At 34.5% G+C, this 62,126-nt stretch overlaps 1 pseudogene; it reads left to right on the top strand.

The window, feature by feature from the left end:
- Positions 1 to 4,585: 4,585 nt before the first annotated feature.
- LOC125825083 (uncharacterized) lies at positions 4,586 to 31,720 on the top strand (annotated as a pseudogene).
- Positions 31,721 to 62,126: the final 30,406 nt, after the last annotated feature.

The following is a 62,126-nucleotide window of genomic DNA, read 5'->3' as shown; positions in this document are numbered from 1 at the left end:
CTAAAAAGCACTAAGGAATCATCTAAAAAGTATAACCATTTTCTACCCATGATGGCTACAGGTTTATGGGGCTGGGAGTTGTATGAACTCTCCCCCATATCAGTGCTCAATACTACTCCCAAAATATAATACTAGCTCTTATGTTTAGAAACATAACTCTGTGGTTTGAGATAATTACTAAAAACTAGCCCAAAGGCTCTCTTGGAAATCTGTGTTTCCTCTCTTGCTTAATTGTGAAAGCATTTACTCTTTACTGAAAACTAGCTCAAAGGCTCTTTTGGAAATCTCAGTTTCCTTTCTTGTTTAAATGTGAAAACATTTTACTCTTTGGGAATACATAGTCCCGATATACTCTTTTGTAGAAATAAACTTCAATCTTTACTCTTTACTCAACACAAAACTCATGTCTTAAAACAAAATTAAAACATTTGTAAAAGACTTTTGGAAGACTCTATGAACTTCTCTTGACTTGGCTCTTAACTTTCCTTGAATTTGAATTGATGGATTCAAGGATTGTGATAGGAAAGATCTCATGATGTTTAGGAGTGTTTTTAGATAGTTAAACATGAGAAACGATCAAGAAATCACTGTCTGGAAACAAGTCCGCGACGCGGAGATGCATTTAAATATTTGGTCGCGAAATAAATTTTGAGGCAGAAGGGTTTGTGACCTCTCCGCGACTCGGAGAGAGTTTTTCCAATCCTAAGGAACGTTGTGGACCTGGTACCCAGATTTGCCCGACGTGTTCCTTCTTTGTTTTCTAACCCTAATTCGCCTAAATTCTATTCTTTTTTTCAATTCCTCTTTAGATTCAGATACCCAAAATATGTACACAAGAATCTACCTCAAACAACTCAAGGAAACGACACTATAACCTCAAAAAACTCCTCAGTCTCAACTCAAATTCAAGAACGAAAGCAATTCAAGAACAAACATCAAGAACATTCAAACTTCCAATCTTTTTAGGACGACTTCACGCTGAAATAAACATGTTTGGAACATGGGTGAACGAACCCAATGTATGAAAGTCTCACATACCTCGTAGGATTGAATCCTTGGCGAAATCCGCAACCAAAATCGCAAGATCTTGACGAATCTTGAACTTTTCTTCTTCTTTCTCCTCTTGAGTTCTTTCTCAAAAACCTTAGCGTGAAATATTTGAGTGCGTAAACTGACCCAATTCAATTTAGACCCCTAAGTAATTACCAAAAACGAAATATATTAATTGGGTAGTGAAAAGACCATAGTACCCTTCAAAAATCCGGTTTTGACTTTTCTTAGCTAAACAACCCAATTTCAAAATGGGCATATCTCCCTCATATGAACTCGAAACTGAGCAAACTCGGCGGCGTTGGAAATATAATTCAAAGATCTTTCCTACGGTATCTTGTAGAACACCTAACTTATCCTGACCTAGGAGTTATGGTCGTTTGAAGTTGACCCAAAACTCATACTTAACTTTGTCAAACTTTCCAAATTTGCTTATTTCCAAAAAACGGTTTCTTTCTAATTCCAAGTCTTTCTAGTAGCGGGATATTACAGTGTGTGCTCTCGTTGCTGATCTTTTAGTTCGCTGAAATTATTGAAGTTTGAGGTACTGCTACTTCTGTAATAATTAATTTGTTTTATCTTGAGAGGAATTAATCTACAACCTCGGATACTTAAGGGGATTAAATTTCTTAAGGATACACAGTGGGTTTCTGTGGACTCGAATTATTATTTTTGTGTCTGTCTATTTCATCTTTTATGTTTTTGTTTTACTAACATGAATACATGAATTAACATGTTCATTGACTTTGAAAAAACCAAGATGAATGTTATTATGGAAACAAAATACCTAAAAATAATGTCAATAGAAAAACTCTATGAGATAAGGAAACTTTAATGCCCCAAGAATTCTCTCTGAAGAAGAGAAAATAACCTGATCCTTAAAGCTACACAAGATGAAGACTTTTGTGATGAACACTAATAAGAAAAAAGAATTTCACCAAAAAAAAAAAAATTGTTGCTATATATGGAGTGTTGTTGTTAAAAGTACTATTGACAACGATAAAAAGTTGTTGCACGTCTGCTATAAACTCCATTGCAAAAACTTTCGCGACAACAAATAATATTGTTGTCAAAACTTAATTTTAATACAACAATAAAATTATTATAATAAAATATATTTCATTGTAAAAAGTCATATAGTTTGTGGCTTCTAAAAATATTTAGCAACAAAAGTAAGTATTGTCATAATTAAATTTATTTTTGCCAACAATGCTAAGGTGTTATTTATGTTTCTCACAACAAGTGTTATTTTGTCCATAAATTTTCAAAGAATATCAACAAAAATTATAAATTTTATATAAGTATAATTTTTGAATACATATAAACTAATAATATTATACTAGTATGAAAATCAATCCATAATGTTGCTTTAACAAATCAATTACGTTGAAATCAACGAAATTTCTAAAAGTATATTTCTATTACAAGAATATTAGTCCAATCACTATAGAAAATTTAATAAATAAATTTTGTTCTAACTTCATCCTTTGTATGTGCCATAATACATAGCCATCAATTTTACCCATATTCATCTAATGGGATCCTCTTCCTGATAAATATATTACTCTTTTCGTTTCATTTTATGTGACATCATTTGACTTGACATTATTTTTAAAAAAAAAAGACTTTTAAAATTTATGATATAAAATAATGCTTAGATTTTTCTGTAGCCGTAAATCATTTCATTAAAGGTAAAAGTGAAATTTTAAAGTTAAAATGTTTTAAATTATGCTAGGGTGACAATTTTTTTGAGATGGACTAAAAAGGAAAAGGATGTCATATAAAATGGGATAGAAGGATTTTTTTCCCCGCTTTTTACACATATTATATTCCTGATAAAAATAATACTTTTAACAAAATAAATAAGTAGAAAATAATCTTTTTATCTTCTTAATCTCATTTTAACAATTAAAATAGACTAGCCCAATGTACCTTTTTAAGTGATAATTTTATTTTGTCAGAAATTCAGGCCAAAAGAGAGGTTAGTTGGGTATTTGCCCTGAGTTTGTTTATGACTCTATAAATTGAGATTCATTCTTTCTAACTTGGTATCATTCAAAATGTATTCTTAAGGTTTTTGAGAATTTTGTGCGGGAGGGGAGCAGTGAACATAAGTGATACATTAATATATGTCATATATAAAAAAGATCATAATAATTTCATCATTAACTAGATCAAAAAAATTATAATAAAATATAAAATGCTTTATCTCTTAATATTTTTCGAATTGAAGTAAGGTAAGCATTTTCTAATAAAAAATATTATTAGGAAAAAAATTGTTTTAAAATAATAATAATAATAATATTACTAATAGTAATAATAATAATAGTTATAGTAATAGTAATAATAACTGATATTTCTATGATAGATAGTGGAGCTGATGTTAGTTGTACTCTGATACCAACGAAACCAGGATCTCAGAAGACCGGCGGTAATCCGCGCGGTCATCTTCAATCTAGCTTGTTAATATCCAAATTCAAGGAATAAATTCGAATGGCGTCTTATACCCGGTTAGAACTGCTAGACACATGGGCTCACTAACAATACGTATTTGAATCTCGACAGACCCTTTGCTTGGGTAAAAGGATTAGATCCTTCCATACAGTCATTAAACTATATAAAAAATTATATATATTTCGATTTGGATTTATTCCTTGAATTCGGATGTTAACAAGTTAGATTGAAGATGACCGCGCGGATTACCGCCCGTCCTCTGAGATCCTGATTTCGTTGGTATCAGAGCCTAGGAACTTTCATGGTAAATATGAGATTGATGTGAAGTATTTGGGCATAGATATATTCTCTTGATCATGGATCTAGGAGATACTAGTGCTAAAAGTACCCGACTGGAAGAGATAGATATACCTCAAAACATTGATTTGTTAAACAAATGGACTATTTCGAAAATTGATATAAAAACCATTTATGATTATGGTTTGTTTGATAAGATCTCTAATAAATAGTTAATAAAAACTACTGAGCAATCTCTAGCGTTAAATTCGACTGAACGGACTATTCGTTTGTTGAATAAACGCGATATTGATATTTATAAGAATCAATACAAGTTCTTGCATATTCGCATAGTTCAAATTGCTTTCAAACCCCTAACTCTTAAAGGGTTACCTGAGACATTTTTAGTTGCTCTTCGCGATGCGAGAAATTTGAATTTTAGACAATCTTTGATGGGTTAGATTGAATCCACGGTGGCGTATGGTCCAGTTTATTTTAATACTCAGCCATATTTGCAGTTATCTTTGACTGATTCTAATATATTAGATGTTTTAACTTTGAATTTTAAGACGCATGGTTATAGTTATGCACTTGGATCTGAATTAATTTGTTTATCTTATAGAATCTATTTCAAATTACTTGCTACTTTGAATCCTAGATGTAAATTATATGATACATCTGATCAAACTATTTTAGTGGAACTAATTTCGCCAAGTCTAAGGTCACCACTAGAAGACCCATAAAATGGGAAAAAATTAATTTTCCTACTACTTGGACTTTAGACTCTGTTATACCTCCAAAACAAATGACTGATGCTGTCACTAATTCTGAATATTCTCATATTACTCAAAATGCTGATGGAAAGATTTGTATTCAATTTGATGAAAAAAGTGTTCCTTATAATAGGCATTATTTCTCTTCTGATAGAAGATTACTTGTCATCCAACACATCTCGCCAATTGACCCTAGTTATGGTCCAGCTCGAAATCATACTGCTTCTTTACATACTTTACCTTCGGTCATATCTGCTGATAAAAATAAAATAAAAAGTAATCCTCGATTAAATGTTGTTCAAACAATTGATAAATCATCTGATATTTCTGATAAGGATATTCCTTCTGCATCCGAAATGGATTTCAATCTTAATGATACTTAATGATGAATGTACACCAAATCGATTTTAGTCTAGGTTCATTGGCAAGAAAGTATATTCAAAACGAATTTGCAAGTGATAAATGGAGCCAGTTTAAAACTTGGTTTTTTGACACTTATAGCACAGAAGATCTGCATAATATTTCACAAGAATTTTATGAAACTTATGCTTTGCATAATCATATTATGTTCTTCGTACCTTGGTTTATAACCACTTATTTACCTTTATTCATTAAAGTACTTGCACCGTCTTATAAAGATGAATCACATAATATTATTAAAGATATTTATCCACCTCAGGCACCTTTTATACTTCCTAATAATACAGGTATTACTTTCACTGCTTTCCAAAAATTCGTTGAAAATGATGTGGCTACAATAAGTATTAACGAGATTAATAATCTTATTTCTCAAAACAACTATTTAGGTCTTTATGTGAAAGTTCTGGGAGAACATATTAGTTCTCTTGATAAAAAAATTGGACGATCTGACAATTCTAATTGGTCAGATTAAAAATGATTTAAAACTTCCTGAGCAGGCTTCTTCGTCTAAACAACCTGATGTGCCTATTCAGAGACCTCCTGAGATTCAGGATTTTATCTTTAAATCACTCTTTGATCTTGAAAATCTTCTTGATAAAAAGTTTTCACAATTTGGGCAAAACCCATCAGTTTATCTGAAGATTTTGCAGATGAAATGGAAACCACCTTTGATTTTAAAAATCAAGTTGAATTAGAAATTAATAAACTTCGTGGTTATCCCAAAAAGAATAGTGGTAATACTAAGTATGCTCATCAACCTAGTATGCAAACGTATTATTATCCCCTTCCAACTCCTCAAGACGTTCTGATAGAAGAACGTGATTGGAACCAAACTAATACTTCTTATAGCGGAAGTGAGATTTATGAATGGAATCTCGACGGTTTGACTGATAGGCAATTAACTATACTTGTTCATAGAATGCTTATGTATGCTACTATTTGCAAGAGTGTTAATAACACTGATAGAACTATTTGCAAGATGATAATTGCAAGTTTTACTGGCCAACTTAGAGGCTGGTGGGATAATTATATGAGCACGGAGGCAAAAGCCGCTGTAATCAATGCTAAAGCTGCTAATGAAGGTATTGATAACCTAGGATTTGCCTTAGTAAAAAATAGAGAAGACGTTGTTTATACCCTAGTCTTGACTATTCTCAAACATTTCAATGGTAAATTTACCAATCAATATGAGGTTGTTCGTTCTTTGCTAAATGGTCTTCAATGTAGGCATTTAGGAGAATTCAGGTGGTATAAGGACACCTATCTAAGTCGGGTAATAGAACTACCCGAAAATGGTCCTGAACACTGGAAAGCTAAATTCATAGACTACTTACCTCCTTTATTTGCCGAGAGAGTTAAAAAAACTCTAACGAATTCGCGAGGAACTAATCCTTATGGCAATTGTACTTATGGAAAATTAATAGGAGCTTGCACCCAAGAAGGTATTAATTTGTGCAATGAATTAAAACTCTCTAGGCAGCTTAAGATTGATAAGCTTAGAGAAAGATCTCTCAGTTAGGAGATTTTTGCGTTCAATTTGGTTTATCAGATTCAGGAAAACAGACTAAACCTAGAGAATCTAGAGACTCTAATCCAGATAAACCTCATAGGAAAAGAAGATCTAGGCGAAGGTCTAGAGAAGAACGAGAAGAGCGAAGGACTCATCGTAAATCTAATAGATTTACCAAGAATAGATCTAGGCGAGATCTCGCATAAGTGTTACAAATGTGGAAAATTCGGGCATATAGCACTAGATTGTAGGCTTGGAAAGCTTAAAACTCTTGAGTTAGAGGAAGACTTGCACGATAAGGTCTATAGTTTCTTGTACACCTCTGATTCTGAGTCTGATTATGATGATGACGATTATTCTGAATCAGGATCTGAAACTAATAAACCTGAAACATCTTGTAATACTAAGTCAGCAACTATAGATTCTTGTAAATGTAGAGGTGATATTTGCTCTTGTGAACATGATGAATTTTATAAATTACAATCTTAATTTGAAGATATGAATATTAATACTATTACTTCTGATAACGTGATAGAAATTTTAAAAGAAGTTACTGATAACACGTTGCGTGAAAGGATTATTCATCTTGCTGCTAATAATAAGGCTAGCTCATCTAATGTTGTTGAAAAATTGAAAAATGAGTTTGAATATTCTGCACCTTATTCTTTATCTGAAGTCAATAATAGACTTTCTAATCAGCATGTTATTATTCGTGATACTTCTTTTGATGACTTAAAGGGAGAAATCAAACAGCTGAAACAAGAGATTAAATCTCTTAAACAAAATAAGATTATTTGTGATCACCGTCTTACTCAGATTGAGTCCACTAACAACAAAGGTAAAAATATTGTTGAAGAAAATACTCTTGCAAAACCTATTAATTGTGATCCTAAACAAAATATGTTTTTAGGAATGATGCAGGTTGTTACAGCTCATAAATGGTATATTAAATGTACCATACTAATTGATAATACTTTCTCCATAACTGATATTGCTATGATAGATAGTGGAGCTGATGTTAGTTGTATTCAGAAAGGGTTTGTACCTACTAAGTATTTTGAGAAAACCACGCATATGGTAAGATTGGGTTCAGGGCATGCTTTAGATATAAAGTATAAATTGCCTAATAAACGCATTTGCCAGAATAAAGTTTACGTTCCACAGTTCTTTTTCCTGGTTAAAAATCAGTTATACCCACCGATTATACTTGGCACCCCATTCATAAATGCTCTCTATCCTTTTACCAGCATAAATGCTAAAGGTTTTTCTGCTACTTACAAAGACCAAGACATTAGTTATACTTTTGTTACTGATCCTATTTCTCATGATATTAATGCTCTAATTAATATGAAACAAAAGCATGTGGATTCCTTACAACTTGAATTATTTAGCATGAATATATTTGATACTTTAAGATCAACTAAAGTACAAGAAAAGATTAAATTAATATCTGAACAGATGGCCATTGATATTTGTGCCGATCATTCTAGTGCTTTTTGGAATCGAAAAAAGCATATTGTTACTCTTCCATATGAAGATACTTTCTCTGAGGATGATATACCTACAAAATCTCGTCCTTGTCAAATGAATGCTGAATTGGTTGAATTCTGCAAAACGGAAATTGATAGTTTATTACAAAAGGGTTTGATAAAACCTTCAAAATCTCCTTGGTCATGGCACTACATTTTATGTCAATAATGCAGCTGAAAAAGAACGTGGAGTTCCCAGGTTGGTAATAAATTATAAGCCTTTAAACAAATATTTGAAATGGATTTGGTATCATATTCCAAACAAAAGGGATTTGCTTTCAAGATTATACGACGCCAATATATTTTCTAAATTTGATTTAAAATCAGGTTATTGGCAGATTCAAATATTTAAAGAGCACTCTTATAGAACTGCCTTTAATGTTCCATTTGGACAATACGAATGGAATGTTATGCCATTTTGGTTGAAAAATGCTACTTCTGAATTCCAGAAAATTATGAATGATATTTTTAACTCATATTTGGATTTTATCATTGTCTATATTGATAATATCTTAGTTTATTCAAAGACTGTTGAAATGCACATAAAACATCTAGACATTTTCAAGAAAATTGTTATACAAAACGGTTTGGTAATTTCTAAACCAAAACTGAGTTTATTTCAAACTGAAGTCAGATTTTTAGGACATCTTATTTGCCAGTGGAAGGTTACCCCAATTCAACGATCAATTGATTTTGCTTCAAAATTTCCTGATGTTATTACAGATAGGACACAACTGCAGAGATTCTTGGGAAGTTTAAATTATATTTCCCCTTTTTATAAGAATCTATCTCGTGATGTAGCCCCGTTATACGACAGGTTAAAGAAAAATCATAAAACTCCATGGACTGATAGTCTCACCAACTTAGTAAAAAATATTAAACTTCGTGTTAAATCTTTGCCGTGTTTAACTCTTGCTAACCCTACTTGGCAAAAGATAGTCGAGACTGATTCGTCTAATATAGGTTATGGATTAAATCTAAAGCAAATCAATCCTCATGATAAAACTAAGTATTTAATTCGATTTCATTCAGGAAAATGGAACGATGCTCAGAAAAAATATGCTACAGTGGCTCATGAAATGTTAACCATCGTTAAATATGTTTTAAAATTTCAAGATGATTTATATAATCAAAAGTTTCTTGTTAACACTGATGCTCAATCAGTCAAATATATGTTTGATAATGATTTTAAGCATGATGCTTCAAAATTAATATTTGCCAGATGGCAAGCACAGCTAGCCCCTTTTGATTTTGAAATCCTATATAAGAAAGGACGTGATAACTCTCTCCCAGACTTCCTATCTAGAGAATATCTTCAAAATGAATAACAGTATTAGCAACTCAGAGAATGGTGATATTCCCATCTCTCTTTTCTTTACAGAAAAAAGATTAATTACAATATTAAAGGTTCTTCCTCTCAATCGAGACATGAAAGAACTAATCTGCTGGAAAATTATAGATGGAATAGTGATGGACCTTTTCCTATCAATGGAAGAATATAATACTTATTATGACGCTTATTAGGAATAAATCTCAATGTTTTGTTTGTAGGATAGAACCCCCTTGGGTAACTAAAGGTCGAGGAAAGGGAAATAACCCACGAGGAAGGGGAAGATACTCCCCAAGTTCATTGAGATTGTCATACGGATCTTCATCCAATACTCCAATTATACAGAAAGGAGGAATGAGTTTATTTAATTTAAGCTCAAAAGCTCAAGAGGCAGCTTCATCAATACATCTGAAAGATATTCCGGAAAACAATCCACTATATGTCTAACTACAGGCATATTTATCACAAAAGCAAAGTAATTCCTTTGCCTCAATAGCTAAATATGATGTAGATGATATCAAATCATATGAAAAGGTAGAAAAAAGAGAAATGATATTCCTCTTAGAAAATTCTGAGATACAAAGAAAAGAAGAACCATGGAAGATATTCCAACGGTATTTACTCAATGGACTTTATTTCACGGGTGAGTCATACAAATCTCGGTCATATTATGAAAATCTGCTGATAAGCACGGGTGTTGAATTTCAGTACTTTTCAGGTTATAATACTAGTGAGAATATTTATAACTTCTCAAAAATGATTATTGAACAAATCATTTCTATTGAAGATTGGGGAATTTCCTCGATGACAGAAAGGCAGTTTAGCCTTAACAAAGTCTCTATGAAATTTATTTGTTGGGATTATATTCAGGCTTTTAATAAAGTACTCTATTATAACAACGAGAGACACAAGCATACTTGGTTCATTAAAGTATGTGCAAAGATATTTGCTAACCCCATTCCAAATTGGTTTTTAAACTGGTGGTCATACCACGGGCCAATGATAAAAATATCAATCAGTCAAATATATGTTCGATAAAAAAATTGAAGAAAAAAAATGTCTGCAAATGGTAGAATGAAGAGAGTTACTGACCCGTTAAACGATAAAGTGAAGGCTCAAATCATCGCCTATGTCACGCCCCGAGCTACCCCCGAGGCGCGGACACGGGACCTAGGACCACAAGTGATCCCAAGCTAACCCTACTGGCATGATCATGAGCATATTAAAGAAAATAAACTGATGCGTAAGCTAAATCATAAATAAAATGAAAAAGATGGGGAATACCCATATACTATAACTGAGATAAAGGAAAACTGATGAGTTTAATACAAAGAAGATATTAACTCAATTCTAAGTTGAATCTAACTATGTCTAAAATAAGCCTCTAAACTGACTAGAAGTGCTGGGACATGCCCCATCTATGTCTAGAAAATCTGAAACTAAAGACTAAAAATACTGAAAAGAAACTTATGACTATTGACCTCGGAGAATGAGGACTCACCACTAATTCTGCTGAACTGGAGATCGGGAACCGATCTAAGCGTGATATGGGTGCTGAGAACCTGAACCTACACCACGAGAAGATGTAGCGCACGTATGCGTTAGTACTTGAAAGGTATTGAGCATACAGGATAGAGTAAAGCTGAAATAACATATATCTGAACAAAGCAATAAAGCAATGAAATAATCTGAACATGATATAGATATTGAATACTGAGCTAATTGAATGCAATGACCAAATTTATAACATGCTGAGACTGAATACTGACTGTACTGAAATATGGTCAATGCAATAGAGTCTGACTGAACAGTGGGAGCTACTAATAACCGACATAAAACCACATGAGCTAAATGTGGAGTCCGATGTATACACCTTATCGAGAGGACCCAATATACCCTGCCAGAGGTATAGAGGCATGCTGGCGTGATCACTAAACTAATGTTGCCCACAGAGAGGACTTACACCTACGTGGCTCGTAGTTCTTGGACTATATGGGTACGCTGAACCCTAGTCCAACTCAGTATTATGCTACTCCCAATAAATTAAGTGACTAACACATTATGACTGAATTTCTGTAAGTTACTGGATAGCTCAAAACTGAACATGAAAAATGAGAATGCAACAATTAATCTGATAATGATGCATTAATAACTGAGGTATGTATAACTGAATAACTGAGATATCTGACCTACCATGTGTAAATCAAGAACTAAAGAACTACATAGCTAGGGTTCTGAAATTCATGTAATAAACTGAGAAATAACATGATAATCTGATTTGGAACATGTTAATAACTAATTCATGATGATCTGCTGTAATTCTAGAAACCCTATGTCTATTCATAATAAGGGAATCAAGAAATTGACTGAATTCTAGGGACCTAATGGGCAAAAGGAACCCACTAGTGAAATCCCACATACCTGGTGACGAATTCCATGGAGATATCTTTCGATTTCGAGGCTGGAACTGATGGAACCTTGTTGCATTCTTGAACTTGGGTTCTTGACCTTTTTCTCCTCTCTTGCTTCTAATTTTCTAAGTTTTGATTAATGATTTGACTTGGATAAGTTCTAGTTATGTTTCTAGGCTTAAACTGACTAAAATCTCATGATTTAGGGTCTAAACGACGTACCTTAGGGGTTAAACGAAATAGGAAAAGACCAAAAGACCCCGGACTTAACTGTTGTCGGAGTGACCGACGGACGGGATTGACGGGTCGTAGGTCAATCTACGGTCCGTCGATTGGAGTCGTCGGTCGAGTCTGCCCAATAGGGCTTCACTAAAACAAGGATAACTTTTCTCTCGGAGGTCAGATTTTAGCAAACTCAGTGGCGTTGGAAAGAGGATTCAATTATCTATCATATCATAGGTAATGGGACACATAATTCCTTTTGTGCTAAAATTTATGACCATCTGAAGTTGACCCAAATCACAAATTTTCATCTAACTGGCTGCTACCCTCACCTACGGACCTTGCATCGAATGACGGTCTGTGCTAGTCAACTTCCAATCGGAACTAAAGCTGGGATTTAGGGGCATTGATCCATGGACACGAACCATTGTCCGTGACCTGACCTATGGACCGTAGGTCCGACTGTGGGTCAACACTTAGCCAAATTTCTGGCTGAGTTCTGGAGGAGGTTGCTGACACGAACCACGGACCTGCAGGACGGATCGTGGGTCCTCCTACGGTCCATGGATGGTGCCCGTGAGTGCCACCTGCAACACCAAAAATCTGCATTCTTATCTATTTTTGGATACAGGTTGTTACATTATCTCCCTCTTGGGACCATTCGTCCTCGAATGAAGACTCAACTAACTGAAATGGAGGGAGAGGGCTGCAATCCCTACGACTAAACACTGAGAACTGAATTTCTGAATAAACTAAGTTCCAAGAACATGCAAATACGCTAAAAATGCAAGTACAACTGGAGGAACATGAATCTAAGACTGAATTTATGCATGAATGACTGAAAAACTGATGAGGAACTATTACCTCAAGCTGGAATGGAATCGGAAGGAAAGAGGTGAGGATACTTGGACTTCATGGGTGCTTCTGCTTCCCAAGTAGCTCCCTCTACGGACTGACTCCTCCACAAAACCTTGACTGAAGCGACTTATTTATTTCTCAACCTTCTAACTTAACAATCGAGAATCTCAACTGGTACATCCTCATATGAGAGACTATCTTTCATGGCCACACTCTCTAATGGCACTATGGATATTGGATCACCCACACACTTCTTCAAAAGAGAAATGTGAAAGACTGGATGCACTGCTGCTAAGTCTGCTGGCAACTCTAACTCATAAGTCACTTTACCAATCCTTTTCAAGATTCGGTAAGGGCCTACATATCTGGTACTGAGCTTTCCTTTCTTGCCAAATCTCATCACCCCCTTCATAGGTGACACTTTCAAGAAAACTCAATCATCAACTTGGAACTCTAGTTCCCTTCTTCTCACATCTGCATAAGACTTTTGGTGACTCTGGGCAGTCGTAAGTCTATCTCTAATGAGTTGCACTTTCTCCATAGCATCAAGGACTGAATCTGGTCCTATCAAGGCTGATTCACCTACTTCAAACCAACCAACTGGAGATCTACATCTACGCCCATACAATGCCTCATAAGGGGCCATCTGAATGCTGGAATGGTAACTATTGTTGTAGGCGAACTCAATAAGAGGAAGGTGATCATCCCAACTACCCTTGAAATCGATCACACAAGCTCTCAACATGTCATCTAAGGTCTGAATGGTACATTCTGCCTGACCATCCGTCTGGGGATGAAATGTTGTGCTAAGATTAACCTGAGTACCAAGACCTTTCTGAAATGACTTCCAGAAATGAGAGGTAAACTGAGGACCTCTATCTGAGATGATAGACAAAGAAACCCCATGCAACCTCACAATCTCATTAATGTAAAGCTTGGCGTAATCCTCCACCGAATCTATAGTCTTGACCGCCAAAAAGCGAGAAGACTTAGTAACCCTATCAACAATCACCCAAATGGAGTCATGCTGTCTGCAAGTATGAGGTAAACCTGTGATGAAGTCCATGTTGATCACTTCCCACTTCCAAGTAGGAATGTCAATCTCTTGAGTCATACCTCCTGGTTTCTGATGTTCTACCTTGACTTGCTGGCAATTGGGGCACTTAGCCACAAAATCTGCTATATCTCTTTTCATACCCTTCCACCAATAGACTTCCCACAGATCGCGGTACATCTTAGTGGCACCTGGATGAATAGAATATCTGGAATTGTGGGCTTCTGCGAGAATATGCTATCTCAATTCACCCACATCAGGAACACATAATCTACCCTAATAGCGAAGTACACCATCTCCCCCTTGGGAGAAAACCTCCACTCTCTGATTGTGGATTGCACCCTGTTCAAACAAGATTGGATCACTGTCTTGTTTTTCCTTAACCTTTACTACCAAAGAAGATTATGCCCCATTCTGAACCGTTACACCACCATCTGATATGCTCATAAGACGAACTCCTAGGCGAGCAAGTCTGTGAACATCCTTTGCTAGCTCTTTTCTTTCTTCCTCAGCATGTGCTACACTACCCATAGATAATCTGCTAAGAGCATCTGCTACTACATTCGCCTTACCCGGATGGTAATGCACACTCATATCATAATCTTTGAGAAACTCAAGTTACCTTCTCTGGTGAAGATTCAACTCTTTCTGGGTGAATACATACTGGAGGCTCTTATGGTCTGTGAACACATCTACATGAACACCATACAAGTAGTGTCTCCAAATCTTGAGTGCAAACAACACTGCTGCAAGCTCGAGGTCATGAGTCGAATAATTCTTCTCATGTACCTTAAGTTTTCTAGAAGCATAAACTATAACCTTACCTCGCTGCATCAACACACAACCCAGGCCAACCCTGGATGCATCACAATAGATCACATAACCATCTGAACCCTCTGGTAGAGTCAAGACAGGAGTTGTAGTCAACCTAGTTTTCAATTCTGCGAAGCTTTTCTCACAATCATCTGACCACTGGAACTTAACCTTTTCCTGAGTCAACCTAGTCAATGGTGAGGCTATGGATGAAAATTCTTCCACAAACCGTCTGTAATAGCCCGCTAAACCCAAGAAACTTCTTATATCTGTAGCAGAGGTAGGTCTGGGCTATTGTTTCACTGCTTCTATCTTCTGGGACTCTACTCGAATTCCTTCACTAGACATAATATGCCCAAGAAAGGCAACTGATTGTAACCAAAACTCGCACTTACTAAATTTTGCAAATAACTGGCGATCTTTGAGAGTTTGTAGAACAACTCTCAAATGACTCGCATGTTCTTCCTCATTCCTAGAGTAAATGAGAATATCATCAATAAAGTCTATAACGAACAAGTCCAAGTACTACTTGAACACTCTGTTCATCAAATCCATGAAAGCTGCAGGAGCATTGGTTAGTCCAAATGACATAACTACAAATTCGTAATGACCATACCAAGTTCTGAAGGCTGTCTTCAGAATATCTCTGACTCTAAGCTGATGATAACCTGATCTGAGGTCTATCTTTGAGAAATAACTAGCACCCTGAAGTTGGTCAAACAAGTCATCAATACTGGGGATGGGATACTTATTCTTGATTGTGACTTTGTTCAACTGCCTATAGTCAATGCACATTCTGAGAGAACCATCTTTCTTCGTTACGAACAACACTGGTGCACCCCATGGCGAAATACTAGGTCTGATGAAGCCTTTATCTAGAAGATTTTTCAACTATTCTTTCAATTCCTTAAGCTCAGCTGGAGCCATTCTGTAAGGAGGAATAGATATAGGCTGGGTATCTGGATAGAGATCAATTCCAAAGTCGATTTCCCTTTCGGGAGGAACTCTGGGAAAATTATCTGGAAACACTTCTGGAAACTCACTGACAACAGGAACTGACTCAAGAGTTGGGGATTCGGAACTAGAATCCTTAACCCGAACTAGATGATAGAAATAACCCTTAGAGATCATCTTTCTGGCCTTAAGGTAAGAAATGAATCGACCCATAGGCACTAAGATACTACCCTTCCATTCTAGGATTGGTTCGTCTAGAAACTGAAAACGAACAATCCTAGTTCTACAATCGACTGAGGCATAACAGGAATGTAATCAATCCATGCCTAGAATGACATCAAAGTCTACCATTTCTAACTCTACAAGATCTGCTGAGGTGACTTTCTGAGATACTATGACAGGGCAATTTCTGTATACCAGTCTAGCTATAACTGGGTCACCGACTGGAGTAGAGACTGAGAAGGGTTCTGAAAGAATTTCTAGGCTAACACTGAATTGGACTGCTATGTAAGGAGTTACAAAAGACAAAGTAGCCCCTGGATCTAACAATGCATAAACATCAAGATCAAAGGCTCATAACGTACCAGTGACTACATCAGGAGAATCTTCCTGATCTTGACGAGCCTGAAAAGCATAGAGCCTATTTTGCCGATGTCCGCCACTAGTACCAGAAGAGTTACCCTGCTGAGTTGGGCGACCTGCTGGTGTTGCTGAAGTTTTAGACTGAGCTCTACCATTATTTCCTCCTTGACCTTGTCTAGAAGGACAATCCTTCAATCTATGAACAGACTGACCACACCCAAAGCATCCTTCCTTACCTGCAAGGCACTCGCCCGGATGGTTCTTACTACATTTCGGGCAAGTTGGGTAGGTTTTGGTGCCTGAAACACTACCTTGAGACTTAGAGCCTGACGCCCTACCTTTCTGATCATTACGGAACTTGGGGATGGAACACTAGCTGATGAAGAGGCTGGAGTCGAAGACTTCTACTGAAAATGCGAGCGATTTCCACCAACCAATTTCTGTTGGGAATACTCATAGTTACCTGTTCTTGCTTTCTTAGTATCCTTAGCTTGTTCCCTAAGCTTATCACCCTCAACCTGCTGAGCATGAGTCATGAGCCTAGAGATGTTCATGTCTCCCAACAACATAGCATTCCTGCACTCGGTCTTCACTAAGTCTGACACTCCATACAAAAACTTATTCATCTGAGCCTTGGAATCAACAACCATGTGAGGAGAATACCTGGAGAGTTGGTTAAATTTGAGCCCATACTCTTGGACAGTCATGTTACCCTACCTTAAGTTCATAAATTCCTGGGCCCTTGCTTCTCTCAAATCTATGGGGAAAAACTTGTCCAGAAATGTTTCGCTGAAACAATCCCAAGTAATAGGAGTTGCATCTGTACCCATGTTCTCCTTCCACTGAGTATACCAGATATGAGCCACATCCTTAAGTTGGTAAGATGCTAAATCAACCCGATCATTCCCAGTGACCTGCATCACCTCAAAGATCTTCTTGATCTCATCTAAGAAATTCTGGAGATCTTCACCAGTCTGCGATCCTAAGAACTCATGCGGATTCATCCTAACAAAGTCATGGACCTTTGTTGCTGCTGATCCACCAATTGCATTCACATGAGCTTGAACTCGCTGATTGTTTTGGTAAGTGACAACTCTGAGCCAACATCTAAATGGCATTCCTGAATTCAGCATTTGAGACTTCCTGATCTGGAACTGGAGGAGCTGCGTTTGCGTTCCTGGCATTCACATTCCTAGCATAAGCTCTACGAGGAGGCATGATCACTGAAACATAGAACGTCGAGTTAGAATGTAATTTAGATCATACCTTACGCACGATAAAAGTAAAAAGAAGATGAAGATTTCCTAAAACACTTTGTAGCCTCCCCTCATTAGATGTGGTGCGCATTAAACATCCATGAAAAGGACTCTACCTAATGCGGCTTTTCAGACATCCTAGGACACTTAAACCTAAGGCTCTGATACCAAGTTTGTCACGCCCCGAGCTACGCCCGAGACGCGGACACGGGACCTAGGACCACAGTGATCCCAAGCTAACCCTACTGGCATGATCATGAGCATACTAAAGAAGATAAACTGATGCGGAAGCTAAATCATAAATAAAATGAAAAAGATGGGGAATACCCATATACTATAACTGAGATAAATTAAAACTGATGTCTGAAATAAGCCTCTAAACTGACTAGAAGTACTGGGACATGACCCAGCTAAGTCTAGAAAATCTGAAACTAAAGACGAAAAATACTAAAAAGAAACTCATGACTATTGTCCTCGGAGAATGAGGACTCACCACTAATTCTGCTGAACTGGAGATCGGGAACCGATCTAAGCATGATCTGGATGCTGAGAACTTGAACCTACATGACGAGAAGATGTAGCGCATGTATGCGTCAGTACTTGAAAGGTACTGAGCATGCACGATAGAGTAAAGCTGAAATAACATATAACTGAACAAAGCAATAAAGCAATGAAATAATCTAAACATGATATAGATACTGAATACTGAGCTAACTGAATGCAATGACCAAATTTATAACATGCTGAGACTGAATACTGACTGTACTGAAATATGGTCAATGCAATAGAGTCTGACTGAACAATGGGAGCTACTAATAACCGACATAAAACCACATGAGCTAAATGTGGAGTCCGATGTATACGCCCCATCGAGAGGACCCAATATACCCTGCCAGAGGTATAGAGGCATGCTGGCGGGATCACTAAACTGATGTTGCCCACAGAGGGGACTTACACCTACGTGGCTCGTAGTTCTTGGACTATATGGGTACGCTGAACCCTAGTCCAACTCAGTATTATACTACTCCCAATAGATTAAGTGATTAACACATTATGACTGAATTTATGTAAGTTACTGGATAGCTCAAAACTGAACATGAAAAATGAGAATGCAACAATTAATCTGATAATGATGCATTAATAACTGAGGCATGTATAACTAAATAACTGAGATATCTGACCTAGCATGTGTAATTCAAGAACTAAAGAAATACATAGCTAGGGTTCTGAAATTCATGCAATAAACTGAGAAATAACATGATAATATGATTTGGAACATGTTAATAACTAATTCATGATGATCTGCTGTAATTCTATAAACCTTAGGTCTATTCATAATAAGGGAATCAAGAAACTGACTGATTTCTTGGGACCTAATGGGCAAAAGGAACCCACTAGTAAAATCCCACATACCTGGTGACGAATTCCACGGAGAAATCTTTCGATTTCGAGGCTGGAACTGATGGAACCTTGTTGCGTTCTTGAACTAGGGTTCTTGACCTTTTTCTCCTCTCTTGCTTCTAATTTTCTATGTTTTGATTAATGATTTGACTTGGATAAGTTCTAGTTATGTTTCTAGGCTTAAACTGACTAAAACCTCATGATTTAGGGTCTAAATAACGTACCTTAGGGGTTAAACGAAATAGGAAAAGACCAAAAGACCCCGGACTTAACTGCTGTCGAAGTGACCGACGGACGGGACTGACGGGCCGTAGGTCAATCGACGGTCCGTCGATTGGAGTCGTCGGTCGAGTCTGCCCGACAAGGCTTCACTAAAAGGAGCATAACTTTTCACTCGGAGGTTGGATTTTAGCAAACTAGGTGGCGTTGCAAAGAGGATTCAATTATCTATCATATCATAGTTAATGGGACACATAATTCCTTTTGTGCTAAAAGTTATGACCATCTGATTTGACCCAAATCACAAATTTTCATCTAACTGGCTGCTACCCTCACCTACGGTCAGACCTACGGACCGTGCATCAAATGACGGTCTGTGCTGGTCAACCATCAATCGGAACTAAAGCTGGGATTTAGGGACATCGATCCACGAACACGAACCACGGTCCGTGACCTGACCTACGGACCGTAGGTCCGTCCGTGGGTCAATACTTATCTAAATTTCTGGCTGAGTTCTGAGGGAGGTTGCTGACTTGAACCACAGACCTGCAGGACGGATCGTGGGTCCTCCTACAGTCCGTGGATGGTGCCCGTGAGTGCCACCTGCAACACTAGAAATCTGCAATCTGGTCTATTTTCGGATACGGGGTGTTACATCCTAAGTACCTTAAAAATTTCTTTATTTAACAACTTTGACAGTCTCCGACAAACTCACAACTTATAATACAAGAGAAGAGAATAAGAGAGAGTACAAAAAATAGAGAGTGGTTCTGAACCTGCCTCTTCTAAAATAAGACAAACTTATTTATAGAAACTAAAAAGCATCTAGGAATAGTAGTAGAGGGTCCCCTATGTGGGTCCTAGAAACAGTATATATATTGTTGTAACAGTGTTTCTACTGTTGATAATGCTTATCCGCTAAATCTAATCTTTTAGTTTTGACAGAAAATCTTCTGCTTTTTTCAGTGTATCTTCTGAAACCGGCCTTTCTGATTCAGATGACTGAGCCTCGTGAGTATCATCACTTGTTTCACTGTGCATAGATTAATCTGATTTTGCATAGTGCGTTATATTAAGAAGAAGGTTTTTCTTGACTTCTTCCAAATAATTATTAATCATTTTATTTTGATCATCCTCATCTTGGTTAGAAATTCTTCTCGCCATATGTCTCACTAAAGTGTTAGCAATTATTCCTATATGAGGAATTGATTTATAATCTTGAATTGTCTAGAAAATCAAGTCCAACAGCTCTGGTGGGATAATTATATGAGCACGGAGGCAAAAGCCGTCATAATCAATGCTAAAGCTACTAATGAATGTATTGATAACCTAGGATTTGCCTTAGTAAAAAATAGAGAAGACGTTGTTTATACCCTAGTCTTGACTATTCTCAAACATTTCAATGGTAGATTTACCAATCAATATGGGATTGTTCGTTCTTTGCTAAATGGTCTTCGATGTAGGCATTTAGGAGAATTCAGGTGGTATAAGGACACCTATCTAAGTCGGGTAATGGAACTACCCGAAAATGATCTTGAACACTGGAAAGCTATATTCATAGACGGCTTACCTCCTTTATTTGCCGAGAGAGTTAAAAAAACTCTAAGGAATTCACAAGGAGCTATTCCTTATGGCAATTTTACTTATGGAAAATTAATAGGAGTTTGCACCCAAGAAGGTATTAATTTGTACAACAAATTAAAACTCTCTAGGCAGCTTAAGATTGATAAGCTTAGAGAAAGATCTCAGTTAGGAGATTTTTGCGTTCAATTTGGTGTATATTCATCATTAAGTATCATTAAGATTGAAATTCATTCCGGATGCAGAAGGAATATCCTTATTAGAAATATCAGATGATTTATCATTTGTTTGAACAATATTTAATCGAGGATTAATTTTTATTTTATTTTTATCAGCAGATATGACCGAAGGTAAAGTATGTAAAGAAGCAGCACGATTTCGAGTTGGACCATAACTAGGGTCAATTGGCGAGATGTGTTGGATGGCAAGTAATCTTCTATCATATGAGAAAGAATGTCTATTATAAGGAACACTTTTTTCATCAAACTAAATATAAATCTTTCCATCAACATTTTGAGTAATATGAGAAAATTCAGAATTAGTGACAGCAACAGTCATTTGTTCTAGAGGTATAACAGAGTCTAAAGTCCAAGTAGTAGGAAAATTAATTTCTTCCCATTTTATGGGTCTTATAGTGGTGACCTTAGACTTAGCGAAATTAGTTTCCACTAAATATTTTGATCAGATGTATCATATAATTTACATCTAGGATTCAAAGTAGCAAATAATTTGAAATAGATTCTATAAGATAAACAAATTAATTCAGATCCCGGTGCATAATTATAATCATGCGTCTTAACATTCAAAGTTAAAGCATCTAATATATTCAAATCAATCAAAGATAACTGCAAATTTGGCTGAGTATTAAAATAAACTGGACCATAGGCCACCGTGGATTCAATTGAACCCATCAAAGATTGTCTAAAATTCAAATTTCTCGCATCGCGAAGAGCAGCTAAAAATGTCTTAGGTAACCCTTTAAGAGTTAGGGGTTTGAAAGCAATTTGAACCATGCCAATATGCAAGAACTTGTATTGATTCTTATAAATATCAATATCGCGTTTATTCAACAAACGAATAGTCTGTTCAGACTAATTTAACGCTAGAGATTGCTCAGTAGTTTTTATTAACTGTTTATTAGAGATCTTATCAAACCAACCATAATCATAAATGGTTTTTATATCAATTTTTGGAATAGTCCATTTGTTTAACAAATCAAGGTTTTGAGGTATATCTACCTCTTCCAGTCGGGTACTTTTAGTACTAGTATCTCCTAGATCTATGATCAAGAAAATATATCTATGCCAAAATACTTCACATCAATCTCAAATTTACCATGAAAGTTCCTAGGCTTTGATACCAACGAAACCAGGATCTCAGAAGACGAGCGGTAATCCGCGCAGTCATCTTCAATCTAGCTTGTTAACATCCGAATTCAAGGAATAAATCTGAATCGAAATATATACAAATTTTTATATAGTTTAATAACTGTATGGAAAGATCTAATCCTTTTACTAGACCACGGCTGGCTAGACGGAGTCACTAAGACAAAGCCTAGGTTAAAAATATCATTCATAATTTTTTGGAATTCAGAAGGAGCGTTGGGTGCCGAGTATAATCGGTGGGTATAACTGATATTGCTATGATAGATAGTGGAGACGAAACCAGGATCTCAGAAGACGGGCGATAATTCGCGCAGTCATCTTCAATCTAGCTTGTTAACATCCGAATTCAAGGAATAAATTCGAATCGAAATATATACAAATTTTTATATAGTTTAATGACTGTATAGAAGGATCTAATCCTTTTACCCAAGCAAAGGGTTTGTCGAGATTCAAATACTTATTGTTAGTGAGCCCATGTTTCTAGCAGTTCTAACCGGGTATAAGGTGCCCTTTTACTCTTTTTTGGGCTGAGAGAACGGCTGGCTAGATGGATTTTCTAAGACAAAGCCACTAACTTGTTGTATTGAATCTGACTGTACCACCATCTTGGAACCAAGTCAAGAAATTATATATAAATTTATTCATATTTAGATAAAGTCTAGATCTTTCATGGTAGATATAAGAATGAAGTTAGTTATCCGACATAGATATAATTCTTTAGCCGGACATAGTCACAACTTAGATCGGAGAAAGTAATAAAGTAAAGATCATAAAGGAAAAAAATAAGTACCTTAAAACTTTCTTTATTTAACAATTTCAGCATTCTCCGACAAACTCACAACTTATAATACAAGAGAAGAGAATAAGAGAGAGAGTGGTTCTGAACCTGCCTCTTCTAAAACAAAACAAACTTATTTATAGAAACTAAAAAGCATCTAGGAATAGTAGTAGAGGGTCCCCTATGTGGGTCCTAGAAACAGTATATCTACTATTGTAACAGTGTTTCTACTGTTGATAATGCTTATCCGCTAAATCTTATCTTTAAGTTTTGAAAGGAAATCTTCTGCTTTCTTCAGTGTGTCTTCTGAAACCGGCCTTTCTGATTCTTATGACTGAGCCTCGTGAGTATCATCACTTATTTCACTGCGCATAGATGAATCTGATTTTGCGTAGTGCGTTATATTAAGAAGAAGGTTTTTCTTGACTTCTTCCAAATAATTATAAATCATTTTGTTTTGATCATCCTCATCTTGGTTAGAAATTCTTCTCGCCATATGTCTCACTGAAGTGTCAGCAATTATTATAATCTTGAATTGTCTTGGAAATCAAGTCCAATAGCTCTTGTCTGTATAAGGACTTTGTTTGGGGATCCTTTTTCATTAGTTTATCCCAAAAATTGTTGTAATAAGTTTGATATAAATAGGGGATTTGTTCTTCAGTGAAATTCACTTCTGGAGCCCATTTATGAATCCATGGAATAGAAAATTCTACAAAGAAATATATTTGTTCGATTTGTTGCATATAACAAACGTGTTCTTGGTGATATAGATTGTTAAGGTCTGGAGAAACCTTAACCCATTCTCTGTATAACTTGAGAAATGGTTCGGATAATATTTTTATCGTTGGCCCGTGATATGACCACCAGTTTAAAAACCAATTTGGAATGGAGTTAGCAAATATCTTTGCACATACTTTAATGAACCAAGTATGTGTGTGTCTCTCGTTGTTATAATAGAGTACTTTATTAAAAGCCTGAATATAATCCCAATATGTAAATTTCATAGAGACTTTGTTAAGGCTAAAGTGCCTTTCTGTCATCGAGAAAATACCCCAATCTTCAATAGAAATTATTTGTTTTATAATCATTTTTGAGAAGTTATAAACATTCTCGCTGGTATTATAACCTGAAAAGTGCTGAAATTCAACACCTGTGCATTTCAGCAAATTTTCATAATATGACCGAGTTTTGTATGATTCACCCGGGAAATAAAGTCCATTGAGTAAATACCGTTGGAATATCCTCCATGGTTCTTCTTTTCTTTGTATCTCAAAATTTTCTAAGAGGAATATCATTTCTCTTTTTTCTACCTTTTCATATGATTTGATATCCTCCACATCATCTTTAGCTATTGAGGCAAAGGTATTACTTTGCTTTTGTGATAAATATGTATGTAGTTGGGCATATAGTGGATTAATTTTTGAAATATCTTCCAGATGTACTGATGAAGCTGCCACTTGAGCTTTTGAGTTTAAATTAAATAAACTCATTCCTCCTTTCTGTATAATTGGAGTATTGGATGAAGATCCGTATGACGATCTCGATGAACTTGGGGAGTATCTTCCCCTTCCTCGTGGGTTATTTCCCTTTCCTCGACCCTTAGTTACCAAAGGGGGTTCCATCCTACAAACAAAACATCGAGATTTATTCCCAATAAGCGTCATAATAAGTATTATATTCTTCCATTGATAGGAAAAGGTCCATCACCATTCCATCTATAATTTTCCAACAAATTAGTTCTTTCATGTATCGATTGAGAGGAAGAACCTTTAATATTGTAATTAATCTTTTTTTCTGTAAAGAAAAGAGAGATGGGAATATCACCATTCTTTGAGTTGCTAATACTGTTATTCATTTTGAAGATATTATCTAGATAGGAAGTCTGGGAGAGAGTTATCATTTCCTTTCTTATATACTATTTCAAAATCAAAAGGGGCTAGTTGTGGTTGCCATCTAGCAAACATTAATTTTGAAGCATCATGCTTAAAATCTTTATCAAACATATATTTGACTGATTGAGCATCAGTGTTAACAAGAAACTTTTGATTATATAAATCATCTTGAAATTTTAAAACACATTTAACAATGGTTAACATTTCATGAGGCACCGTAGCATATTTTTTCTGAGCATCATTCCATTTTCCTGAATGAAATCGAATTAAATACTTAGTTTTATCATGAGGATTGATTTGCTTTAGATTTAATCCATAACCTATATTAGACGAATCAGTCTCGACTATCTTTTGCCAAGTAGGGTTAGCAAGAGTTAAACACGGCAAAGATTTAACACGAAGTTTAATATTTTTTACTAAGTTGGTGAGACTATCAATCCATGGAGTTTTATAATTTTTCTTTAACCTGTCGTATAACGGGGCTACATCACGAGATAGATTCTTATAAAAAGGGGAAATATAATTTAAACTTCCCAAGAATCTCTGCAGTTGTGTCCTATCTGTAATAACATCAGGAAATTTTGAAGCAAAATCAATTGATCGTTGAATTGGGGTAACCTTCCCCTGGAAAATAAGATGTTCTAAAAATCTGACTTCAGTTTGAAATAAACTCATTTTTGGTTTAGAAATTACCAAACCGTTTTGTATAACAATTTTCTTGAAAATGTCCAGATGTTTTATGTGCATTTCAAGAGTCTTTGAATAAACTAAGATATCATCAATATAGACAATGATAAAATTCAAATATGGGTTAAAAATATCATTCATAAATTTTTGAAATTCAGAAGGAGCGTTTTTTCAACCCAAATGGCATAACATTCCATTCGTATTGTCCAAATGGAACATTAAAGGCAGTACTATAAGAGTGCTCTTTAAATATTTGAATCTGCCAATAACCTGATTTTAAATCAAATTTAGAAAATATATTGGCATCGTATAATCTTGAAAACAAATCCCTTTTGTTTGGAATAGGATACCTAATCCATTTCAAATATTTGTTTAAAGGCTTATAATTTATTACCAACCTGGGAACACCACATTCTTTTTCAGCTGCATTATTGACATAAAATGCAGTGCATGACCAAGGAGATTTGAAGGCTTTATCAAACCCTTTTATAATAAACTATCAATTTCCTTTTTGCAGAATTCAACCAATTCAGCATTCATTTGATAATAATAATAATAATAGTAGTAGTATTAAGTAACAATAGGATATTTTTTGACAAAACAATTAACAACAAGAGATTTTACACCAAATTATTTACTAGGGGAATTTTAGTTAAATTTTGGCACAATTTAATGGCATTTTGATCATTTTTGAGTATTATAAAATACAATAATTAACAACTTAAAATACTTACGACATAGTGCCACGTAGGCCGAAAAGGGGTAGAAAATTATATATAAAATAAGTTCGGGGGGTAATAGGACCTTAGTAAATGTTAGGTGTGTCTCAGGGATTTTGGGCATAGGCTGGGGAGGTACTTATGCATTTCCCCCATAATAAAAACAAATAAATAGAGATATATTTGTCGTAAATCATGATGAGAGAGAATACATGAATTATATTGAACCCGATCCGGCTTCTCTTCATTATATGTTTTCTCCATTTCATCAAGAGTATACATTTAGATGAAAGACATGTATTATTTAATATTTATAGGTCAAGATTATATTATATTCCTAACCATAATTAAGTAAATAAAATTAGAAAAATACTCTTCAAAATTGGTAAAATTCCATAAATTTTGAAGATTCATTAATACCATTGATTTAATCTTAATTTTATATTATTCAAAATATCAAAATTGTTGAACATGAATTTAATATGTTTAATTAGCCTGATAAATAGTAATCTTTTGAAAAATATGTCTTATGATTCACATACATACACGTAAAAGAAAAGGTAAAAGAATTTCTATTTTTTTTAAAGAAAAAATTGATTTTTTTTTTCATTGACACAGCAGCCTCCACATATTTAAATATCAATAACATAAGATTTATTTATTTTATCTCCAAAAAGAGTAGCCTTCTATATTCAAATATTTAAAATATAAAAATATAAGATGATATTAATGTGTATCTACATTTGTAGGCAATATTTTCTTACCAAATTTGAAAAGTACTTTTCAAAACTTATTTACTTAATTAATTATGATTATTATTTTATTTATTTAATATAATCTTTAACTAATTAATTATGATAATGATTTTATTTATTTAATGTAATTTTTACCTTTAAAATTTAAATAGGACATATATCTCTCATCTAAATGTATACTTGATGAAGTAGAGAGAAAAGATAATGGAGAGGGGAACTGAATCCTATTCAAACATATTTACTCGTTAGTTAATAATATTATAAAAGAAAGGTCAACAGTTAACATATTAAACAGATAAATAAAATAGAAAAAAATACAGAAGAAAAAGGGAAGAGATAGAACACATTAAGGAGGTCACCATTAATTTTTTTGTTAATGACTATTCAAGGCTGCAAAAGTAATGGAGGTGTGTAGATACCATTTTTAAAAATGATTGACATTACAGTATCAACAATTTAGTAATCAACTACCTTCACAATACGAAAATATTATATATTTACTCTACGCATGAATTAACATATGTTTCACAATAAAACTAAAAAGTTACATTTATTCGGAGGCAGAAACTTATAAGCAAACACGAAAAGATGAGGTGTATTGAAAGAGACTGTTACTCTCTTAATCAGATGTCTAGTTGAATCTTGAGTATGAAAAAACTCTTTAGTAGGAAGTGCTCGCTCCAAATGAAGCCTTGCGCATTGTGAATCCATATATAATCAGGCTACAATGTGGATACCAAATACAATATACAAAACCAAAAAATATATAAATTATAAAAACATTATGTAACTTTTCATGATAACCAAAGTTCAGACGTTGTTCTCACCTTCACAATATTCCATAAAAATTGATATAATTTCCATGGGAAGATCTTTTCAAATCATTTTGAACTTCCTGCCAAATTAGACAATATAAAGTTAGACATCTTTTTTATTAACTATTAGAATAGTATTAGCAAATCAACAAACCCAAATAAATTTATAAAGAGAAGGAAAAGATTAATGGAATTAAATAATGAAGTATGATTTTATAGGACCTTAATATTTTGGCTGTTGAAAAGCATTAATTCTGAATTTAGAATTGTAAATGATTTCTCCAATTATTATAGCCTTAATTTGAGGAAACGGTTAAGGGCTACTAATTACAATTAAGAATTGGAATTTTAAACGGTATGTTTTCTCTTTCTTAAACTTTAATTAATTTAAACCCATTAATTATTATAGCCTTAAATTGAGGAAATTAAACGGTAACAAATTAGAATCAATTTAGGTTTGAAAATAGGAAAAAAAAATCCTCCAAAAATATGAGAAAATAGATAAATAGGCTTCCTGATCATTGAGGCATGCCACATCAATATAGTTTTCTCTTTCTTAAACTTTAATTAATTTAAACCCATTAATTATTATAGCCTTAAATTGAGGAAATTAAACGGTAACAAATTAGAATCAATTTAGGTTTGAAAATAGGAAAAAAAAAAATCCTCCAAAAATATGAGTAAATAGATAAATAGGTTTCCTGATCATTGAGGCATGTCACATCAGCGGGCTGAAGATCCAGCTTTATATATATATATATATATATATATAGATTACACATAACTAGTATACGTGACCGCGCGTTATACAGATAATTTAAAATGTAATAATTTTATAATTAAAATAACTAATAAAATATATTATGCACTTAATAATATATTTAATTTATTATTATTATTATTATTTAATAATAATAATAATAATAATATACAAGTCATTAACTTATTTATTTGAGCACATTAAATTAATATTATTAAACACAATTTAATTTATTAGAATATTATACCTATAGGCTATCAGCTAAGATTTTAGTTTTTTTAAATAATACATATAGCTATGTCAGCTAAGCTTTTAGGTTTTTTAATAATATATTATATTAAGAAAATATCTAAGGATACTATTAATTGTATGATTATTTTATCTTTGATCAAACATCAGACTTCAAATATTTTTTCGTATTTATACTTTATTCTTTTTATGTCATTTGAATTTAAAAAAATATGTTAATAATTTATTAATTCTAACATCTTCAATCAGTGGAGGACCAACGAGAAAATATGTAGAAGTTTGGGGAAGTACCTAAAAACTTATATTTATAATATTAAATGACATGTTGATACATTTTATATATGTTTTATTCAAAATCACAAGATTCAAAATATTCTTTACCATAATAAATTTGTGTTAAAAATATAACAGAAAATTGATTTAAAGATAAAAATAATCTTAATGAATACAGCCATTAATTTGCAACACGAATATTTTATATTTTATGGCTCTTTTAGTAACTCGTATATCACTATATTTTTTAAATTAAATTCTAAGTTTATATTTGATTGTTTGCTCTTTTGCTACTTGATAGTTTTAATTTTATTTAAAAACAGATTGTTTATTTTATTATTTAATCTATTTTATTTATTTCTTATGAAAAATTGATAAAGGAAATGTATAGCATTTTTCTAATAAAAATATACAATGCCTCTAATTTATTGTTTGTTTACTTAAAAAAGAATAATCAATAAATGAAAAACTTTACAATTTATTTAAAATTGAGAGTGTAGTCGAAAGTTTTAAAACTCTTTTTTTAAGTGAATAACAATAAATGTATTGTTAGAAAAACTGATAAAGGGAATTATATAGTTGGATGCTCAATTATCTTTTTTGCATGATATTTGTGAAATATAGATTTATACTATATTTTTTAATGAAAAGATTTACACTTTTACAAATTGATTAAAAAAAATGTTCAGAAATAGCAAGGTAGTGGATGTTTTAAAACTGCCTATTTAAATTGTAACTATCAACATAATTAATTTAAATTAAGAATAAAAATTGAAAAACTGAATTATAATTGTTTTTAAATTCAACATCCTAACGGAATAGAATATTAAATATAAATAGAAAATAAAGAAAAAAGAAGAGCAAAAAACACGTTTTAGTATCTAAAAAAGAGGTGCTTTCAAGGATAAGGATAAGATTAGTTACTTATTTTTTAAAATTTAAATTTCAAATTAATTATTTAGGAAATTTTGATAATATTTTATAATTAGCATAAACAAAAATAAATAACAATATTAGCTTGTTTTTCTCCCTACACAACTCATCACCCACGTTTCCAAAATTATTTGTTTTAGACTTTTATTATATATATATATATATATATATATAAATAATAGATAGGAGCACTAAATAAGTTATATATGACATTGAACAATAATTAAAAAGATGAGTAGATGTAATATTTAATAATTTTTAAATCCGAAAATTTAAGAATTTTTGTGGTGCTAACATATTTAATTTTATATTCAATATTTAATTTTATATAAATATATTTTAACTACTAAATAATAGCATTATTATGTGTACACGCAATATATTTTAAATTCCTAAGTTATAGCATCATTATTTATACATGCAATTGTCTATCAGATATTTTGTGGAAATATAGTTTACATAACAATAGGCTAAATTGATTTGTTTTTTTAAAATTTATGTAAATGTAAACATAAATTTGTTATTCCTAAAATTTAGCAGAGCATTATTGGGGTAGTTATTTATGTATTTTTTTTTAAACGTGAGAGTATATATATTTTTTAAATGATACGATTATATTTTTCTTTTCTCTGCTTAAAATTAATTTTTTTTAGATTTAAATAAATTCTCAAATTTAAAATTTAAAATATTTTTAATTTATTAAATAAAAAAATTAATTCAATATGAATTATGTTTTAAAAAAAAGACTCCATCGTGCATAAATATTCTTCTCCTTAAAAAGATTTTAAGATTTAAAATATTTTTAATTTTTAATTTCAGATTTTAAATTAATTTCATTAGTTCAATAAAAATTATGTTTAAAAACACTCCATCACATGGAATAGTTATTTTAGCCACATATTTATAATTAGTTAGTTAATAATTTTTTGCTCCTTTTCTGATTTTATCTTCTTGTAGCCAGTAGGTGTAACATATATATATTTATAGAGTATATGAAGTTTTTTAAATTTTTAAATTTTAAAACAGATCATTTTATTTATTTTTTAATTTAAGTATTTCCTTAAAAACTCATTTTTTTAATTTTATTTTTGAATTTAATATAATTTAAAATATTATTTTTTGTGGTGCTGACACGTGACACTTTTTACATATATATATATATATATATATATATATATATTAACTCTTATTGTTATATATTCATCATGAGAAAATTGATAGATACTTATAAAAATAATGAGTGAAAATGAAAAAAGAAAAAGAAAGTCCAACACTTATTTAATAAAGAAATTTGTACATGATCACTTCTTTACATGATAGGAAAAAAGGATAAATATACCCCTGAACTTTCGAAAATGGTATGTCAATATCCTTCGTCATACTTTTCGGACATCAAATTCCTTGCCATCCAATAATCAGTGCACATTTGCCGCTCCCACTAACGGAAGAATAATTAGGGACACGTGGCGCAATTTTACGGCTCAACCCGACTTGATAAATTAATTAACCCAAAATTCAAATACCCACCCAACGACCCGTTTAACCCACCCGATACACCCATTACTCACACTAATACTAACCTATCTAAAAATCTAAAAAGATCTTTTTGTGAAACCCGTCGCCGTTGTGAAGCCAAAGAAGGCACCGATTGGGAAGAAGGTTGCTGCCGCATAGCCGAAAGCAACAACCCCGAAGAAGAAGGTTGTAATGAAGAAGGCCAAATCCGCAGCAGCAGCAACACCAGCAAAGAAAGCAAAGAAGACGGAGACTACTCCGGCTAAAGCAAAGCGGTGAAGAAATCTGCAGTTGCTAAAGTGAAGAAAACTCCCGCAAAGAAAGTTGGGAAGAAGCCGAAAACTATTAAGTCTCCGACAAAGAAAGCGAAGAAATGAAGAAATTAATCTGAATTGGGTGTTTGAATCTTTAAATTACTTTTACATTTCTCTAGTGATGATATCAAATCCACCATTTTTCTTCATGGGTTTTTCATTTTTCTTCTTTCCCTCACCCTTCCGTTTGCAGATTTTACTCGTTCTCCGTTGTTAGGGTTTGTTTGTTTTAGAAGTATGACTTGTGCTCTATCATTTTCATTGAATAGTTACATATTTGGATGAAGAAATGATGAATTAAGCCAAAATTTTAGGCGCTTTTTCTTTAGGATTTTAGAGATTTTATTTGTGGGTAAATTGGGTCAGTTAAATGGGTTATGGACGGGTTTTGAAATTTGGGTTAAAAAATTGAGATGTAGGATTAAGCCACGTGTATACAATGAGTGTTCCGTTAGAGGGAGAGGCAAATGTGCACCGATTATTGGACGACAAGGTCTCTGATGTCCGAAAAGTATGACGAAGGGTATTAACATACCATTTTCGAAAGTTTGGGGGTATATTTGTCCTTTTTCCCTACATGATATATGAAAAGGATTAATATGAAATGAATTTGCACTTACCATTACAGTCGAAAAGAAAGTCAATGATGGAATTGAGAAGATCTTCATCATTCTCAAGAATCATCAGCTAAGCACTTGATTTTGAGATTAACCATTCATTCTCATATTTTTATGTGGAAACAACAATTCAAAATTCAAATGGTCAGTACTAATGCAAAACTAAATCATCCCTTTGGAAATATCAGATAAAATTGATGCAAAACTAATCAGTAATCACAAATTCTTGAACTTAACAATAAAATAAAATACAAATTAAATTAATGAATAAAAATAAGAATTGAAATTTTATTTTCACATAGAAATAACACTATCTACAAATAATTCAATAAGATATAATGATCAACTATGCTATATGAACAATTATTTGGATGATAGTTACATATAAATTCAACCAATCACAACAAAATAAAAAGTAAAAAAAAAATTAGTTATTGATTATTTAATAAATGGGTCTAAATCTAAGTATTGATATGTGTATATTTATTTAATTAATTAGTGATTATTGATTTTTTAAAATTTAAAATTATTTAATAATAATATATTTTTGTTTATTTAAAATGTTATGTAACTACCGTAGAATTACATAAATGGGTCTTATTGTAATTTTTGACATGTGTCTATTTTATTTAAATAATTATTGATTATTTAAAATTATAAATTCTAAAAAATTGTGGTAGTCACATGTGTCATTTTTTCTTCTCCTTTTATATATAGATAGATTACTATTAATTATTATAATTATATATAATATATAATAATAAGTGATAGATGAGGTGGTGAGACATGTGTTAAGCGATGGAGAAATGGAGAGAATACGGCGACAATGGAGTTATCGTTAGCTCCAAAAGCTTATTCTTTTTTTCTTTTTGATTATTTTTCCCAAACAAAATTAAAATAGGGCTTTGATGAGTAAGCTGACAAAATTGATTCTCAAATCAGCCATAGCCACAGGAGAGAAGTACGACGACGATGGAGTAGCCGGAATCGTTTTGCTGATAGAGAGAGTCCTTAATAGGTAGCAATTCTAATTGTTTGGCTAATTTCGATTGTGTTGCTGCTATGATCCTTAAAGGGTATGCAGTTTTTTGTGCTGGGTTAGTTTCATTTGTTTTCTTTCGTTGCCTAATTTATGAATCTTCCAAAAAATACCTTCGTGTTTTAACAGGTGGTGGAGTACGTGTTATATTGCTGGAAGCATTCTTTTTTCTCTCTTTAATTCATACATTTTAATTTAGTGGCACAAAGTTTAAGAAATTTGGTGAATTTGTTATTTTAAATTGGAGGTTAAATTAGGAAGTTATACTTAAAACCTTGCTATATATAAACACACTAATAAAACATGACATATCAAGTGTACCCCTAGCATAATTAGGACGAATAGAGACATGCATGATGGAGTCAAGATTCGAGTAAGGACAATGGGAGGACATTCCGAACACTTTTTCAGTCGTGATGGGGTTGCACCATAGATATAATTTTATCCCCTTTTTATTTATCTTGGTGATGAATAAATTAACACAACATATCCAAAGGAAGGTTTTATGGTGTATGTTATTTGTGAATGACATGGTATTGATTGATGAGACATGCGACAAAGTTAATGATAGATTGGAGGTTTTGAGAAATACCTTGGAGTCTAAAAGATTCTTGTTGAGCAGGATTAACATAAAGTACTTAGAGTGCAAATTCAATGACATAACTCATGAGGTAGATGTGAAAGTGAAGATTGATACACAATTCATCCCAAGAGAGGAAGTTTCATTTATCTTGGATCAATAATTCAAGAATATGAGGAGATTGACGATGATGTTACATATCATATTGAAATGAGTGGATGAAATGAAAACTCGGATCCGATGTTTTGTGTGGTAACAATGTACCACCAAGATTTAATGGTATGTTTTATAGGGTGATTGTTAGATCAATTCTGTTGTATCGAATTAAGTGTGGGTCAATCAAGAACTTGCACGTTTAGAAGATAAAAGTAGTGAAAATAAGGATGCTTAGATAGATGTGTAAGCATATAAGGTAAAATATGATTAGGATTGAATATATTTGTGACTTGGTGGCAGTGGGCTCCATAGTTGACAAAATGAGGGAAGCGAGGTTGAGATAGTTCAGACATATGAGGAAGAGTTGCATAGATGCTCAAATGATGAGGTGTGAGAGATTGATTATAGTTGGTCTGAGGGGAGGTAGTGGTAGGCTGAAGAAGTATCGCAAAGAGATAATTAGACAAGACATGGCACACCTATAGATTACCGAGGATATGAGCCTAGATAGAAGGATATATAAGTCAAATATTAGGATAGAAGATTAGTAGGTAGTCGAGCATTGTCTAGTTTACATTACCAGTACAATTATTTTTACTTGTTTTCTTTTAGGTTATTGTTTTATTTATTGTTGCTATTATTTATTTTTTTCATTAATTTTAGCATGACTTCTTTTACTATTGTATTTCCTTTTCATATCTCTTTTGATATGACTTACTTTAGTCGAGGGTTTACCAAAAATAAGTTTTCTACCTTTACAAGGTAGGGTAAGGTTGCGTACACGCTACTCTCCCTAGACCTTACTTTGGAATTACATTGGGTATATTATGATTGATTTTGTACACTTGAACTTCAGGGGGTTATGGGGAGATGTTTTGTGAAATACCGACAAACCCAATTAAAGAAGGAGAATTACTAGTAGGGTAGCTTCCACCATAAAACTAACCAGTTTTGTTGCAAAGTCCTCATATCATAGATATCGTTAGGACGTGCTCACCAAGGCACATGTTACATCCACCTAGGTGATGAAAAATAAATAAGGGGTTCCATCATATTGTTTCCTAGTTTTGAGAGACTAAGGCAAGGGTTCCTATCATGAATGAATGTGGGTAACAAAGTTAGTCTCGTGCCATCAGCGTCCTGATGTTTTTTTTTATGACAAGAAAAATCCAGTTGTTATCCTTTGGATGCGCACAAGGTAAAAACCCTGCTCATATGCAATAGCTCGCAAACCACATAGGAGAGATAACACGCACTGGGCAAGCCTGGTGCGACGAGCTTGACCTTGAAGGCAAACCCCTTGCTTTCGCTGACAAGGGGTTTCGAACTAGAGACCTTCAACATAGAAGTCCTAAGCCCAAACCACTAGGCCACCCCCAAGGGTAGCATCCTGATGTTGTGTAAAGACAAAAAGCCACACATCTTAGACGGGTGTCGATAATAAAGTAATCAAACCACATCAACATTTAGGTGCGGTGCATATTAAGAAATAATTTTCGCATTGTGAATGGATAAGGGTAAAAAGGTTAGTTCAAAAAAGACAAATTCAGATGAGTAGCTAGAAGATAAACTTGACAGAAAGTAATGGAAACCTTAAAAAGGAGGAGAGTTAGTATTGTATGTCTACGGGAAACTAAATGAACTGTGAAAAAGCCTAGAGAGATAGGCAACACAGGATATTAATTAAAGTATTTTCGGATTGATAAAACTAGGAATGTGGTGAGAAATATTTTATAACCAAGACTTATGGATAAAGTCGTAGAGGTGAAGCGAGTTGGTGATAAGATTATCTCATTTAATCTTGTTGGTAAAATGAGAAAACCAATATTGTTTGTGCTTATACTCCACAAATTAGGGTTGATGCTAAAGCTGAAACTAAATTTTGGGATATTGACACCTTGACTCAAGTGATTCTATGCAACCAACAAATTCTTAATACGGGGGCATATGGGTAAAGATAGTTATGATTTTTATCAAGTACATAAGACTTATGGTTATGACATTAGAAGTGATGAAGGTCGAATTACCAATTTTAAGAAACAATGTTGTCATAAAGTTAGCTTTATCATATCATTTAGTTGTAGCTAGCAGATGTTTAAAAAGGAGAGATTCTCACCTAAGAACATTTAAAAGTGGGGGGCAAAAATAGTAAATCAAAGTTTATTCATACTAAAAGACATGATATAACCAAATGTAAAGAGCGTAAAGTTATACTAGGAGAAACAATAACTATCCAACATAGGTTGTTGTTCTTGGATGAGAAGTGTAGGGAGAAAGTGAGAAAGAAGACGACTTGCTAGTAATCAATACAATAAAGGCACTAACTACTTAGAGATTCAAGAAGAATTATAGAGGAAGTAGTATGGTACTTTGCAGGGCCGGCTTTATGCTTTAAAAAATAAGGCCTTTTGCCTTAGGCCTCAAATTTCGGGGGCCCCAAATTTTTGTCATAAATAAATTATGTGTTAAATTTTTTATAGAAAAATTAATTATTTATGATAAAAAGTATAATTTTTTTTTAAATAAATTATTTTATCCACTTTAACATCTTCTGTACTTTGTTACCTTGTTAAAAATAAGAATTAACAGTGAAAAGTGTTGAACAAAGTGAATTACAAATTCTTTTTTATTTTTTTAAAAATTTTAGTTTCAAGCATTACTCTAAGCATATTAAAATGTTGTATATCAAGTCATCAACTTTTTGAGTCAAATTCTATGGTTCTAACTCTTATCTTTATTTAATATTTTATCAACTTATTACTTATATCATTATGTTAACACTACATATAATAATCGTCTCACTTAAAGTATGTTTTTCAATGTTGAGTTGATAAAATCTTATCTAAAACTAGTAACTGAAAAAACAATATTAAGTACTAATAATTTTCATCTAAATAGTGTTAATTTTTTATTTTTTTGAATAAATACGTATATGAAGTGTATTTATATTTTAGGCCGCAAATTGAAATTTCGCTTTAGGCCCCCAATTACGTTGAGCCGCCCCTGGTACTTTGAGGTTGTCATAGACGTCCTATGGAAGGAAATGTCATGTTGCATTAAAAAGTAGCAAGGAAAGTGTAGGGTGAATCTAAAAGTGTAGGACCTTGACCTCAAGATCTTGGTGATGGAATGAGGAAGTGGAAGGAGTGAGTTACGATAGCTAAAAGAAAGTGCTATAGGAACAAAAGCAAAAGATGGACAAGACTTTCACGAGTACAAGAGAATAAGAGGGAAGCTAAGAAGGATGGCATACAACTACTTAAGACCATACTAGGAAGTGGCAAAATACCTGATGGGTGGAGAAAGTGTACCATGATTCTAATTTATAAAAACAAAGGAGACATACAAAGTTGTGCGAACAATCGTGACATTAAGCAGTGATAGATCATATACTTAAGGATGCTAGAGTAAAGGAAAAGCAATTTCAATTTATGGTTGGTAGATCTAAGGCTATATTTTTTGATAAGGAGATTGATGGGAGTTCATCACAAAAGGAAAAAAGTTGCGCAGATGATGTTCATTGACCTATAAAACGCATATTAAAGAACCAAGAAATGTCCTTCGGTGGTTGTTGAAGAAAAACATAATCTTTTTAATATATATGTATATAAGGCTCATGTGTGGAAGAGTTTTCACTGGCGTAAGAACAATTATAATAGAAGATACAATAGTGTTTCCTATAACCTTAGGTTTACACCATTAATCAATTTTAGGCATGTACTTGTTACCCTAGTTATGAATGATCTAACTAACGCAATTCAAGATGAAGTCAAATGTTAATTTTATCTGATGGTCATTTGGTTCAAAGCAAGGTTATTTCAGTATTTTAATCGTCGCACGATTGCAATTCCACCTCTTGTTTGGGATTGATAATATTAAGATTTTGGTGAAAGATTTATATCGGTGCTAGCGAATACTAATAACAAAATTGTGGATAAATACAATCCCAATTTAAATCAGGATTTGTATCCTAATCCCCGTAACCAAACAACCCTTAAGGGTTGTAGCATAAGTAGAGGTAGGAGTACATTTATGCACTACAAATTTAGTTAACATAGGAAGATTGAAGTCAACATAAGAAGAGTGATATGAAGGTGCAATTGTATGGACTTTTAAAGTCTAACATAGAATCAAAGTCATAAGATTGAAATAGAATATTCCAAAGAAGTGTTGTGTGATAGAATGATGTCTACCGAAATGAAAGATAAGTGTCACACCCCAAGACTACAACCTGGACGTGGTCGGCACTCGAGGATCATTGCTGGTCCCCAAGCGAACCCTTGGCCTGACTGACTACTTAGCGGAAGACTTACTCAAATAGAAATAGGAACTTCAATTGCATGATTAACTTAAAAGTATAAATCAAGCTCAACTCAAATGAACATCTGGAAATACTTATGAAGTTAAAAAATCAATTGTCTCAAGATCTCAAAACATCTCAACAAGAAGGGGAAGTAACAAGAGACTCCTCAACATCTAACTATCTATGAAGCCTCTAATACTAAGATAAATGTCGGGATAGAACCCACAACAAATTAACAAAACCAGGAAATAAGTGCGAAGCCCTCCGGAAAGCAAGGAGGCTCACCAACGCTAGCTGGAATGTAAGTGGTCTCAACGAAATGCTTGTTGATGACCCTGAACACTTTGAACACCTATATATGCATCATAATAAGATGCAGGTCGAATGACATCAGTTCAGTGAATGTACGAGCATGAAAGGAGAATTGAAAGCATGGATGACTAAACTGACAAGACTAGGAGAAATACTCGCCTCAACTTAACTCCAATACAAAAGTATTAACAAGAGGTACAATGTTTAAAGAATTATAAAACAGAAGATATAGCCCAATGATGTATAAAAATACAATAAAATAATCTTTACTCTTATATGAGAGATTCTCTAACCGACGACCATCACTATGAGTTATGTGATGATACAACGTCTCGCCCACGTTGCCAAAACTGTTCTATACCTTGTTGGGGCATAGAGCACCTTAACTAAGTGGATCCACTAAGCTATGCTTAAAAGCAATAAGGAATCATCTATAAAGTACGACCTTTTACCCATGTTGGCTACATGATTTATGAGAAATGTGAGTTGTCTGAACTCATCCTCATATCGGTGCTCAATAAAACTCCCAATAATACATAACTCTTTCTCAATTTGAGGTAATTACTCAAAAGATCCTCTTACAGAGGTAGTACTCTCAAACATCTATGAACTCATAAACTCATTTAGAAATCAATGTTTCTCTCTTTTAAATGTAAAAGTGTTACATTTGGGAATACTTAGTTCCATTATACTCCTTTTCAATCATGAATACAACTCTTCTCATTCTCATGTATATTTTCTCAAAATTTGGTTCAAAACCATTGTTGATTACAAAAGAATTCTCAAAATGACTCAAAAAGACCTCTTGAACTTTCCTATTAAACTTACTTTAGTTTGCAATGTAAATTAAGACATGTGATTAGGACATGTAGGATCTCTCAAGGATGAATGGAGACTTTAGAAGCTAATACAAAGAAGAGAAAGTAGTCACAACTCAAAGGAACACGTCCAGAAATGAAGCACGGAAGGAAAAGAACCAGACGACCCTGACGCACTGCTGGCACCAGGCACCAAATTTCTGGCAAAAGTTTGGGGCGCATTGCTGGCGCGACACGCCAGGCCCCTAACTACTGACCAGAAGTTCTGGCGCTATGGTGGCGTGCCGCCCCACCCCTATGCCCAAAAATTCAACGAATTTTTCTTCTCAATTTAGGGTCCTAACTCGTCTTGAATTGAGTGATTCCTCCTATACTCTTCTTGGTTCTCAAACCCGACACCAATTCATAGAATTTCTCAAACAAACCTCCTCAAAACATGACTCTCACCAAAGATCCACAACACAAAAGAATTCACAACCTCCATTGTTAAAGAATATTTTAACAAAAATCAAGAACTATGCAAGAATCCTTTAGATACAACGATTTTTGCGGATAAATTAGATGTATGGTGTGAGGAATAACAAGTCCATCATTGTGGAAAGCCTTGCATATCTGGAAAGAACAATGTTCTTGGCGAAATCCTCAGTTCTTGAAAGAATGCTTGAAACCCTGCCCTTTTCTCTTCTTGAAACCCGCTCTAAAACTCTTAAGTGTTTAGGAACGTGAAAAAGTGGGTAAATCTGATTAAACCCTTATTTAGGGTGAACAAAACGTGCTAAGCCTAGTGAAAAAAGGAAAAGACCAAAATCCCCTTTTCTAAAACGAATGAAATGCCTTTTTCTAAAACGTGTCGGATACCTTCCCAATGTTCTCCAAAACCTCAAACAATCAAACAAACATAACTTTTTACTCCGAGCTCGAAATTAAGCAAACTTGGAGGTGTTGGAAAGAGGACTCAAAGACCTTCAATTTGATAGCTCATGGGCCACCTAATTCTTTATGTACCAAAAGATATGGTCGTTTGAAAATGAACCAAAACTAAAAATTGATGGGTGACTTTTACGAGCCTCTATTTAGCTCTTTTGAAGTCCGAGGTGTTACAATAAGTTTGTGATGTGAGTGCATGGAGGTGAGAGGTTACTATTCAAAGGCTCACCTATGAAGGGTGTGATACATTTCATGAGCTTGAGCTTGGTGAGATTACACCATGGAGCACAAATTTGGAGAAACTGGCTTTGGAGAAGGTTAAACTAATTCAAAAACGACTTTTGACAACTCAAAGTAGGCAAAAAAGTTAAGTAGACCGGAAGGTTTATGATGTGGAGTACTTGGAGGGTGAGAGGGTACTCTAGAAAGTCTCACCTATGAAGGATGTGATACATTTCTGAAGAAAGGCAAGTTGAGCCCAAGGTATATATGATTGTTTGAGGTTTTGGAGCACATTGGAAAGGTATCTTACAAGCTTTCTTTGTAATCAGACGTGCAATGATTTATCTAATTTTCCATGTTTTTACGTTAAGAAAGTACATTGAGGACAAGTTATAGGATATAACTGTGGCGAAAGTGCTTTGGAAGAATCACCAATTCAGGAAGCTACTTGAGAGACTGAGTCGAACATGTGGAGTAGATATTCATATCTATTTTACACTCCAAGTACAATTTAAACATTTTCGAGGATGAATGTTATTTGAAGTGGTCTATGAGCTCTAGTTTGTAGATCTTGAAAGTCATGAGCAGTTACTAGTAGTCTTACAAATTGGTATAGAGACGTGTGTACTTATCTTTGAGAAGTTACGGTGATTTCTTGAAAACTCTCCCGTCTTTCTATTCCTATCGTGCAATATGTTATTAACTGAAAGATTGGATCTTTATTTGTACCCCAACGGTGTGACCTAGTGGGTTGAAAATCATAAAATTTCAGGTTCAAATACCAGTTCAAAATGTTAGGTGATTTCGGTAAGAAATATTGGAAAAGAATATTATGGAATTGTTGTGTATCTACATTATTATAGAGAGACCCTATTTATAGACACTATATGTACTCTTCCTATTCCTATTTCTATTTCTATTCATATTCCTATTCTAAGTAGGCTTATATCTACCAATTCCAATTCTAACACTCCCCCTCAAGCTGGTGCATACAAGTCATATGTATCTTGCTTGTTACAAATGTAATTACTACGAGAACCGGTGAGGGGCTTAGTGGAGCTACTTGCAAGTTGATCACTCGACTTCACAAAATTGACAGTCAATTTTAATGTGCTAACTATTCTCTTGAAATACTGGATTTGATGCAAAATGCTAATAAAATACAAAGTGATTAGCCCCACTTTGAGTCATGCCAAACTCCTAAATTACTATGCTGAACTTTCCAAACCAAGCTCGAAGACTATTCCAGACCATAGAGTGAACTGCGCAATGGACATATAAAGGCCACTAGACTTCCCTAGAGCAACAAAACCATGTGGTTGCTCCATATAGACTTATTCACAGTGCAACAGTCGCCAAAAAGTTCTCAAAATCTTGTATTAATATATGAATCGTCTTGGAATCAATAGATGAGTTTATATTAAACAAGAAAGTCATTGAAAAACTTATTGGAACATGCTCATGCTTTGGGTATTAGATTTGATGGTTGAAAGTGGTCACAATGTAAGAAATAAAATTATATATGTAGGGTCAGAATGATGACATGACCCTACTAAGAAAGAGAATTATATGGGTAGGGTTGGAATGATGACACAACCCTACACAAATAAGAAAGTAGTCACCAGAAAAAATGATGCTATGCAAATAAGATATTTTAAAATAGTCACCGGAAGGATGACACAGTGCTACACAAATCAGATATGAGAAAGTAGTCATCAGAATGATGACACGGTTCTACACAAATAAGATATGAGAAAGTAGTCACCAGAATGATGGCACAGTGTTACATAAATTAAATATGAAAAAGTAGTCATTGAAAAATGGCACGGCGCTACACAAAAGAAAGTAGTCTTCAGAAAGATGACACAGTGCTACACAAACATTGACGAATATAGTATCGACACAAAATGACCCTAGAAAGTCACTAGAAATTTTCGCACCGTGACCTATATGACTGAGTTTTCTTCTCCTGACTAAGGGGTTCATGCATATATCATTAGCCCTACTTTTGATAACATAATCAATGGACAGATGAGCGACATATATGGGTAATACCACCCGCCGGCAGCGGAAGCTCTTTGATTCTCTACCAAGATTGTAGAGCCTCTGATACTATGTGAGAAACATTGGAAAAGAATATTATTGAATTGTTGTGTATCTAACGACATATTGGTGTTGATTCTCTACACCTACGTAACAAGATGCTTTGATCCATATTATAGAATTGTTGGAGACAATTGTAGAAATTTTGGAGATTGACTTTGTGCAAATTTTAGGAGAAATTATTAATTGTGTTAGGGTAAGTCTTCTAAACTTCAATTTGAATACATTACATGATTTTACATGAGGTTTTAAGGCTTTAATCCGTGAATTTTGACTGTCAAATTGGGAATTTTGCCATATATTTTAGAAAGTGCAATTTGATGATTTGGGAGTCGATTTGATGTCGGATTGCGAAAATATTAATACATGTGAAACCCTTAGGTTATGGGTAACTTGATTTTGAAATTAGTTTTGGATCTTGACCTTGGGAGAGTTTTGTTAAATTTGACCTAGTCTATATATTGAATTAGGAGAATTGATTTTTTAGCTTTGTTAAATGTTAATAATCATTCTTTAGGGAATATTTGAGTTGTTTCGACGCATTCGGGCATGGTAAAGTGGTCAAGAAATGTTAAAAGCTCTCTTTGAACGAGTTAAGTTAAGACTTTAACCTCAATAAGAGAATTATCCCAACGTATGTGTTATACATGACTCAGGGGTCGTTTGGTGTGAGGGATTGAAAATAATAGTGATGGGATAAAAAAAAATTATCTTGTTTGGTTGCCATGTTTGGGATAACTTATTCCACCATTTATATCATAGTGATGGGCAGGATAGCTAACCTCAGGATAACTTATCCTGGGATAACTTGTTTCCAACCAAACGATCCCTTAATGTGAGGGACAGTGTATACACGTGACGAGATTTTATAAGATTTTGAGTACAAAGCGTAAATACTAGATTGTAGCTTTGTATCATATATTTGTGTTTTGATGCATTGATCACGATATTTATGCCTTGTGATGAATTCAGATTTGTTATATTCTAGAAAAGCATGTTTTATCTCAAAATCTATTGAGATCTTTATCTATGAAGTGTTATTACTGTGGAGCTGAGACATAAGTATTTGGGACTGTGAGTCCAATATTGGGACATCGTGAGGACCATTTGAGTTTGAATCGATACAAAAATATGGGGTGTTTAGCCGAATTGTGAACGTGACATGTGAGGCCTATTGAATCTATAAGATCATAAATATAATCACGTGTGCGTGTGGATATGGATCACAGACTTCTAAACCCCTTGCCAGCGAAAGCAAGGGGTTTGTCTTCTGGATCGAGCTCGTTGCACTGGGCTTGCCTAATGCGGATTACCTCTCCTGTGTGGTTTGCGAGCTATTGCATAGGAGCAGGGGTTTTACCTTGTGCGCACCCAAAGGGTAGCGGCTATGAGTTTCCCTTGTCATCAAAAAAAGAGTTGGCCAACTAAGTTGAGAAGTGAATTTATGTGATAAAGATCCTACATTTAGTGCATTATTTTGTTGCTTTAATTCATTATATTATTACTTGTCAATTACATGACTATATTTTTGTTATTTCTCTTGTTCTTTATATGTCTATTTAAATTGCACAAATTATGTTAAATGTTGGTTTGTAAAGTAACTTCCATCACTATCGTGTTGGGAGCCGTCAATAAGACTTACAGGGCACATATCGAATTTTATATTCATTCTACACTTGTTGTACTCTTGTATAGGTTTGGATTTCAGTTTCAGCATGGTATGTGAGTGAGATCCAACTTTTATAGTGAGTCTCTTGTCTTTTATGTAGTGGCCATGGTGTTTCTTATATACATGTTATTTCATTCCTATTAGAACTTTGTACTAGTTGAGACAATTCTACTATCCTTATAGTTTTGCTCATTACAATGTGACAATCTTGGGGAGTTAGAGTCTGTTTTGAGATTTATGACTTCTGTTTTGTATAAGACTTTCTTTTATGGGAAAATTGTACATAATGGCAAACTATTAATTCAAATTAAATGATATAACCACACTTTGATTTAATTGTGTCATGTAGCAAACTGTTTGTCAGTCACCTCTCTCACTCAAACTCTCGCTCGCCACTCTCCCTCTCTCGCTCCCTCCCTCTGTGCTCGCCTCTCTCACTTTATACAACAGAATTGTATAAATTGTGTTTCTGTTTGTATAAAGCAAGAGAAAATTGTATATACACATGCAAATACATATATATTCGTCCTATACACTTATAATTATACAATAAAAAGATTCCCCTGCCCAGTTCTCTTTTGCCTTTCTCTTTTTCTCGTTTTATACAACATAATTGTATAAATTGTGTTTATGTTTGTATAAAGCGCGAGAAAATTGTATATACACATGCAAATACATATATATTCGTCCTATACACTTATAATTATACAATAAAAATATTCCCCTGTCCAGTTTTATGTTTGTATAATGTATAATTTATGTTTGTATAAAGCGAAAGAGAGAGCGAACGAATTATACAATTGCTTCTTTTTGTATATATGTATAGCGAAATAGACATAACTTTCAATTGTATATGTATAGTGAATTATACATATATATGTTTGCTATGGAGCACAATTATGCAAACTTTGTTATAGCATACAAATATGATTTTTTTGTTTGCTATATGTGAAAGTTGCTCTTCTTTTATTTACATTAATGCATCCATTTATACTTAGTTATTTTCTTCCATGGCTATAGTCGGGTTCCATCATGGCTAGAAAGTAATTTGGGTTGTGATATGAAGTAATATACATCATAAAAATTTATCAAAGAAAATTGTCTTTAAAGGCAAGCCCAACAATTGATGCCTTAACTACCATGACATGAGACATAAAAAAATGAGGTAGATTCATAAAATAAGCCTTTCAAGACAATTTTCATTTATAAAGCATATTAGTCATTAAAAGAAATAAATTCCATTAATAAAGCTGAAGTTGCGAAGTATGATGATGCTGAGGTCAAAACGGAATACACAACATAAACCTAGGCATCAACTCTAATCTATCTATGAAGCCTCTAATATAATTTGAGTAACAATGTTTACTAGGACAGGTCCCCAACATACCCCTAACTAGAAAGCTGAAATTAATTATTGTGGCCTTAGAGCAATGTAGGACTCACCAATAGCTGAGAGATGAAAAATCTTACTGGATAGCTTGGTCATGATGCGTATCTAACCTGCATAATAAAATGTAGTGTCACCAACAAAAAGGCACATAAAGTATATATAAAATAGTACTTGTATGTAACATAACATGGAATGAAACATAATAGGGACATAAAATAGAAAGGCAACTAAAGAACATGACATAGAGTGTAATCAAAGGATTTAAATCATGGGGTTGACCTTATTGTTTTCATCTTTCGTCATTTTATTTTTATTTTTAATCAAAAATGGTCAATGACCATAATTTATTAAGAAAAAGCCAAAAGGCCCACATCACCTCCAAAAGACTCGGTCCATAGTCATGATTAAATTCATTATGGGAATTTCTTAGCATAACCATGGAGTTTAATATCTTCCCGATCAGCTAAGCCATCCATTACCTTGTCACATGCATAACATGCATGTTTGCTAGCAAGGATCGATAAAAAATGCCACATTAGGGCACCATATGTATTTGCCTGACCCAATAGAATGATCCAAAACCTATGTTAGCATATGTAGTTTCGGGCACTTGTTAATTATATAAACTCATGCTTTCTCGCGTTAACAATGTTACTCGTGGTTCATTAAATGAAATAGTTTATGTCAAAAACTCATGAATCATAATTAGCTCGAAAGCTCATAAATCATGGTATGTGTTGTGTGCATCATATTGCAAAATTCATAAGTTTCATAATCATGGTCCATAAATCGAAGTCATGTTAATCATGTCATAATATCATAAAGTTCATATTTTGACAAAAAATTATGGTTCATACGATGTTATAATTTGATAGAAAAATCAAGGGGCTTATGGATTTTGATCATGAAGAGAATTTAGAATGATTATAAGGCGTTCATGACATTCGTAATGAGTTAACATGAGCAATAAGCTTTCATAACTTTGCTTACTCATTCATTAAGGAGAACTCATAGAAAGGAAGAATATTGTGAGGGGAAGCACAATGATGTTCCCGCACGTACAAGATAACCTTACATACCTTAATCTCTCCTGAACCAGGGATAAAATTCCCAACTTGGTGAAGAACGTCCAACAATTCTACATTTGAGCATTTAAGAAGGGGTTCTTCGAAGACCTTATGATCTTAAAGTAGAATCGTGCTACGAAATGGTGTGGGAGAACTTATCTTGTTGTGGGGAGGTGTTGAGTGGAGAAGAAAGTTGTCGTAGGACTCTCAAAAATGAAGAACAAGTGAAAAGTTCAGGAAAAATGGACTGGGTTCAATTTATAGACCTGGGATTGAACTGAGGTTTGGTGCACCGCGGTCCCACTACAGTGAACTTTACCGCAATGGGAAACGCGTTGCACTATCTAGTGCATTTCACACAGCCAAATTTCCAAAGTTCCCTCCACTTTTCATCGCGGTGCAATCGGCATCATTGTGAACCTCACTGTGATGGGCTTCGCATCGCGGTCCTTATCCCGACCAACACACAATAAATGTTTCATGATTTAGGTAAAACATGCATAGCTTCTTGTATAAAACTCAAATAGACGAGCAATTTAATGGGTTAGTACTTAACCACGAACATGGTGTTGGGCATGACAACGCCACCTTATTAACACACCATTTATATGAATCTACTCTTTTCCAATGGGCCTTAACGAAGTGTTACAAGGTCCACTTAGATGTATCAAAGCTATTGCAATGGTGTGAAGTGATGAAGGAGAGTCCTAAACTTTGTTTCTAAGTATTAACTTATCATTAAGTGAAGGTTGATCATCAACAACCCGCATGATTACTTGGACATATTAACATCTTGAAGTGGAAGGGGCAATAATTACCATGGTTTTAGTAACTAGGCTAACTTGGGCCTTTAAAGGTTGTGAATATGCATGTTTTTATTGGTCCAACTATGTATATAGTGGAGTGAGATATGAACAAATATACATGGACAAAACTTTTGAATCCAAGAGGGATGTTAATGTCCATCATCTTGAGTAGGGGACCACAAATCACTTCTCATTTTTTCAAAATCTTTCTAACAACTTTTGGCTGCATGAGTGTATCTCAATACCGTGTTTCACATGCTGATGGATGGACAATTTGAGCGTACTATACAGATCTTAGAGGAAACCTAGAGCTAATTATATCCTTGATTTGAGAGCTAGATGGAATGATTACCTACCTATAGTTGAATGGGCTTACAACAAATTTCTTGAAAAAATTAAGACGTACGGTGCCATACAAGGTTTGGTATGGTAGCAATCGTTATTGCCCGATTAGATTGTCTAAAGATGGTGAGACTAAGGTATTTGGACCAAAATAGTATAGGATTTGTTGATAAGGTTAAGTTGATCATTCAAGGATTGTTCAATGCATGAAGTTGACGAAGTTTATGTAGATGAGAGGAAAAGAGACTTAAGAGTTCATGGTCAAAGACCAAGTATTAATGCATGTCTCACTCAGGATGGGGGTGATGTGACATAAGAAACAGGAATATCAAGTTCGAGATTTATAGGGTCGTAAGATATATTTGATCTAGTGGAAGTCATGGTTTATCGATTAGTACTTCTCGTTAACTCGATGCGCTAGTTATGCCGATTGATTAGTACTTCTCATAGAGAGGGAAGTTGGTGGCTATTATTGATAGGCAACAAGGAATTTGCATTCAAAACATTACATTCGTAAAGTGTAACATCCGGCATGTGAAATAATTGAAGAGGCTTAGAATTGGAAATTTTCATTTTTGGAAAGAATTTTAAAGATCTGGAAAATTGACCAAGTATGGAAAATAAATGAGTTTTTGGCCAACTTTGAACAGCCATAACTCCTAGCTCAGGATGATTTAAGTGTAGTTCCAGTTATGGTTGTGAAGCTCGTGGAATGATCTTTCCAACGCCACCAAGTTTGCTCAATTCTGAGTTTGTATGAGTGAGTTATGCCCTTTGGAAGTTGGGCAGTTGGCAGGGAAGTGAAGTCCGTCCGGAAATTTTAAGGGCATTTTGGTCTTTTCACTAACCAATTCTTTTGGGTTATATGGTTGTGTTAGGCTGATTTATGGATCATTTGGTCTCATTTTAAAAGAGTGAGAGTGAGAGCTAGGGTTCTTGAGGGAAGAGGAGAAGAAGAGGAGACAAGAGAAGAAGAAGCTAAGATTCGTCAAGATCGTCGTGGATTTCGTCGGGGGTGATCCCTATTAAGGTATGTGAGTTCTTAGTGTTGGGTTGATCCTTTCCCCCACACACCAAACTCATTTTTATTATTGAGAAAAGATTGGGTATGTTGTTGAAGTTGTTTGGTTGTGTTGTTGATGTTGTTGATTGTGTTGTTGAAGTCCCTTGTTGATTTGGGCATGTTTCTGGTTGTGTTGTGGGTTGAAATCTATTGTATGTTGAGGGATTTATGATTCTAAATGTTTGGGGTTGGAAACCTTGAAGTTAAGGAGGTTTAGAGTTGGAAAAATGAAGGAGAAGAGTCAGATTTTTGGGGGAAAAGGCTGGGGCGTCGCGCCAGCCAGCGCACCCCAACAGGGGTTCTGATGTTTTACCCCTGGCGTGGCACGTCTCTCAGAGCGCCAGCAGGTCCCTTCTGAGCTTCAAGGGCTGGCGCTCCGCGCCTTGCAGAGCGCCAAGGACGCCAAGGTCCCCCATTCTTTTCACACTTTCTCATGCATGTTCCTAGGTATTATGCTTATGTTTCATAGTTGTTTCCGACACTCCAAAGTATGTCTAAACATCAAGAATCCCTCCATAACATGTGATCAAACACCTTGAATTCATAATTCCAATTCAAGGAAATTTAGTTTCCAAGTCAAGCTTAGAAGTTAAGTAAGTCAAAGCAAGTCTTTAAGGTTCTCCAAGAGTCTTCATTGAACGTTATAACTTCTTTTTAAGGCTAGAGTTCCAAGTTAAGTATAGAGTTTCAAGTTGAGTAAAGAGCATAGAGTTCCAAGTTAAGTATAGAGTTTCAAGTTGAGTAAAGAGCATAGAGTTCCAAGATACGTATAGAGTTTCAAGTCGAGTAAAGGGTATCGAGTTTCCAATTAAGTCAAGAGTCAAGAGTTGAGTTCATTTCTCAAAAGTTATTAGGGAACCAAGTATTTCCCAAAGAAGTTTATAAATGTTTTCACATTTAAGATGAGAGGAAACTTAGATTTCCAAAAGAGTTTTGAGAAGTTTGAGTACTATCTCTTTTTGAGAAAAGATGAGTTTTGCGAAAGAGTTTCTAAAACATGATTAGTATGACAAATCGAGTATGTCATCAATGTTTAAACAGTATGGTCTCTAGATATACCATCAATGTTTAAGCAGTATGAATATCCCGAATCATCAATGATCATATTTAAAATATGGTTTTGAGATGTTCTTTTTAAAGAGAGTTTTTCAAGAGCCTTTGGGCAAAGTTTTGAGTAATTATCTCAACTAAAGAAAGATGTGTTTCACTTATGAGCTAAAGTATTTTTGGGAGTAGTCTTGAGCACCGAATTGGGGGAGCGTTCAAAGAACTCACAGCCCGCATAGAACCATGTAGCCAAACATGGGATTTCTCGGGTCATACTTTTTAGATGATCACGAAAGTTAAGCTAGCGGATCCACTAAGCAATAGCGTTCTATATGACGGCAAAGTATAGGACAGTTCTGGCAGCGTGGACAAGACACTGTGTCACCACTTAGATTCATAGTGGTGGTTGTCGATTAGAGAACTCCCACAGTAGAAAGATCTTGGTTCCTCGAGAGGTTCTGCTAGTATGGATGGGGGTATGGGACTTCATTCATGCATTGCACAAGTAGACTTTCATGATATTATAAATATGATTTTGACGTCATGTTTTAAATAATTTTACAAGCTTTATATATATTACATGTGTCTTGTTTCTCTATATTGAGTTAAGTTATTCATGAGTTGAACAGAGCCAAGGTAAGTTCTCTTTTGTATCCCTTTCAAGCTTAAGTTATTTGTTTAGCGGTCTAGCTCGCATACTCGTACATTTTATGTACTAATGCCAGTTGGCCTGTATCTTCTTATGATGTAGACGCAGGTACCCAAGATCAGCTTCCGGCACGTCGTTGATCCAGTTGAGCACTCCAGAGTCAGTGGTGAGCCTCCTTGCTTTTAGGAGGACTCGGTTATTTTGTTCTCTTAGTTTTGTTTTATTAGGATGTTGCGGGGTCTATCCCTACATCCATCTCAGTATTTTAGAGGCTTCATAGACAGACAGTCAGTTAGTTTTGAGTCTCTCATCTATGTATATATATTACTATTATATTTTGAGACTCGAGTTGCCTTTTTGGCCAGTTTTTTTATCAGTTGGTTGTTTTATAACCTTTCTTTGCATTGAGTTATGTTGTTGAGTTAAGTTTCCGCTGAGTTAAGAAAGCCAGGCCAAGGGTTCGCTTGGGGCCAGCAATGGTCTCCGAGTGTCGGTCCCGCCTAGGGTGTAGGCTCGGGGCGTGACATAAAGTTCATATGAAAGAACCACAAAAGTGAAAGGCAACATAGTTAGCTAAATAAGAAATGCTAGCCAAGTACCCATCACATGTTTCAGTCCACAAGTACCCGTTTGTTGTAAGTTTAAGGACTAAATTTCGTACGTAAAGAATGTATTACAATATTAGATAATGGAAATTTAACTCGTTATCTAAACAAAAAAATCTACAAACAAAACAAAAATAAGGGGGAGAGTGGGATGAAGCCCACCTAAATATACCTTGAATACATATCAAACGGGGGTTTTGGGATGAAGAAATCTCCTATGTGAAGTTAAAATCCATAATTGTAATGTATGGATGATTTGGTGGGGGAAAGTGGAAATGCAGTAAAAAGTCACGCATTTGGGTGTTAAATTCAAACTATTGTCCTAAGATTTCTAAGTTTATGAAATCACAATTTTTATGCCTTATACATACCTTAGGAGCTTGAAGCTCTTTGATTATGGCTCAACACTCTTTCTTGTGGTGCTCTTATTCTCTTATGTTGTGTTCCTCTATTGTGTTGCGCTAAAATAATAAAAAGAGGTAGGAGCGCTTGTACTATAATAGAGGATTAGAACCCTCTTAAAATGGACAAAAGACCCCCAATCGGATTGCAAAAGCATATGACACGACACCTTAATTACCTAGTGTTAAGTGGCACGTATTTCTTAAGACACTAACGTTTAGCCTAGAAAACTTTGAGGTACTACATTATTTGGACATGAAGGGTCAAGTTCATTTTTCTCAAATCATTTTAAATCAAGTTTGTTTAAAGAAGTATAATCAAATTATTCCTAGATTAATATTTATAAGTCTTGGAACTTAGGTCAAGTTAACTTGTTATCATAAGCAAGTGTTTCAAGCTCTTTTTTGGTGCAAAGACACTCTTAGTGTAACAAACTCAATTTTCAACACAAACACTGATATATATATTGTTATTACGGAATACAAGTTACAACGTATAATACCCACAACAAAGTAACAACACACTAATTATAGATAGATAACATAGAAGAGGGTAACTAGAAGGGGATGAGATTCTAGACCATAGAAAGGAGATGAGAGGATCAGAAAGCCAAAGCTTCACATAATTTGCATCAACCTATTTTGCTCTCCCAAGTCTCTATTTATCAACCCGGATCCCACACATAGCCCTTTTAATTCAGCTTTGGGCTGCTTTGTCAATACTGGTCTAGGGCCATTCATAACAATACCTTCAGCCCCAATAAGAACCTTGTCCTCAAGGTTCAAGTAGTACCAATTTGATATCATTGTGAGGATTCTCATTGGAGCTATTAAGGAAGCTATACATACTAACATCAGCAAGTTAGAAGCAGGTGTAGGCAGTTCTCTTACAACTTTACCGATGAGCAGTACATTGCTCCAAATTATCACAGGGCGACTCCAACCTTCCGCTTTTAGGAGATAAAGTGACTCAAAGAACATAATCTCAACATTGTAGATATGTGATATAACACTCATTAGCAACATTGTATGCCCTTTTGGTGCAATATAACCCTTTGTTACTATGTATTCCTTGTTAGCTAAAGGAATCAGAAAGCTAGTTGTATCCCTATGAAGAGACATGTCAATGACCCAAGCTACACAATTTCTTGAATTGGCCTCCTTATTTTGAGACACCAATGGTGTATCCATATTCTTAGTGTCATTAATCGCAATGAGTTCCTTGAAATCATCCACAACCATGCGTGAATAATTGTTTGCAGCGCCAAGAATCACGGGGAGCAAACTAGAATCAGGATCAAATGGAAAGTTGAACTCGAAATGATCAGGTGGAAATCGATACAACGATAATGGGAGGTTAGCATGACCGAATTCCTTGAAGTAATCAAATATAGATCTTCCCATAAGTTGGGTGCGACTAAAAATCGAAGGCAAACAAGGGAATGCAAGACAATTATTATCAAACATGATAAGCTCACCGTACTCTCCCTTAAATGCAGAAACTGTTTGAAACTTTCATCAAACATATGGGATGCCAGATTTGTTGAATCAGTTATCACTGAATGTTCGACTTCCATGTCAATTTTCTTATCGGGCATTTCAGCGAACACTTTGCAGGCATAGCCGTTTGGGTTGTTCTTCAAGTCATATTTGGAGTCCAACATGGGACCCAAAGTCTCAATATTAACCAACGATGGACTAATCGCCTGTGAGTACTCCACTGTCCTATGATTCTTGTTTCTGGGAATGGGTAAGAACTCGCGTTGTTTGTCCCTAGTACGGGAGCGAAAACGAATCAGCAATTTGTCCACAAAATGGTCCCAGCCAGCCAGTTGTTTGTTGCAAAACAACCATTGATACCATTCCAAAGCTTCACCGTTGAGATAAAAAGATGCCAAGGTTAGCTTGTGCATTTTTGCGATTCCGTAAAAATCAAAATAGTGTTCAGCTTGGAAAATCCACGCCTCTGGATTTTCACCACGAAATCGTCCTAGTTCCACCTGAGCTAGCCTATGACGAAGTGTGGGGGCTTCAAGAGTGTCTTTCCCGTGATAAGGACGAGCAACCTCCATTGTTGGATCTCGAATGTGAGGCCCTGCCGGAATGAACTTTCCGGTAACCTCCTATAACATATGGCGAATGTCTGCAATATCTTTGGAAAATGACTCTGTCGCCTCCTTAATGGATTCATTGATGAGAGCCTTGAGTCTTTGGTCCTCCATGAGAAACCTCTGGATGAAAGCACCAATGTAACAAACTCAATTTCAACACAAACACTGATATATATATTGTTATTACGGAATACAAGTTACAACGTATAATACCCACAACAAAGTAACAACACACTAATTATAGATAGATAACATAGAAAAGGGTAACTAGAAGGGGATGAGATTCTAGACCATAGAAAGGAGATGAGAGGATCAGAAAGCCAAAGCTTCACATAATTTGCATCAACCTATTTTGCTCTCCCAAGTCTCTATTTATCAACCCGGATCCCACACATAGCCCTTTTAATTCGGCTTTGGGCTGCTTTGTCAATACTGGTCTAGGCCCATTCATAACACTTATTTTAACATCACACTAACTTGTCAACCAAATACAAATATATCCTAGCACATCAAGATGACTAAGTTCATTTTATATGTATAAGCGATATGCATGTCCAAGTTAGTGTTCAAGTACCGTCAGAAATAGCTCCTTCAGTGAGACTTTTGCCTAAGATGTGTATACTTGAGGACACATGTATTAGGTTCATTGTTAGGAATTCAAATATAATTGGCTTGTATTCATGCCAAGTCTTCATTGATAGAACACATCAAGGCCACTCAATATATGAGGAAGAGAGGTGGTACAACTATTCAGTACTTGTCTTTCCCTTCTATGAGAAATTAAGAGAAAGATATTATTGTACTATCTACATGATTACATTGAGACCTATTTATAGACCCTATATTACAATCCTTATCCAAATAGGATTCCATATAATATTCCTATTTTAATTCTAACACTCGCCCTAAAGCTGGTGCATGCAAGTCATATGTAGTGAGCTTGTTACAGATTTAACTAATACGAGGACCAGTGAGGAACTTGGTGAAGATATTTGCAAGTTGATCATCAACTTCACAAATTTCGTAACAATATCTCCTGAGGGTTATCTTTTCTTTGACAAAGTGACAACCAATCAAAATGTGCTTAGTCCTCTCATGAAATACCGGATTTGATGTGATATGAAGGGTTGTTTGGTTATCACACACAAGTTTCATTTTATCTACTTCTAAAAAAATTAGTTATCTTAGCAGTTGTTTAATCCAAATTATCTCACAAGTTGCTACAACCATTGGTCAATATGCTTTTGCACAACATTAGATCGAGCAACCACACTCTGTTTCTTACTCTTCTAGTACACCAAATTACCTCATACTAAAACACAAATGTAGAATGTCTATCAGAGGGTGATCCTTCCCGAATAATGTATATATATTTGATGATATTCTCATGGCCTTGATCCTCAAAGAGTAGTCATTTACCTAGAACTTACTTTATCACAATATACGAAAAACTGCATCCTAATGACTATCACAGTGAGAAGTCATAAACTGACTTACAACACTCATAGGAAAAGAGATGTCAGGTCTAGTCATAATTCAACTTTCCAACTAGTCGCGTATACCTTCCAGGACAGCTAAGTGGATCCCAGTGTTCTAGCTAGAGTTGTAGACACGTAATTTTTGACCAAACTTAAGTTTACCACCATTTTTAGAGCTTAAATATTTTTAAAAATTAAATTAAATATTTTGACTTTTATCTTATTTTATTAAGTTTATTTTAAAAGATTTGAAAACAACAAAAATAGAGTCACACTTTAAGGTACATTTTGTTTTAATTTATTCAAAATTTTAGTAAATAATTAGTGATTTTAATATTTTCTTAATTATATTTTTGATCTAGCTATGTAATTTTTCTGTATTTTTATTAATTCCAAAATAATTAGTTATTATTATTATTATTATTATTATTATTATTAACAACAAAAAATTTAAAAAATAATAATAATAACCTACCCATCACCCTCACCCCCACTTAACCACAACCCCACTACCACATTTCCACTCACCTCACACTCCCTCACACTACACACGACACAAAACCCAAAAAACTCACACACTACTACTACATATACTACAACAATCAGAAAAGAAAAGAAGGGGAGAAAAAGAAAAAAAGAAATCAGCAAAAAAAAGCAACACACACAAAACGGACAGAAAAGAAGAGAAAAAAGTCACTCTATTTTTATATTATTTTTCCTTCCATAATTCATCAACACATTTGTATTTTTCTTCCTTCTTCATTACTACTTTCATATAAACACAATACATATACCATTACATACCATCTACAAAATATTTGTGGGTGTTCTAATCGAGCTTCGGTTAAGGTTTTGCGGTACTTATTTTTTTCATTTGAGGTATAACTTTGCCTTAAATCTTTAATTTATTTATGAAATTTGATGTAACTATTTGATATGTTTTCTTATAGTTTTGTTTGATTCATGATTTAATTGAAATAATATTTGGTTAAGCGTTATAAACTTATGTAATGAGTAAAGATAATCATAATTGGTGATTATTTTCCTCTGTTTATTTGAATTTCTTAGTTACTATCTTGATTTATATGTCAATAATAATAAAGTAGAGATTTTTAAGCTCAAAGAAATTATTGTCATTTTTATTTTTATAAAAAAAAAAAGAGAATTATTTTTGCAATTCATTATTATTTTGTTGGATTGAAAAGTGTATGCTTAGTTTTGGCGTTAATTTCAAGAGTAATACAAATAAATATAAAATAAAAAGGTATAGAAATGATGTCAAAATTATATATTGTATCCTCAACATTTATTTATTTTACTTTATTTGGTTTTATTTATAAGGAACAAAAATATAAATTTCTTTTTATGATTAGACGAAATTTTAGACATCTTAAGAATATTTGTTTCAATTAAGAATGTGGTTCCACATCTTTTTTGAGACATTAAAATAAACTCAAGGATGTGGTGACGCACCTTGTCCACTAATATAATTAACTTTTATTAATTTAAAGTAGAGACTTATAAAAAAAATAAGGGTATTAAGTGTGATGCACTCTAGAGGAAACGAAGGCAGATATGCCTCTAAACGTCAAAACCAAGAATGCGGTTAGCATCTAGGTTGAGACCAAATAAAAGTTCAACAATAAAAATGCGAGTAAATCATGGCCTATAAAAATATATCCAAAAAAATGTCAAAATAAGTATAAGTCAATAAAAGCGACCATGCTAGAACCACGGGATTCGAGGGATACCTAATACCTTCCCCTCGGTCAACAAAATTCCTTACCCGGATTTCTAGTTCGCAGACCAAGTAAAGAGTCATTTCCTTTTGGTTAAGGATTTAAAAAAAAGTGACTTGGAACACCATAACTCAATTCCAAGTGGCGACTCTGAAAAAATAAAATAATCCCTAAATCAATACCGTCACTTTAATTGGAAAAACCCTTTCCACTGGTCGGAAAAGGGGTGTGACAGGAGTTTAGCATTCGAATGTGTCAATAGGTCTACATCCCATCATTATTGTCTCTTCAATAATGTCTAAGGCATTCTTGTGTTGTGAAAGAACAATATCTGATCTGGACTAAGCAACCTCAATGCCTAGAAAGCATTTCAATCTCTCGAGGTTTAGTTTGGAAATGCTGAAAGAGATGTTGCATCAAATTAGTGATACCATCTTGATCATTGCCGATGATTACAATATCGTCAACATAAACCACCAAATAAATAGATATATTTGGTGCAAAACGTCGATAAAATAAAGTGTATTCAGCTCCACTACAAGTCATGTCAAACTATTAATTACAATGCTAAACTTTCTGAATCAAGCTTAAGAAGACTGTTTCAGACTATAGAGTGACCTACACAATCGACATACACAACTACTAGACTCTCCTTAAGCAATAAAATCAGGTGGTTGCTCTATATAGACTTCTTACTCAAGATTACCATGGATAAAAACATTCTTAATGTCCAACAATGGAAGAGGCCAATGGTGAATGACATTCATAGATAGAAAAAGGAAGACAAAAGCAATTTTAGCCAGAGGAGAGAAAGTATCAATGTAATCCAACCTAAATATTTCAGTATACCCTTTGGTAAAAGTGAATTTGAAACAAAGGGAAAACACTACAGGAAAACTCAGATATGCTGAAAATAATGCAATAATCGCCGTAAAGTATTTATAATCTGGTATAAAATATATGGATCATCTCACAATCAAGAGATAAGTCGACATTGAACAAAAAAGTTGCTGAAAAATTGGTCTAAACTCACGCACCAACATGTGGTACTGACATGTTCGTTATGACCCTGGATCTAGTCGCGCGTGAGGGATCTGCGATACATGAAGTTGGTTGGACTTTGGTCGTCAGAGGTTGTAGACCTTGTGGTGGTGTTGGATTTTTCACAACACCAACAGAAATAGAGATAGCGACGAGTAGTCACCAGAATTTCCACAATGACAGTTGATTTTGCTCAATGACAGTTGATTTTGTTGGAATGATGCACAATGATACTTTTTCGGGAAAAAAAAGGACCAGAAAGAGGCTCACGCGCTCGGTGGATGGTGTAGATCTCGCTGGAGAAAGATGCTTCCAACGGCGAGTGGGGGTGTGTGGAATGTTTTTTGCTGGTTGAATTCTGTGGGTTTTAGTCATGAGAGGTTGGGGGACCCGTGGTGGTGGTGGTTTCCACACAACACTGATGAATACAGGGTTGATGCAAAACAACCCTAGAAAGTTACCAGAACTTGATGCCCGTCGGTTGTTTTGACCTAATTTTCTTTTACCATATGTTTCACACAAATGTCTCATACTATGTGAGAAATATAAGAGAAAAATATTATTGAGTGTGCATCTACATTAATACTCTATGCTCTATTTATATACACTACATTACACTCTTTAGTCAAGTAGGATTCTATGTCATATGACCCTCCGCCAAAAATGATGTGAACATGTACTCCATGCAACTGAACTATGTCATGGATGTAGATATTTAATTTGTTGAATGCTCCAATGTGTGAGTAGGCATTTCTGGTGGAGAAGGATGAAAACAAACATATCTGACCATGTAACTCGTTGCTTGATTTGTTAGCAAGTGAAGTATGAAAATCTGAAACCTGGGGGTGACAGGTCAGAACATGGTAAATCCTCAGTGCAAATTGGATAAGATCACTATAAACTTTGTGGTAGGCTTGTGATATATTTTGAGGAAGCATTAGTCTGTTTGGGTAATTGTTGCCAGTCACAAACTCCGAACATTTCATTTCGATACAGCCTACTCACACATTGGAGCATTCAACAAATTAAATCCTCAGTGCATTTAATTTGCCTCCATAATTCAAATCAATAATGAACAACAACCAAGGCTCTGATATCACTTTGTTGGGAAAAACAAGACACTAACAAGAATGTCAGACAGGATAGCAGCGGAATAATACCCAAATCTAAACTTTCCCTTTCAATTTGAACAAAGAGAAGACAAATCAAATCAAGCAATCTGAAGAATGGACAGCAAGTATATCAATCAAACTAAAGCAACAAGATACGAATAACCCAATCACACAAGACACAAAGATTTACGTGGAAAACCTTTCGATGTGAAGAGTAAAAAACCACAGGACCAAAAGCTCCACTATAAACACCAAGAGTTACAAAATTGTTCTCCAAAATTGGCCACAAAACAAGTGCCAAACAACGAGCAACAACAAATCAAGATTGCACCAAAACTAGAGAATTAAAGAAGAGATTTCACCCAAAAATGCGCTACTGTTCACGCCCCAAAATCAGAAGATATAGACCTCCAAATCCGATCTCCACCGTTGAATTGCAATAAAAAGATGCTTAGAACTCTCAGTTCAAATTTGAGCACGATCCAACGGTTAACGAAGCAGAAAACTCAGTCTGAAGCAAACTGCCTGAGCAGAAAATTTCCAGAAGCAAAAACGGGATTTTCTCTTTTTCTCTCAATCTCTAAAACGAAACTCTCTTGATTTTTCTCTCTTGTGTTTCTGAAAATAAGACCAAATAAGCCTTATATATGCCACATAATATTTTGGGTTATGGGCTAAAGTGGGCAAGTCCTAATAAGACTTTTATTTATCCACATAGGAAGGGAAAAAAGATCTTATACCCAACAATTCTCCCCCTCACAACTATGTGGAGGAGACCGCCATCCCGGCGATCATGCAACAGTCCTCAAACTTCCCTCTTGGCAAAGCTTTAGTCATCTTGTCGGAACCATTATCATTGGTATGGATCTTTTCAAGTTCAAGCAACTTAGAATCCAACACATCTCGAATCCAATGATACCTCACATCAATGTGTTTAGACCGATCATGAAATCTGGAATTCTTGCCAAGATGAATAGCACTTTGACTGTCACAATAAAGCACATACCTCTCTTGAGCACAACCAAGTTCCCCCAAAAATCTCTTCATCCAGATCAACTCTTTGCAAGCTTCAACAGCAGCAATAAGCTCAGCCTCTGTAGTAGATAAAGCAACACATTTTTGCAACCTAGATTGCCAAGACACAGCTCCCCCTGCAAAAGTAATCAAGTAGCCTGAAGTAGACTTACGAGTATCAACATCACCAGTCATGCCCGAATCAGTGTAACCACAAAGAATAGGCTTCCCTATACCAAAACACAAACTCAAACTAGAAGTGCCACAAAGATATTTCATAATCCATTTAACAGCATTCCAATGCTCTCTTCCCGGATTAGAAAGAAAACAGCTAACAATACTAACAGCATGAGCAATAACTGGTCTTGTACACACCATCGCATACATCAAACTATCAATAGCTGAAACATAATGAACTTTCTTCATATCTTCCTTCTCACCATTACTGGAAGGACAATGTCTGGTACTCAATTTGAAGTGCATAGCTAAAGGTGTATTGACAACCTTAGCTTTGTCCATGTTGAATCTACGAAGTACTTTCTGAATATACTTCTCTTGTGACAACCACAACTTCTTGGCATCTCTATCACGGACAATCTGCATGCCAAGAATCTGCCTTGCTGGTCCCAAGTCTTTCATAGCAAAAGACTTATTCAACTCTTACTTCAACTCTTTAATCCTGCAAGCATTATGACCAATAACAAGCATGTCATCAACATAAAGCAAAACGATAATAAAGTCACCATCAGAGAATTTTTGCACAAAAACACAATGGTCTGAAGAAGTCTTCTTGAAGCCCTGTTGACTCATAAAAGAACCAAACTTCATGTACCATTGCCTGGGAGCTTGTTTTAAACCATACAAGCTCTTCTTCAATTTGCAAACATACTTCTCTTTTCCCTTGACTTCAAAGCCTTCCGGCTGCTCCATATAAATTTCTTCATCCAAGTCACCATGGAGAAAAGCAGTTTTAACATCCATCTGTTCAACCTCTAAGTCCAGACTTGCAACCAAGCCTAGAACCACACGAATGGATGACATCTTCACAACTGGAGAGAATATCTCATCAAAATCAATCCTTTTTTTCTGGCTAAAACCCTTCACAACTAATCTAGCCTTGTACCGTGGAACTGGGTTACCATCTTCACCCGGAAAACCCACCTGTTTTTCAAAGCTTTTCGATCTTTAGGTAACATAACCAAATCGAAGGTATGATTATCATGTAAAGACTTCATTTCATCCTCCATAGCATCAAACCACTTTTCTTTTTCTTCACTTTCCATGGCCTCATCAAGACTCTCTGGTTCTCCCCCATCAGTCAAGAGTACATACTCATTGGAAGAATAACGAGATTAAGGTATTTTCTCTCTAGTAGATCTTCTGAGAGAACTCTCTGGAGCATCAATAATAGTTGGTTGTAGACCAACCACATCGTCTTGCACTGGAGCATCAGCGGCATACTGGTCATTCTGAATATGATCGCCATCTTCAATATCAACTTGATTTTCATGAAGATTTTCACCTGGTGGAATAGTCAAAATGCACTGGATCAACATCAACTAGACTGTCACTGCTCTGAGAATCAACTTTCTCAACTTTGTCAAGATCTTCAATTGTTTGGTCTTCAAAGAACACAACATCACGGCTTCTAACAAGTTTTTTCTCAACTGGATCAAAGAAACGATAGCCAAATTTATCTTGACCATAACCAACAAAGATACATTGCCTAGTTTTAACATCTAACTTT

The sequence above is a fragment of the Solanum verrucosum genome, unplaced genomic scaffold, assembly GCF_900185275.1.
Source record: "Solanum verrucosum unplaced genomic scaffold, falcon-dt-bn FXZP01000206.1, whole genome shotgun sequence".
Classification (NCBI taxonomy): Eukaryota; Viridiplantae; Streptophyta; class Magnoliopsida; order Solanales; family Solanaceae; genus Solanum; species Solanum verrucosum.
The sequence above is the reverse complement of the archived record's forward strand: the minus strand, read 5'-3'. Positions and strand labels throughout refer to the sequence as shown.